We start from the raw sequence: 72,089 nt of genomic DNA on the forward strand, positions 1-72,089 counted from the left end.
GATTTTCAATAGCCCATGACAGCACCACATGAGAGATAGGTTCCGCCCACATCAGGACAGGAAACCCACTGATAAAAAGGCGGTACCTCTCCTCCACATCAGTAGGTTTTCAGAGCCAGAGAGGACCAACAAAACACAAGAAACAGATTAATCATACCACCACCCAAGGAAAAACACCCAGAACTAACACTCCCCGAAGGGTGCCCACAACCAGTGAATAGGGGGGGAACTAAGGGTGCTGTCATGGGCTATTGAAAATCCCATTACCGGTGAGTAATTAAGATTTTTCCCTGCCGCCCATGACAGCACCACATGAGAGATTTAAATAGACCATCCACCTTAGGGAGGGACCACCGCCTGCAAGACCCGTCTCCCAAAGGAAAGGTCAGTTGTGGAGGACAAGTCCAGCCTATAGTGCCGAAAGAAAGTCCCAGGAGACGACCAAGTAGCCGCCCGACAGATCTGGTCAAGAGAGGCATCCGCCCTCTCCGCCCAAGACGTAGACACCGCTCTAGTGGAGTGCGCCCTTATGCCCGGAGGAGTGGTGTCTTTAGCCGAGTACGCCAAACCGATGGCATCCCTGACCCATCTGGCCAGGGTAGCCTTAGAAGCCCCATGCCCCCTGGACTGCCCCTGAAAAGTGACAAACAGGACCTGAGACTTCCTCCATTCCCTAGTCCTATCTAGGTACGTGACTAAGGCCCTCCGGACATCCAACGTGTGTAACCTAGCCTCCTCCTCGTTCTCTTGGGACCTATGAAAAGGTGTAGAAACCTTGGGCAAGTAGAAGGGATCAGTCCGCAACACTACCCTATCATCCAGAATCTGGGTATAAGGGTGAACCACAGACAAGGCTTGGAGATCCCCCACCCGCCTGGCCGAGGTGAGTGCGACGAGGAGAAAAACCTTAAGGGACAGCAGTTTGAGAGGGACTTCCCCTAAGGGCTCAAACGGAGGTCCTGTGAGGGCATCCAACACTAAATTAAGGTCCCATGGGGGAACCCTGGGAGCCTGAACAGGTACAGACCTGGACTTAGATTTAATGAACCGGCAAATCCATTCATTCTGCGCCAGACTACAATGAAACAGTGCCCCTAAGGCCGATACCTGCACCTTGAGCGTACTGGTGGAGAGCCCCAATTCCAACCCCCTCTGGAGGAATTCTAGAATAGCCGAGATAGGAGGGGGGCCCTCCGCCCGAGCCCCCGACTGAAGGAGAAAACGCTTCCAGACCCTACCGTAAATGGCCGTGGTGACCGCTTTCCTACTGCGAAGAAGAGTATCGATTAGGCAAGAGGAAAACCCCCGTCGAGCTAGCAGCCGCCGCTCAAACGCCAAGCCGTCAAATGGAGAGCCGGGTCGGGGGGGGTGACGGACTGGGCCCTGGGACAGGAGATGAGGGGCGTCCGGGAGAACCCAAGGATCCACCAGAGACAGTGTCCGCAGCCAGTAAAACCACGCCCGTTTCGGCCAGAAGGGGGCGATGAGAATAACCTCTGCTCTGTCGGTCCGGATTTTCCGGAGAACCGAAGGCAACAGGATCAGGGGAGGAAACGCGTACAGGAGGCCGTGAGACCAAGACATCTGGAAGGCATCGAGGGCAACAGGATCGTCTCGGGGGTTGAGAGAGCAGAACCTGTCCACTTTCCGATTCGCCTTGGTAGCGAACAGGTCTAGAACAGGGACACCCCATAGAAGCGTGATCTTGCGAAAGACCTCCGGGTCCAAGGACCACTCCCCCTGACGGAGACAGTGCCGGCTGAGGAAGTCTGCCTCCTCGTTGTCCGTCCCCTTGATATGAAGAGCAGTCAAGGAGGAGAGATGTTGTTCGGCCAGCTGGAAGATGTGCATAGTCAGAGTCAGAAGAGAAGGGGATCTGGTGCCGCCCTGATGGTTGACGTACGCCACCGTCACCCTGTTGTCCGAAAGGATCCGAACATGGCGACCTCTCAAGAAGGGGAGGAACCCCTCTAGTGCCTTGAGAACCGCCATGAGCTCCCTGTAGTTGGAGGACTGTCTGACCAACCGAGCGTCCCAGGGACCCTGGAGCACCCGTTGGCGTAGATGGGCACCCCACCCCCAATGGCTGGCATCTGTGACTATTGTGTCCGTGACCGGGGAAAGCCAAGGAACCCCCATCCTGAGGTGAGAGGGGTCCTGCCACCAACCCAGGGAGTGCAAGGCGTCCGCAGACAGGGTCAATTGTTTCTCCAAACAGCCTCCAAACAGTCTCTGAAACTGAAGGACCTCCATCTGGAGGATTCTGGAACGCAGTTGGGCCCACCACACTCCTGGGATGCAAGAGGTAAGAGTCCCGACCAGCGACATAGCCTGCCGTAAGGACATGCTTGGGCAACTCCTTACGGAAGAGAGAAAGGACAAGATCCTGGCGACCTTGTCCTCTGGCAGGTGGCACAACTGTCTGATAGAGTCCAAGACGAGACCCAAAAAGACTTGACACTGGAGAGGCTGGAGTCTGGACTTCTGCTGATTCACCACCCACCCCAGGCTTTCCAGGATGGTGATGACCCTGGTCACGTGAGCCGCACATAGAGACTCCGACTGACTCACTATCAGGAGGTCGTCCAGATACGGAATGATCAATATGTCCTGTTCCCTGACATGTGCCATGACCTCCGCGAGGACTTTGGTGAAGATCCGTGGGGCCATGGAAAGCCCGAATGGCAGCGCTGCGAATTGGAAGTGTCTCAGCCTCCCGGAGACGTGTAGTGCGAACCTGAGAAACCGCCGGTGAGACGGAAAAATAGGGATGTGATAATAGGCGTCCTTTAAGTCGAGGACCGCCATAAAACACTCTGGATACAACAGCCTGACAGTTGACTTCATGGTCTCCATTTTGAAGGCTCGCTGCACCAGATGCAAATTCAAGTTCCTCAGGTTGAAGATGGTGCGGAAGGTGGAGTCCGGCTTCCGAACCAGAAAGAGAGTGGAGTAAAAGCCGTCCCCTTCTTGTTCTATGGGGACCTCCTGAACGACTTTCCTCGAGAGGAGAGTTAGCACTTCCACTTCCAAGGCCATCTGCCGCTCTGGGGACCGCAAGGAGGTTATCATGAGAGACCCCCGAGGGGGTGAACGGAAGTCCAATTTTAACCCTTCCTCCACAATCTGAAGGAGCCACCTGTTGGAGGAGATTGCCTGCCATGCATGGAGGAAGAGGGACAGCCGACCCCCTACCTGATGACAGGCGTCATTGAGAGGGCTTGGGCTTATTATCGGAGTGCTTGCCAAAGAGAAAGCCCGAGGTAGTCTTTCTACGGTCCTTCCACTGATCTTGCGGTTTTTGAGACTTCTTTGTGAAAAATTGACGCCTCCGAAAGGGCCGGCTGCGAGAGGACGCCACCGGAAAAACTGGAAACCCCTGTTTCTTATCGGACGCCTTAGTGAGGAGGTCGTCCAGGCCAGAGCCAAAAAGATAGGCACCTTCACAAGGCATGCTGCATAGTCGCCCCTTGGATTGGACATCACCCTTCCAAGTTTTCAGCCAGAGGGCCCGACGCGCGGAATTGGAAAGCGCCGCCGACCTGGCAAATAGTCTTAAAGAATCAACCGAGGCATCAGCCATAAAGGCAGCAGCACCCTGTATTAAGGGCAAGGACGAGATAATATCTTTCCTAGGAGTGTCATTGCGCAACTGGTCTTCTAACTGCTGAAGCCACACCATTAAAGACCGGGCAACACAGGCGCTGGTCACGGCCGGGCGCAAGCCACCTGCCGTAGACTCCCATGTCCCTCTCAGAAAACCATCAGCCTTCCTATCCAGCTGATCCTTAAGGGACCCCAAGTCCTCAAACGGCAAGGTAGTGGAACGAGATGCCTTGGCAATAGCGACATCAATTTTTGGGGTTCTATCCCAAGAGGTAGATGCTTCCTCATCCACGGGGTACTTCCTTTTAAGGGAAGAGCTAAGATTCAACCTTTTGTCCACTTTTTTCCACTGGTCAGTAATGAGACTTTGAACCTTCTGGGGAATGGGAAACCCCTTACGCTTCCTGGAATCCAAGCCCCCAAACATGACATCCTGGGTAGATTCGGGCCCCCTGGGGTCCACTATACCCATGGTCGAACGTACTGCCTTCACCAAAGGTCCGACGTCTGCTGTAGGGAAACAAGGGCGACCACCTTCATCGGAAGAGGAAGAGGAGCCAGAATCGGAGGGGGAGGATCCCGAGGATCCCGACGACCGAGAGCCCTGAGCCGAACCCGCCGAGGTATCGGGAGTAGACAGCTTATGATGACGGGACTTCTTGCGCCTCTTGCCCCCCTTAAGGGATTTAAGGGACTCCTGTACTTCCGCTCTGATAATGGAACGTAATTCAGATGAGAACCCCGGCCCCTCTTTGAGTAGGGTCTGTTGGATACAGCCTGCACACAGGGCCTTGGTGTAATCCGAAGACAGGGAGGATTGGCATATGGCACATTCCTTGTGACGCTGCTTGGAGGCACATTTTTTCGGTACCTAACAAGAGAGGGGACACGGAAACGGGGACTTAGAAACATGGAAGACCACGAAGTCCACTCACCCCCACGACTCCAGGCAATACCGGATCAGGAGGCGGATTCTTATCTCCCTTGGACCTCTTGGGACCCACCGACCGAACGCTGCCCGGACTGGATACAGCCTTCCGGGAACGATCCGCAGAGCCGCGTTCCGAGCCCCGCTGTGGCGACTCCTTGCGCTGCTCCTTGCTGCGGGGTGAATCTCCTGCCATAACGGTAACAATGGAGGAGAAAAAACTCACCAGTCCCAAGCGCCGGTCACATTTGTCTCGTTACATGGGCGCCGCCATCTTGGATCCTAGTGCGCATGCGCACACCAGTCACTTCCTGGTCGCATTGCGCACGTCACCCTGGAATCGCGTCACTTCCGGTCGGAGCTCCAGCTTCACTCCAGCGTGCAGCACAGCAGGGACAAGCCTTCCAGCGGCCGCCGTGAGTGCGCACATCCCTGGAGCGACGCCGGGCCGAGCTCCCGCTCCAGGCCCGCGCCTCACCGCCGCAGAGGTCTGAGACCGAGGGGGGGGTGCATCCAGGCCCGAGCACCAGCTTCAGGTAAGTACCAGGCTTCCACACCGGGTCGGACCTGGGACAGCAATGGGTTGTCCATACCAGGACAGGAAACCAAACTGATGTGGAGGAGAGGTACCGCCTTTTTATCAGTGGGTTTCCTGTCCTGATGTGGGCGGAACCTCTCTCTCATGTGGTGCTGTCATGGGCGGCAGGGAAAATATAGATATATAGATATATCTATATATCTATACAGTTCGGCACCCAGGGGGGCCAGCACCTAGTAACAGGTGCGGCTTACCGACCGCCCTCAGCGGTTGTGTGACCACCAGATTCCCTGCCTGGGCCTCCCAGAGCTGTGGAGCTCGGTCTGACGTTCTACCCCTGCATAAGTGCTGATAGCAATGGCTGCCGGCGTTCTGAGAGGAGGAGGGAGCCGTGGGTGTGCCTCAGAAAGTGCGGGAATCTGGTGCCCCGCAGTGCTCAGTGAGGGGGGAGGAGGATACCCAAGTATGCTCCAGCCCTCACCGCTGACGTCTAGTCAAGCGTCCCGCCCTTACCCCTGACTGGCAGGCCCGGGGGCGGGAGTATGCCGTACTAGGCCGCAAAAGCCGGGGACTAAAGTTAGTAATGTGGCCGGGAAACCAGCACGGTCGGCGCGGTAGTCCCGGTCACAAAAACACCCAGCAGCTGCTGCAGCGTCCTTTACACAGGCGCTCTATGCGCCGTCCCCAAGGGGACACAGAGTACCTCATAGTAGCAGGGCCCTGTCCCTGATGATATCCGGCTCCTGTCCGTCAGATTCCCCCAGGGGCTGCGGAGGGAGCCCGGTCCCAGTGTATGGTGACCGGTTAGGATCCCACTTCACCCAGAGCACACGCAGATAGCACACGTAGAACACACGTGGACCGCACGTACCCGAGACATGTACTTACCACACGCAACACGCAGGGTAAATACGTGTCTCGCGGCACATGCGAGTTTAACGGAAGTGTGTTTCAGGCCTCTGGCAGAGTTCACCCCCCATTTTTGTGCACCCACAAACGAGCGTATTCAACAAAAAAAAAAAAAAATAAAAGCTTTAAAAACTTTCGTGAAATTTCATAGCTGCACACTTACTATGAAACCAATCACACATTGTCTTTACACAGTTGTTTTATTGTAAATTTTAAATACGCTTTGCCGACACGATCCATTACAGACAGGCAAAAAGCATTACTGAGGATGAAGGTGTTGTGGATGAGTGCTTTCAAGGAAACATTTTATCAAGTCTTTAAGAGTGCTCTTCTGCAAGTTTCTCAGCCTTTGCTACTGCTTCTTCAATAGGTCCTACCATGTAGAAAGCCTGTTCAGGCAAGTTATCATATTCTCCTGCAAGGAGGAGGGGAAAAAAATGTTAGGGGAAAGTAACTACCCAAACCAATACATTAAAATCCCAGAGAAAAGAAATTTCTACAAAATTAAAGCTGTTAATCACTGCAGGCTGACACCATTTATAGCAGTTATTGGCTTAATCAGTGAAATGGTAATGGTTACAGCAAAATTTGCATTCAAAATTAAAATGTAATGGAGAGATTTGTTTCCACGTCTAGATTACCTTGGAGGATCTGCTTGAAACCCTTGATGGTCTCTTTTAATGGAACCAGTTTGCCCATATGTCCGGTAAAGACTTCAGCAACCTGGAATGGCTGAGACAGGAAACGTTGGATCTTTCGGGCTCTGGCTACAGTAAGTTTGTCTTCTTCTGACAACTCATCCATACCCAAGATGGCAATGATATCCTGCAGGGACTTGTAGTCCTATATATCAACAAAAAAAAAAAAAAAAAAAAAAAAAAAAAAAAAAAAAAAAAAAAAAAACACATTTCAGATTCTTACCTATGGTCAAAAAACAAAAAAAAAAACCCCACAAAGCAAGGCATGCAATTTTAGACCAAACAAACCTGCAAGATCTTCTGAACACCACGAGCTACATCATAGTGCTCATGACCCACAATATTGGGGTCCATGATACGTGAGGTTGAATCCAAGGGATCCACAGCCGGGTAGATTCCAAGCTCGGCAATGGCACGCGACAATACTGTAGTAGCGTCCAAGTGAGCAAATGTGGTAGCAGGTGCAGGATCTGTCAAGTCATCAGCAGGTACATAGATAGCCTAGAACACAAGGAGGAAAGAAGGGAATTTTGTTACTTACCGTAAATTCCTTTTCTTCTAGCTCTTATTGGGAGACCCAGACGATTGGGGTATAGCTACTGCCCTCCGGAGGCCACACAAAGCACTACACCAAAAGTGCAAGGCCCCTCCCCTTCTGGCTATACCCCCCCGTGGTATCACGGGTACTCCAGTTTTAGTGCCAAAGCAAGAAGGAGGAAGCCAACAACTGGTTTAAACAAATTAACTCCGAGTAACATCGGAGAACTGAAAAACCGTTCAACATGAACAACATGTGTACCCGCAAACAGCAAAAACAATCCCGAAGGACAACAGGGCGGGTGCTGGGTCTCCCAATAAGAGCTAGAAGAAAAGGAATTTACGGTAAGTAACAAAATTCCCTTCTTCTTCAGCGCTCTATTGGGAGACCCAGACGATTGGGACGTCCAAAAGCTGTCCCTGGGTGGGTAAAGAAATACCTCATGTTAGAGCTGCAAAACAGCCCCCCCCTACGGGGATGTCACTGCCGCCTGCAGGACTCTTCTACCTAAGCTGGCATCCGCCGAAGCAAAGGTATGCACCTGATAATGCTTGGTGAAAGTGTGCAGACTCGACCAGGTAGCTGCCTGACACACCTGTTGAGCCGAAGCCTGGTGCCGTAATACCCAGGACGCACCCACGGCTCTGGTTGAGTGGGCTTTTAGCCCTGAAGGAACCGGAAGCCCAGCAGAACGGTAGGCCTCTATAATTGGTTCTTTGATCCATCGAGCCAAGGTGGCTTTAGAAGCCTGCAACCCCTTGCGCGGACCGGCGACAAGGACAAAAAGTGCATCGGAACGGCGCATGGGCGCCGTGCGGGAAATGTAGATCCTGAGTGCTCTCACCAGATCTAGCAAACGCAAGTCCTTTTCATACCGGTGAACCGGATGAGGATAAAAGGAAGGCAAGGATATATCCTGATTAAGATGAAACGAGGATACGACCTTAGGGAGAAACTCCGGAATGGGGCGCAGCACTACCTTGTCCTGGTGGAACACCAAGAAGGGAGCCTTGGATGACAGAGCTGCCAGCTCAGACACTCGCCGAAGCGATGTGATCGCAACAAGAAACGCCACTCTGTGACAGGCGAGAAAAAGAAACTTCTTTGAGAGGCTCGAAAGGCGGCTTCTGGAGAGCCACTAGTACTCTGTTCAGATCCCATGGATCCAACGGCCGCTTGTACGGGGGCACAATATGACAGACCCCCTGCAGGAACGTGCGCAACTTAGGAAGACGTGCTAGACGCTTCTGAAAAAACACGGATAGTGCCGAGACTTGCCCTTTAAGGGAGCTGAGCGACAAGCCCTTTTCCAACCCTGATTGCAGGAAAGACAGAAAAGTGGGCAATGCAAATGGCCAGGGAGACACTCCCTGAGCAGAGCACCAGGTTAAGAAAATCTTCCACGTTCTGTGGTAGATCTTAGCAGAAGTTGACTTCCTAGCTTGTCTCATTGTGGCTACCACTCCCTGGGATAAGCCTGTTGACGATAGGATCCAGGACTCAATGGCCACACAGTCAGGTTCAGGGCCGCAGAATTCTGATGGAAAAACGGCCCTTGAGACAGCAGGTCTGGACGGTCTGGAAGTGACCACGGTCGGCCGACCGTGAGATGCCACAGATCCGGATACCACGATCTCCTCGGCCAGTCTGGGGCGACGAGTATGATGCGGCTGCAATCGGATCTGATCTTGCGTAATACTCTGGGCAAGAGTGCCAGAGGCGGGAATACATATGGGAGGCGGAACTGCGACCAATCTTGCACCAAGGCGTCTGCCGCCAGAGCTCTTTGATCGCGCGACCGCGCCATGAATGCCGGGACCTTGTTGTTGTGCCGAGACGCCATTAGGTCGACGTCCGGCACCCCCCAGCGGCGACAGATTTCTTGAAACACGTCCGGGTGAAGGGACCATTCCCCTGCGTCCATACCCTGGCGACTGAGGAAGTCTGCTTCCCAGTTTTCTACGCCTGGGATGTGAACCGCGGAGATGGTGGATGCTGTGTCCTCCACCCAATTCAGAATGCGCCGGACTTCCTGAAAGGCTTGCCGGCTGCGCGTCCCTCCTTGGTGGTTGATGTATGCCACCGCTGTGGAGTTGTCCGACTGGATTCGGATCTGCTTTCCTTCCAGCCACTGTTGAAAGGCTAGTAGGGCAAGATACACTGCCCTGATTTCCAGAACATTGATCTGAAGGGTGGACTCTTGCGGAGTCCACGTCCCCTGAGCCCTGTGGTGTAGAAACACTGCTCCCCACCCCGACAGACTCGCATCTGTCGTGACCACTGCCCAGGATGGGGGCAGGAAGGATCTTCCCTGAGACAATGAGGTGGGAAGGAGCCACCATTGTAGAGAGTCCTTGGCCGTCTGGGAAAGAGAGACTTTCCTGTCTAGGGAAGTCGTCTTCCCGTCCCATTGGCGGAGAATGTCCCATTGAAGTGGACGCAGATGAAACTGCGCAAAGGGAACTGCTTCCATGGCTGCCACCATCTTCCCTAGGAAGTGCATGAGGCGCCGTAAGGGGTGCGACTGGCCCTGAAGGAGAGATTGCACCCCTGTCTGTAGGGACCGCTGCTTGTTTAGCGGAAGCTTCACTCTCGCTGCTCGAGTATGGAACTCCATGCCAAGATACGTTAGTGACTGTGTCGGTGACAGATTTGACTTTGGAAAGTTGATGATCCATCCAAAAGTCTGGAGAGTCTCCAGCGTAGCCTGTAGACTGAGTTGGCATGCCTCTTGAGAGGGTGCCTTGACAAGTAGATCGTCTAGGTAAGGGATCACCGAGTGTCCCTGAGAGTGCAAGACTGCTACCACCGCCGCCATGACCTTGGTGAAGACCCGGGGGGCTGTCGCCAGACCGAATGGCAGAGCTGCGAACTGAAGATGGTCGTCTCCTATCACAAAACGTAGAAAACGTTGATGTTCTGTAGCAATTGGCACGTGGAGATAAGCATCTTTGATGTCTATTGAGGCAAGGAAGTCTCCTTGAGACATTGAGGCAATGACAGAACGGAGGGTTTCCATCCGGAACCGTCTGGCGTGCACATGTTTGTTGAGCAGTCTTAGGTCCAGAACAGGACGGAACGAGCCGTCCTTTTTTGGCACCACAAAGAGATTGGAGTAAAACCCTCTCCCTTGTTCCTGAGACGGTACAGGAACCAGTACTCCTTCCGCTCTTAGGGAGTCCACCGCCTGCCGCAGGACATCTACACGGTCTGGATGTGGGGAGGTTCTGAAGAACCGAGCTGGAGGACGAGAACTGAACTCGATTCTGTACCCGCGCGACAAAATGTCTGTCACCCACCGGTCTTTGACCTGTGACATCCAAGTGTCGTAAAAGCGGGAGAGCCTGCCCCCGACCGGAGATGCGGAGGGGGGAAGCTGGAAGTCATGAGGTAGCCGCTTTGGAAGCGGTTCCTCCATTTGCTTTCTTGGGGCGTGAGTGAGCCCGCCAGGAATCTGAGTTTCTTTGCGTCCTCTGAGTCCCTTTGGACGAGGAGAATTGTGTTTTGCCCGAACCTCGAAAGGACTGAAACTTCTGCTGCCACTTTCTCTGCTGAGGTTTGCTTGATCTGGGCTGGGGTAAGGAAGAGTCTTTACCCTTGGACTGTTTAATGATGTCAGCCAATGGCTCGCCAAACAGTCTATCTCTAGATAAAGGCAAGCTGGTTAAACATTTTTTGGAACCAGCATCTGCTTTCCAGTCCTTTAACCACAATGCCCTGCGCAAAACTACCGAATTGGCAGACGCCATTGAGGTGCGGCTGGTAGATTCTAGGACCGCATTGATAGCGTAAGAGGCAAACGCAGACATCTGCGAGGTAAGGGACGCCACTTGCGGCACCGCTGGATGTATGATAGCATCCACTTTTGCTAAACCAGCTGAAATAGCTTGGAGTGCCCATACGGCTGCGAATGCTGGAGCAAACGACGCGCCGATAGCTTCATAGACAGATTTTAACCAAAGGTCCATCTGTCTGTCATTGGCATCCTTAAGTGAAGCGCCATCCTCCACTGCAACTATGGATCTAGCTGCAAGCTTGGAAATCGGGGGGTCCACCTTTGGACACTGGGTCCAGCGCTTGACCACATCAGGGGGGAAAGGATAACGTGTATCCTTAGAACGTTTAGAGAAACGCTTTTCTGGATGAGCGTCGTGTTTCTGGATTGATTCTCTGAAGTCAGAGTGATCCAACAGAGCACTTAATTTACGCTTGGGATAGAGGAAACGAAATTTCTCCTGCTCTGCCGCTGCCTCTTCTGCTGAAGGGGCTGGGGGAGAAATATCTAACAGCCTATTGATGGCTGAGATAAGATCGTTTACCATGGCGTCCCCATCCGGGGTATCCAGATTGAGAGGGGTTCCAGGATTAGACTCCTGATCACTCTCTTCAGACACATCACAGGGAGACTGATTGCGCTGAGACCCTGAGCAGTGTGATGACGTTGAGGGTCTTTCCCAGCAAGCCCGCTTGGGGTGGCTGGGGCAATCATCTGAGTCATTATACTCATCCTGAGAAGCCGGGGACCCCCTTGCAGTCTGGATTAAATCCAACTGCAGAGGATTAGAGGACATAGACCTCGCCGTGTCCATAGACTGAGCCCCAAGCATGGATTGCAAAGTTTCCAGGATTTTTGCCATAGTCACAGACATATTAACCGCAAAAACTGCAAAGTCTGTCCCTGACACCGGGGCAGGACTTACAGGCGTCTCAGCCTGGGTCACTATCTCTCCTGACTCCGGCTGGCGAAGCAGCACCGGATCTGAGCATTGCACACAATGGGGGTCCTTGGAGCCTGCTGGTAGAGCAGCCCCACATGCAGCACACGCAGTGCACACAGCCCTAGCCTTGGCAGCTTTGCGTCTTGTGGATGACATGTTGCTGCCTCCTCAGAGCGATCTGGGGTATTCAGCCAGGAAGCGACCTCACAGTGCAAGAAATCAATAAATATCTATGTCCAGTGACACAGTACACTAATACACAGTAAGGCACTAGAGGGGCCAGCTGAAAAGCCGCTTACCGCCCGCTTAAGAGCGGGTGTGTGGTCTCCCAAAGCCCCTCAGTCTAGGTCTCCCAGAGCCTTGCGTCCTTCCTCCAGCCAGACATGCATGTAATGGCTGCCGGCGTCCTGAGAGAGGAAGGGGGGCGGGCCCTGGGCGTTCCTGACCAAGAGCGGGAAGCCTGCTTCCCTCTGTGCCTAGTGAGAGGGCTGGAGCATGTAAATCAGGCTCCAGCCCTCCTCGCTGCCGTGAAACAGCGTCTCTCCCCTACCCTGATTGACAGGGTGGGGGCGGGAACGATCGGAGCTGCCGGCGTCCTAGGCCCAAAAGCCGGGGACTAGAGTTATAAACGCCGCCGCCGTAAAAGCGCGGTCGGCGTATCCCCGGCGCACCACAAGTCACAGCAGCGCCGCCCGGTCCAGTGAGGGTCGGCGCTGCGTTCCCAGAACACAAAGTCCCCCAGATAACTGTAGGAACACCAGCTCAGTGTACGGTCCCCGGCGCACTACAACACCCAGCCAGCCCGGGGTGTGTCTGTGCCTGCCGGGGACACAGAGTACCTGTATGATGCAGGGCCCGGTCCCTGATGGTACTCCTGCTCCGAATCCATCAGGTTCTATGGGTCTGTGGATGGAGCCCGGCGTCAGAGCTTTGAGGCCGGCAGGATCCCACTTCCACAGAGCCCCCAAGGGGATGTGGAAGGAAAACAGCATGTGAGGCTCCAGCCCTGTACCAGCAATAGGTACCTCAACCTTACAACACCATCCAGGGGTGAGAAGGGAGCATGCTGGGGGCCCTATATGGGCCCTCTTTTCTTCCATCCGAACTAGTCAGCAGCTACTGCTGACTAAAATCTGTGGAGCTATGCATGGAATGTCTGACCTCCTTCGCACACAAAGCTAAAACTGGAGTACCCGTGATACCACGGGGGGGTATAGCCAGAAGGGGAGGGGCCTTGCACTTTTGGTGTAGTGCTTTGTGTGGCCTCCGGAGGGCAGTAGCTATACCCCAATCGTCTGGGTCTCCCAATAGAGCGCTGAAGAAATGTCAAAGTTAAAAAAAAAAAAAAAAAAAAACCCCAGACAAATAGATTAGATATGAATGCCTGCTCAGATACAAATAAATATTGCTTCAGCAAACTCAGAAGAACGAAAGTCTGAAGTTACTCATCATATCAGGCACCATATAGGATTGCATATGTATAGCCAAACCAACCCAGTGAACGGCTCTGTGGGACATACACAGGTTTACCTAGATAAGCAGTAGACATTTGAAATTCACTTTTCTCCCTCATTATTTTAATAAGACTGCATTAAATGTCACACTGCAATCTTCATTACTTTTCAAATCCCCTGATAAAACAGTTTGTAGACCTATTTGAATGTCAAACTCCTCTCTTGTGGAGGTGCCATCTATTACTGGCTGGATGTGAGGTCTGTATCCTAGGAGCTGAGATACCCTTCAGTGACATTTATCACAGTTTTTATCCTCCGTTTGCTCTTTGTGCACTTTCCACCTGTTTTACAAATCAATTACCTTTTATATCTCTGCTGTGGATATTGCTGCACAACCCCAGATAGAAGAGCGACAGCAGAGCTTTGTAACTTTTGCAGAGTACTTGGCTATATAACTGATTTACACTGCAGTAGACACATGGTAGAAAGTTTAATGTAGACCATATTGAAAGGGGCTTCATTTTGCATAACTGTGGCATAAGCATTTTATAGTGCCTTTTACAATTTTAGTGTATTAGATTTTCAAGCCTTATATCTTCCAATACAGGAGCCCGCTACAAACCTGTACAGAGGTAATAGATCCCTTCTTTGTGGTTGTAATTCTCTCCTGCATGGTACCCATGTCGGTGGCCAGGGTCGGTTGGTAACCCACAGCAGAGGGAATACGACCGAGTAAGGCAGATACCTGGAGAAAATGAAGGCGTTTAGCATTCATGATTTGGATCTAGTCTAAGAACACGAAAAGCAGTCTGGCATTTACCTCTGAACCAGCCTGAGTAAACCTGAAGATATTGTCAATGAAAAGCAGCACATCTTGTCCTTCTTGATCTCTAAAGTATTCAGCAACAGTCAGACCGGTCAAAGCAACACGAGCTCTGGCACCTGGTGGTTCATTCATCTGTCCGTATACCAGGGCTACCTATGAAAGGGACAAAAATTTTTTTTTTTTTTACATATAAAATATTTGTAGAGAAAACCTGTCAAGTAAGAAGCTAAACGCACAGCTAAATTGGGTAAATGACCTTGTGTCAAAGCATAAAGTACTACTGCAGCCACTGACATACTATGACAGCACAGACGACAATACAGACATAGCCCCTTCAGAAAGGAAAAGGACTTGAAACCTAGTGCTATGTCACGTGAAGGCGGCTAGTTAGAGGGTCCATGACTACATGATGCCTCTAATGGTGGTACTAGAGTGAAAGTTCTCCTCCTTTATGAAGAGGCCATTTGCTTCTTTATATTCCCCAGAGAAGCATTGCATGGCCTACAAGTCTCCCTACACAGTCTTGACACTCTAGGACAGTGTTTCTCAACTCCAGTCCTCAAGACCCACCAACAGATCATGTTTTCAGGTTTTCCTCAATGTTAGACAGGGAATAATTCCATCACCTGTGCAACATTAAGGAAAACCTGAAAACATGATCTGTTGGTGGGTCTTGAGGACTGGAGTTGAGAAACCCTGCTCTAGGAGAAACGCACCTCCTTAGCCCGTAGATGAAGATGTGATGTCCTTCTAGGCTAGATATAAAGCTTGATAGAACCATAAACTGAATTACAGTAATCAGTCAATATCATTATAGCTAGTCCACATTTAATGGTAGGTACATGACAACTTTCCTAGGCAGCATCTGATGCGGCTGCGGAAACAACTCAACGCTGGGGGTTCTGCATGTAACAGTTGACTATATTGACAGGTCACCTTTAAAATACATTTATAGCAAACCTTTGATGTTGTGTCCTTCAGGTTAATGACACCAGACTCAATCATTTCATGGTACAAGTCATTTCCTTCACGGGTGCGTTCTCCCACTCCTGCAAACACTGAGTAACCACCATGGGCTTTAGCCACATTGTTGATCAGCTCCATGATGAGCACAGTTTTTCCCACACCAGCACCACCAAACAAACCTTAGGGGGGAAAAAAAATAAATAAATAATTATGGACAAAAGAGCAAAGTGAGACATCATGCAGTTATTCCTTAACAGTTTCTTCAGATTGATTAGATGTCTTCAGCCGTCTCAGAAGAACGAAAGTCAAAGTAAATCATCATAAGAAACTTTAGGAACACAGACACTAACGTTTTATGTTTAGTGCTTGTAGACATGAGAACTTTGCAAAGGCAACAAATCAACGATATCAGCCAAAAAGATAAGAAAACATCACTGCTGCCTTTCATAAAGGTCCAGTCACACTACGCAACTTACCAGCGATCCCAACAACGATAGGGATCGCTGGTAAGTTGCTAGGAGGTTGCTGGTGAGCTGTCACACTGCGACGCTCCAGCGATCCCACCAGCAACCTGACCTGGCAGGGATCGCTGGAGCGTGGCTACACGAGTTGCTGGTGAGCTCACCAGCAACCAGCCCCCAGTCTCCTAGTTACAGCACACATCAGGTTAATTAACCCGATGTGTGCTGCAGCTAAATGTGCACAGAGCAGGGAGCAGCGCACACTGAGCGCTGGCTCCTTGCTCTCCTAGTTACAGCACACATCGGGTTAATTGCCTGATGTGTGCTGCAGCTATCTGTGCACAGAGCAGGAGCCGGCAGCACAGGCAGTGAGAGCGGAGGAGGCTGGTATCAAAGGTAAATATCGGGTAACCAAGGACAGGGCTTCTTGGTTACCCGATGTTTACATTAGTTACCAGCCTCAGCAGAAGCTGGCTCCCTGCTCACTGCACATTAGTTGTTGCTGTCTCGCTGTCACACACAGCGATCTGTGCTTCACAGCAGGACAGCAACAACTAAAAAATGGCCCAGGACATTCAGCAACAACCAACGACCTCACAGCAGGGGCCAGGTTGTTGCTGGATGTCACACACAGCAACATCGCTAGCAACGTCACAAAAGTTGTTCGTTACCAGCGATGTTGCTTAGTGTGACGGGGCCTTTAGACTTGGTCTTTAAACAGATTAGCTCTACAACAGGAAGAGTAGAAGGGGCAGGTTTATAAAATACAAATGGCTACAGCCTTAGACATAAGATTGTGGCTGGAATTTATTATATACATACCCCAAAGATGGGCTTAAATATCAAGTTTCGATGCACTTGTCAGGTCAGAAGAGTCCTGAAGATTAACAAATCTGAAGACCAAGTTTGTTTTCTTTAAAAAGGTACTATAGATTAAAATGCATTTTGAAGGTGGACACTAACCTCAGATGAGTTAAGATGCACAGATCTTATGAAGACTGTTTTAAAATAGCATGTTACCACAGATCGAGAGACGTTTGCCCATGTGCTCTACCCTTGGCATATTGTCTGTAGGTGTTCTTTTTGGGTGGTTATACTTTCCATCTTTTATATTGTTCGCATACCTTGTTTAATATTGGCTCCCCCTTCCTACACCATCCCAGTGGGAAGGGCGGTCTTACAACCATGTTTGAGCAAATTGATGCCACATGTTAGGCCATGTGATAATACACGTTTTAAGATTCCATGACTGCTCCCCCCCCCCCAACATACAAGATTATTAGAAGCGACAAATCAATACAATTTTTCAACATACCGATTTTTCCTCCTTTAGCATAGGGGGCAAGGAGATCTACCACCTTGATTCCAGTAACCAGAATTTCCTGCTCCACACTCATTTCAACAAATTCTGGGGCTTCAGCATGGATGGCAGCGAACCTGATCGTACATGAAAATTAACAGATTAGACAATGAACTGTAGGTTGATAGTGTTCCACAATTGAAGTAAGGAGCATCAGGGCTCTTGCTTGACCTATTTATCTATATAGCCAACGATTATCACCAGTGGTGGTAGAGAGTTCACATGCACATTCTAGTGACTAGGAGTCCTCAGAAATCGGACATTATTCATTTCAAATTCCTTGTGACAACCCCTTTCAAAACTCTATACAAATGCTATATCCTTTCCTTCTGGGTAAATCTGGTAAAGGAAAGATCCCAGCAGCTTTTAAACCATCTCCATGACTTCTTAGGCTATGTGCCCACGCTGCGGAAAATGCGCGGATTTTGCCACGGATCTCTTGTGGAAAAGCCGCGGATTTCCTGAAAATCTGCAGCTCAGGCACTTCCCATGGCATTTTGGAAATGCTGTGCCCACGCTGCGGATTTTTCCACAGCGGATTTCGTGCGGATTTTGATCCGGAAAAATCTGCAACATGTCAATTATTGTTGCTGATTTTCATCCGGATTTTGGCTTTAAAATTGGGGGGGGGGGGGGGGGGGGGAATCCGCACCTTTGAAAAGGTGCGGATTTTGCGGGAAAGCTGCGGATTTTGATGCAGAAAAATCCGCAGCTACATTCTCCCGTGGACACATAGCCCTTATACTCACACCATACTACCAAGTCTATGAGCATAACTAAAGAGAACCAGTCATACTTATATGCCAATAAAATAAAAGCCAACCTTATAATTCCCATAGAATCTGGAAACTTCAAATCTCAGAGGTTTGGTTACAGGAAATCAATTGACTCACTGTTTGGTTGTAATAGGGCCTCTCTCATCAATGGGTTCACCGATGACATTCATGATCCTCCCAAGGGTCTCAGGACCAACAGGAATTCTGATTGGTGTGCCAGCATCAAGAACCTTTTGCCCTCTGACCAAACCTTCGGTACCATCCATAGCGATGGTACGGACAGTGTTCTCCCCTGTTCCAAAAAGGAAAAAAATCGCCATGTAAAAAAAGTCTTCAGGAAAGAGACCTTCCCAAAAAGAATCTCTTGGTACCTGTATGTATTATAGGACTGCATAAACACCAAAGGCCAAAATTAATTGGTCATTTTAAGCTGCCGCTCACAACATTCTCAGATCAATAAGTTGCTTCAGAAGACTCAGAAGAACGAAAGTCAGGATTGATCATCAAAGAAGGAGGTGTTAGCGCTATATGCACCGTTATCCACTGTGGAATAAAGTCTAAAATGACTCCTTGTAGGCCCAACTCATCAGTATTTGCTATGTTGAGCTTTACTGTTCTTACACCAGCCCCATCTTTAAAAACTGGGCAGACCTTACCTGGGAAAGGGGCATGGATGAACACTGCCAACAAAATCATAATTTACCGTACAGAAGTAACAAATGATAGTCTATGACTGAAGCATGTTACTCTGACACAAGGTAGAGTAAAGATGTGACAAATTCTTAATGAATTTAGTGCATTTTGCTCCATCAAACCTTTCATCAAGACTGGTATGCAGAACTGTCTTATAACACTAAGCCACTGATGCACTGGCTTTTCCATAATGTCAACTCTTAGATCAGTAATGGCAACGAAGCAGAGACAAACCTCCATGACACGAGGTTCTATAGGAATTATAGGTAACAGACCTCAAAATTATTAAGTTTTGATAGTTTACCCAAGTGCTGTGCCACTTCCAGAACCAGCCTGGTGTCCCTGCCCTGGACCTCCAGAGCATTCAAGATTGGCGGCAAGCCTTCATCAAACTGGACGTCCACCACGGCTCCGATAACAGCGACAATGCGGCCGGTTGCTGTGCCAGGCTTGGCAGCTGTAGCCTGGGCTGCATAGTCTCTCCCTGGGAAGAGAAATATACACTGCATAAGAACGGAAACATGACGTGATCCCGCACCTTCACATCTGTAGTCTGTGCCCCAAGACAAGCAGTAGAGAGCCCCGATATGACCCCGACAGTAAAGTAAGAGGGATGCAGAGCCTACCTCCAGGAAACAGTGCCATGAGTCCTACAAAGAGGTGCCCAATCCAGGCAGAGTGTGGCCCCAGTCACCTCTGTGGGCTTAGAGAAGGATCGCACTATAAGGCCGTGACCCCCACATGCAGGAAGAGCATGCAGCCCAAGTAACCTCTATGGGATTAGCCAGGCAGGCCACTATATGACCTCCACACACACACACACAGGCAGAGCATGCAGCTCTAGTCACCTATATGGGATTAGCCAAAAAGGCCGCTATAAGACAGTTACCCGCAGGAGGTGCCATATCCAGGCAGAGCGTGCGACCCCAGTCACCTTTATGGGGGTCAGCCAGGCCGCTATATGGCCGTGAACCCAACATCCAGGCAGAGCGCGTGTCCCCAGTCAGCTCTACAGGATTAGCTAAGGAGGCCACACTATGGCCTTGATAACCACATCCAAGCAGGACATGCAGCCCCATCACCTCTATGGGGTTTGCAGGCCGCTATATGGCCGTGACCCCCACAGATATGAATGGAGTCACCCCGATGTCTGGCGGCCGGTGCAGCACATTACAGCGCTATAGACATTCCCTCAGTCCCTGGAATCGTTATCCCTCACAATGGCGGCCGCACAGAGCAGAGACCGCCGCGCTGTACAGAAGGGCGGGGTGTCCTCCGGCCACACGGAAGGTCACTGCGCAGTGATTTACCCCGGGGGCTGTGACCGGGCCGCCCTGCGTGACACCGTCCAGCACCGAGCGCAAGGTCATAGCCGGGAGGAGGCAGATCCGCCCGGCACCGCGTACAGGAGACGTGCACGTACCCGGCTGCCAGCACGCCGCCTCCCGTACTCACTACTGCGGCAGCACCTCGGTGCGGCGTGCTCCGGCCTCCTCGGCACAGCACGGGCCTCCCCGCCGCTCAATGACACCGCTAGGTCACAGCCAGGGAGGCCGCCGCCGGCTACTTACGGGCGTGCAGCGCTGCAGGGCAACTTCTCAGCAGGGTTTGCCCGAGCTGGAGAGAGCTGGCGGCGGGCTTAAAGGCCTTCAGGGCCCCAGCGGTGCAGCGTCCGACAGCTCCTAACATGGCGGCGGCTGAAGGAGAGAGCACAGAGCAGAAGGAGCACTGAGCAGCTCTACCTCTGGGGGCGGGTACAAAAGAGGAACGTCTGAACGTCACGGGGAGGGCCTCGGAACCTTATTGGACTATACCAACGTCACTCTTCTAGCTCGGCAATCCCATTGGCTTTTCAGAGGAGCGACCGGACGTCTAAATGCGAACAGGGCGGGATGTGGCGCTGGAAAAATGTCAGTCAGAGAGGGCGGGGCTTATGTAGCGGCGTGACCTGCGCGGTCATGTCCTTCACTGCCTTTCACATGTGGTGATTGCAGGAAGTAGTGACTGTGAGGCGGGTGAGCACCGAGCCGCTCTCCGCCCGTGACCCCCGGCCTGTCAGTGCGGAGCGGAGCCGTTTTCCGTCCGTGACCCCCGGCCTGTCAGTGCGGAGCCGCTCTCCGTCCGTGACCTCCGGTCTGTCCGTGCGGAGCGGAGCCGCTCTCCGTCCGTGACCCCCGGCCTGTCAGTGCGGAGCGGAGCCGTTTTCCGACCGTGACCCCCGGCCTGTCAGTGCGGAGCGGAGCCGCTCTCCGCCCGTGACCCCCGGCCTGTCAGTGCGGAGCGGAGCCGTTTTCCGACCGTGACCCCCGGCCTGTCAGTGCGGAGCCGAACCCCCAGCGTCTAAGCGCGGAGCCGCTCTCCGTCCGTGACCCCCGGCCTGTCAGTGCGGAGCGGAGCCGTTTTCCAACCGTGACCCCCAGTGTCTAAGCGCGGAGCCGCTCTCCGCCCGTGACCCCCGGCGTCTGCACAGTGCTCCAGAAAGGAAATACAAAGTGAGGCCGGAGACATTACGCACTGCAGGCCTGTAGTAAACTAGTGGCGCTGTCTGACACCGGCAGGAAAGGGCCCCATGTGCAGGAACACTTTATGGGCCATTTGCAGCCCCATAATTCACACACACACACCCCACCTGTTTTGGAGGTGGTAGTGGCCAACTCTACCTCTTGGGCCACTATGTGGCTGCACCAATGATATGTCCGCCCCTGGACGATGCTGAAGTTTGTTTCTTACTCAGCTATGATTTATTTTCTGTTTTTTGACAGGTTTTTCAACAAAAATAAAACATCCCCAGTATACAGTACCATGCAGTCATCAACCTGTTGTGAATACACTTAAAAACACCTATAAAAAATTATAAGACTGGCACAAAAATGGGCACTGAGGTGTGTTATTGAAGGGGTTAAATCGCTTTGGGCCACTGATCTCACACTACAATTACATACAGTGCCTACAAGTAGTATTCAACCCCCTGCAGATTTAGCAGGTTTGATAAGATGCAAATAAGTTAGAGCCTGCAAACTTCAAACAAGAGCAGGATTTATTAACAGATGCATAAATCTTACAAACCAACAAGTTATGTTGCTCAGTTAAATTTTCAACATAAAAGTGTGGGTCAATTATTATTCAACCCCTAGGTTTAATATTTTGTGGAATAACCCTTGTTTGCAATTACAGCTAATAATCGTCTTTTATAAGACCTGATCAGGCCGGCACAGGTCTCTGGAGTTATCTTGGCCCACTTCTCCATGCAGATCTTCTCCAAGTTATCTAGGTTCTTTGGGTGTCTCATGTAGACTTTAATCTTGAGCTCCTTCCACAAGTTTTCAATTGGGTTAAGGTCAGGAGACTGACTAGGCCACTGCAACACCTTGATTTTTTCCCTCTTGAACCAGGCCTTAGTTTTCTTGGCTGTGTGCTTTGGGTCGTTGTCTTGTTGGAAGATGAAATGACGACCCATCTTAAGATCCTTGATGGAGGAGCGGAGGTTCTTGGCCAAAATCTCCAGGTAGGCCGTGCTATCCATCTTCCCATGGATGCGGACCAGATGGCCAGGCCCCTTGGCTGAGAAACAGCCCCACAGCATGATGCTGCCACCACCATGCTTGACTGTAGGGATGGTATTCTTGGGGTCATATGCAGTGCCATCCAGTCTCCAAACGTCACGTGTGTGGTTGGCACCAAAGATCTCGATCTTGGTCTCATCAGACCAGAGAACCTTGAACCAGTCTGTCTCAGAGTCCTCCAAGTGATCATGAGCAAACTGTAGACGAGCCTTGACATGACGCTTTGAAAGTAAAGGTACCTTACGGACTCGTCTGGTACGGAGACCATTGCGGTGGAGTACGTTACTTATGGTATTGACTGAAACCAATGTCCACACTGCCATGAGATCTTCCCGGAGCTCCTTCCTTGTTGTCCTTGGGTTAGCCTTGACTCTTCGGACAAGCCTGGCCTCGGCACGGGTGGAAACTTTCAAAGGCTGTCCAGGCCGTGGAAGGCTAACAGTAGTTCCATAAGCCTTCCACTTCCGGATGATGCTCCCAACAGTGGAGACAGGTAGGCCCAACTCCTTGGAAAGGGTTTTGTACCCCTTGCCAGCCTTGTGACCCTCCACGATCTTGTCTCTGATGGCCTTGGAATGCTCCTTTGTCTTACCCATGTTGACCAAGTATGAGTGCGCTTCACAAGTTTGGGGAGGGTCTTAATTAGAAAAGGCTGGAAAAAGAGATAATTAATCCAAACATGTGAAGCTCATTGTTCTTTGTGCCTGAAATACTTCTTAATACTTTAGGGGAACCAAACAGAATACTTGTGGTTTGAGGGGTTGAATAATAAATGACCCTCTGAATAAACTTTTCACAATTTAAAAAAAAATAAATAAAAAAAGAAATAACATTCTTTTTTGCTGCAGTGCATTTCACACTTCCAGGCTGATCTACAGTCCAAATGTCACAATGCCAAGTTAATTCCGAATGTGTAAACCTGCTGAATCTAAAGGGGGTTGAATACTACTTGTAGGTGCTGTACCTACTGATGCCCCACATCCAATTCATGTCACTCCAGCCGGGCCCAAATGGGTTCTGGGCATCAGAACTGGCATCAAAGTGCGCAAATCGCCAATTTAAACAGATTTGAATAAGTTAACAGGTATTTTTGAGGGGTTAAATGGCTTTGGGTCACCGATATCTCATCATAAATATATACCTGGTGATTTCCTGCATCAAGTTCATGTCATTCCAGCCTGGCCCAAATGGGTTCTTGGCATCAAAACTGGCATCAAAGTGGGCAGAAACCCAATTTAAACAGATTTGAATAAGTAACAGGTGTTTTTAAGGGGTTAAATGGTTTTGCGCCACTGATATCTCACCATAAATACATGCCTAGTGATGCCCAACATCAAATTCATGTCACTCCAGCCTGGCCCAAGTGGGTTCTAGCTATCAAAACTGGCATCAAAGTGGGCAAATCGATAATTTTCACAGCTTTGAATAAGTAACAAGTGTTTTTGAGGGGTTAAATGGCTTTGGGCCCCTGATAAGCTCAACATAAATACATAGCTGCATCAAATTCATATCAGTTAAGCCTGGCCCAAATGGGTGCTGGACATAAGAATTGGCATCAAAGTGGGAAAATCGCCAATTTTCATAGATTTGAATAAGTAGATCAATAAGATTAGATATATAGCTAGATAAATACATAGATGTGCAGGGGGCGTATGTAATATGTAATTGTCATTACACACAACCAAATGGAAACCCCCAGTGATTACCAAAACAATAATTAAAAAAATAATGAATCCATTGAATTTTTGTATTAAAAATAATTGTTTCTATAATCAATGATTATTAATAAAAAATAAAAATTGGGGCACTTTCCCGTTAATGAATAGTGTCTTATATGTCAGAAAACTTCAGTTTTTTTGGGACATAAAAGTCACGTAGTAGAAAAAACAATTGCTTAGGTGGCAGCAAAGGCAATTCAGGGTAATATGTAGCCTAAGGGTACCTTCACACTTAGCGATGCAGCAGCGATCCGACCAGCGATCTGACCTGGTCAGGATCGCTGCTGCATCGCTACATGGTCGCTGGTGAGCTGTCAAACAGGCAGATCTCACCAGCGACCAGTGAACAGCCCCCAGCCAGCAGCGACGTGCAAGCGACGCTGCGCTTGCACGGAGCCGCCGTCTGGAAGCTGCGGAGACTGGTAACTAAGGTAAACATCGGGTATGGTTACCCGATGTTTACATTAGTTACCAGCGCACACCGCTTAGCTGTGTGTGCAGGGAGCCGCGCACACTGAGCGCTGGCTCCTTGCTCTCCTAGCTACAGTACACATCGGGTTAATTAACCCGATGTGTAATGCAGCTATATGTGCAGGGAGCCGCGCACACTGCTTAGCGCTGGCTCCTTGCTCTCCTAGCTGCTGTACACATCGGGTTAATTAACCCGATGTGTACAGCAGCTACATGTGCAGAGAGCCGGAGCCGGCAGCACAGGCAGCGTGAGAGCTGCAGAGGCTGGTAACTAAGGTAAATATCGGGTAACCACCTTGGTTACCCGATGTTTATCTTGGTTACAAGCTTACCTCAGCTGTCAGACGCCGGCTCCTGCTCCCTGCTCGCTTCATTTGTCGCTCTCTCGCTGTCACACACAGCGATCTGTGTGTCACAGTGGGAGAGCGCCTTTGAAGAAAACGAACCAGGGCTGTGTGTAACGAGCAGCGATCTCGTAGCAGGGGCCAGATCGCTGCTCAGTGTCACACACAGCGAGATCACTAAAGAGGTCACTGCTGCGTCACAAAAAGCGTGACTCAGCAGCGATCTCGGCAGCGAGCTCGCTGTGTGTGAAGCACCCCTAAGGTCGGCCCTGATGCTAATCCACAAGATAAAGGGCAAACAAGTTTCAGGCAATTCGTTCTTCGATTAAAGGGAATGTATCACCACTTTGACATTTCCAAACTTTTAATATGGGCACTCAGGTTATAGACTGCTGAAAATAATCATATCTGTATGTCTTATATCAGATGCCTTGTTGTGGTTAAATTATCTTTTATCACGTCAAGACTGGTTTCATCCAGCCTGTGTGGAATATGTGACCATTGAGGATATAGAAGTCATCTCACCATGGTTTTGTCCATCATGTAAAAAAAAACGTCACAACAATTAATAACTAAACATTTTGAAACAGAAAGTAAAGACGTTAACAAGAAACATTATTTCCTACCAATCTAGAAAATACAATTCCAATATTACAAAATAGCCCAACACAAGAGCAAATGACTGAAGACATCGAAGCAAATATTACATCAGGTTACCTGGGTAACAATAATGGTCAAATGGTGGAAACAAGACCACAAACCATTAAGCTTTCAACTGTCAAACAAATGCTCAATGTTGAGACCATAACATCAAGCACGGCTCTGACAGTAAAAATTGAATATTTTCTGCTCAATGTCCAGCAGAGTTTTGTTTGAGAATTTCTAAAGATGACTGGAACCTAATAAAAGGCATGGGTATAGGATATTAAAACCTGGTTGGACAGATCTCTTGTGCAGTAAATTTAACAAAGTAAACAATTTTTATGTTATAAAATTCATTTATAGCCGAGTCAAAGCAAGTAATTCAAGGGAAAAAAAATCAGTGTATTGGCAAGCCAAAGGCATATGTAAGTTTACTGGATGTACCACATATTTTTTCAATTGATAAAAAACCCAAAACAGAATCTCATGAAGTTGTGATAAAGGTAAATGTTTCTGGTTCCATTAGACATGTCAAAAGCCAATTGTTCCATATGCATACACGTCAAAAGGAGAGGAATACTTTAACATTGGAACTAGGACAGTTGAAACCTAGTCTACTTTATACTCAAAAAATAGCAAGTTCTAATACAGAGGAACTATTATTTGGCAATTTAAACTATGTCAAAACAAGGAATGTAATTCAGAAAATCTGAAGTGAAAAAAATCTGGAGAACAGATTGAGCAAAGATGTTTTCTTGGTTTGTCTCCGTGTGCAAAAGATGCAAACAGAAAGTGTACAAAACCCAATAGAACTCAACCAGGCCTACATGCAGTACCTTGGTGTGTTTCCATTTGTTGTACACATGTACTTAGATGCTCAGTTGTATGTGTTAAAAGATTTGCAGGGTGCAAAAAAATGTTGCTTGTATTTAGATGCAACTGGATCAATGATTAAAAAAACTGAAAACATATCACATACAATTCTGTATTATGCTTTGTGCAGATCAGTGCCTGTTGAACCTAATATTATATTACCTATTGCTGAATTGATATCATCAGACCAGAGTACTCCAACCATTCAGCATTGGCTATCATGTCTATGTCGTGATTTTTTTCATGTTTGCAAACAAACTCCCACCCCGGAAAGTGGAACTGGACTTTAGTTGGGCACTTATCCATGCAACAATAAATACGTTTTTCAATTTTGGTATAAGTGAGTGTTTACAAAAATGCTTTACAGTTGCAGAAGGAAAGTCAAAATCCAATTTCACTGTTGTACACATATGTGCTGCTCACATGATAAAACTGGTTAGCATGAAAGCAAACAAACACAATGTAAGCAAGCAAAAAAAGAAGTTTTTACTTCATTTATTTGGTTTGCTTCAAAATGCAATTAATATTAATGACCTTAAAAATGTACTTGCACAGATGGTTTATTTGCTTCAGGCCAATATACAAACAAAGAATTGTAAAAAGTACATGAAAGCTTTAAAATAAATAATTGAAAAACAAGAATTTAGTGAAATAGAGGCAATTCCTGGCATGAGCAATGACACTAAAATTTATTTGGATAAAACTAATGGAACTATAAAAAAAAGTCACCATTTTATCAAGTTTTTTAAAAAATGATGGAAGATGCAAAAAGATTGGCACAAGAGGAGAGTAACCAACATATTTGTGGTGATGACAATGAATTGTTCTGCCCCACTCTCATTTCTGTATTGGCATCATATTGTGCAACAATTCCACTGTGGAGGAGAACCATGTTAAACGGCATAAACAATGGTCAGAGCAGGGACACCAATTCTATAGTGGAAAACTGGTTTTGTCTTGTTAACCCCATTCACGACCTTGGACGGATAGATCCGTCATGGTTCCCTGGTACTTAAAGACCCATGACGGATCTATCCGTCATTGCGAAATCGCGGCACCGGAGCCCCGGTGACTGCAATCGGTTCACACAAACCGCAGATTCGGGAAGGAGGGGACCTGTGCCTGACCTCAGCAGGGGTGGTGCCTCATCCCCGGACCTACGGAGGCTGTGATTGGCTGACGAACGCCGCTCAGCCAATCAGAGCCACTGAAATGTTTCAGCCATTGAAAGTGGCTGAAACATTGAAATCCAGCCATGGTCAGTACAGCTATAGCACTGACCATTGGCTGGAGTTGGGTGACCTCAGCTGGATCACCCTCCCCCTGCTCCAGCAGCTCTGATTGGAGAGACCGGCTGTTACGGTTGCTGTGGCACTGGAGTCTATGTCCAGATTTCTTGCTACTGCACATGTGCGAGCACTGGAGACTATGTCCAGATTTCTTGCTACTGCACATGTGCAAGCACTGGAGACTATGTCCAGATTTCTTGCTACTGCACATGTGCGAGCACTGGAGACTATGTCCAGATTTCTTGCTACTGCACATGTGCGAGCACTGGAGACAATGTCCAGATTTCTTGCTACTGCACATGTGCAAGCACTGGAGACTATGTCCAGATTTCTTGCTACTGCACATGTGCGAGCACTGGAGACTATGTCCAGATTTCTTGCTACTGCACATGTGCAAGCGCTGGAGACTAAGTCCTATCTTGGAGCCATTGCACATGTGCGGGTGACATCATCGCTGACACGAGGTCACATGTCTCTGACACCTTCTATGCCGATTGGCTGCTGGTCATGTGCTTGTGACACGTGGTCACATGTCTCTGACACCTTCTATGCCGATTGGTCGCTGGTCATGTGCTTGTGACGCTTTGCTTGGTGATAGGCCAGCGTGACATCATTCCTGTCGTTCTGGCAGCGGATTGGCTCTGGTGTCCTCCATCTTGGATGAGGCACAGAGTCTATATAAGACCCTGACGCACGCCGCACGCTGCTCAGTCCTCTTGGTTCATGCATGAGAGTAGACGCTCTGTGCACGTTCCTCTAGGCATCTCTCTGTCTATGCTAGGTGAGCGCTACCGGCAGGGTAGCGTTCTTATACCTTACAGCTTCGGCTGCAGTCCGTATCCTTACCTCTTAGGGGAGCGGACATAGGCAGGTGCCTGAGGCACATGGTCTGGCTGGGCCTTGTGATTCTACTCGTAGGTGGACGTTGCCGCTAGGGTAACGTTCCTTATACTGCGTCTGGCAGTTGTTCGTATCCTCGCACACTAGGGGAGCAAACGGAGGTAGGAGCTTTGTGCGGCTTATGCTGCTGTCCGTCTCTTTTGCACCACTAGAATAGCGGACCTAGGCAGGTGCCATATCTAGTGGTTTGTGTCCTCGCACACTAGTGGAGCGAACGCAGGTAGGAGCTTTGTGCGGCTTACGCTGCTGTTCGTCTCTTTTGCACCACTAGAAGAGCGGACCTAGGCAGGTGCCATATCTAGTGGTTCGTGTCCTCCCACACTAGTGGAGCGAACGAAGGTAGTAGCTTTGTGCGGCTTACGCTGCTGTCCGTCTCCTGGCACCACTAGAGGAACGGACCTAGGTAGGTGCCATTTCACACTCACTGCCTTTGTCTCTGTGATTATTAACAGAGACCATTCCACACACCCTCCAAGTAAGGGAAGAATTGCCTTATTTACTAATTATATGCCTCTGTGAGTTAACAGAGGTATTGCACTCTGCCATAGTCTGCAGCAGAGTCTTTGCACAGTGGACCCTGACTGTCTGTTACTCCTTTAGGTTTTATTATCAGACAGCCCCCCGTAACACCGGCCTTGTGACTGATCTCTCCAATCACCATGGACCTGTTGCCGATGACCGCCCCCCTCAGCTTCACTTCTCGGTCCTGGAGCACGCCAGTACAGTGAGTGTATACAGTGCAATGGCAGGGCGACAAGCTCCGGTCCCATGCTGTTATGGGACCTGGAAGTTGCCACGCTGCCAGTGTACTGTATCAAACCAGCGAAAAGCCTCCCGATTCGCTGCTGCCGCCGCCCTCCATCTGCCACTGCTCTCCCCGATCTGCTGCCCGCACCCCCACCTCTCACCCCCGTGATTGGCTGCCCGCCCCTCCCCCTCGTGATCAGCTGCCCGCCCCCTAACCTCCGTGATGTGCTGCCCGCTCCCCCCCACCTCTCACCCCCTTGATGTACTGCCAGGCCCCTCACCCCTGTGATCGGCTGCCCGCTCGCTCACCCCCGTGATGTGCTGCCCGCTCCCCCCACCTGTCACCCCCGTGATGTGTGCTCCTTCACCTGTCACCCCTGTGATGTGTGCTTCCTCACCTGTCACCCCGGTGATGTGTGCTCCCTCACCTGTCACCCCCGTCATGTGTGCTCCCTCACCTGTCACCCCCATGATCTGTGCTCCCTCACCGGTCACCCCAGTGATGTGTGCTCCGTCACCTGTCACCCCCGTGATGTGTGCTCCCTCACCTGTCACCCCAGTGATCTGTGCTCCCTCACCTGTCCCCCCATCCTCCGCCGCTCCTGCATCCACTGCACCCTCTCCAATCCGCCGCCATCCTATCCACCAAAGCACTCACCCCCGGGATCTGCTGCCCGCTCTCCGCTCACCTGTCACCCCCGTGATCTGCACTCCCTCTCCCACCTCTCACCCTCCCCGATCTGCTGTTTCCATCTCCTGTGATCCTGCTGCCTAGATCTATCCTGTAAGGTAACTATCCCCAATCTCACCTCCCAATCCCCTTCCCACCCGTCCCCCCCATTTCCCCCTTCCCCCCATCCTCCACTTCCCCCATCCTCCCTTACCTGTCACCCCCGTGATGTGTGCTCTCTCACCTGTCACCCCCGTGATGTGTGCTCCCTCACCTGTCACCCCCGTGATGTGTGCTCCCTCACCTGTCACCCCCGTGATGTGTGCTCCCTCACCTGTCACCCCCGTGATGTGTGCTCCCTCACCTGTCACCCCCGTGATGTGTGCTCCCTCACCTGTCACCCCCGTGATGTGTGCTCCCTCACCTGTCACCCCCGTGATGTGTGCTCCCTCACCTGTCACCCCAGTGATGTGTGCTCCCTCACCTGTCACCCCCGTGATGTGTGCTCCCTCACCTGTCACCCCCGTGATGTGTGCTCCCTCACCTGTCACCCCAGTGATGTGTGTTCCCTCACCTGTCACCCCAGTGATCTGTGCTCCCTCACCTGTCACCCCCGTGATGTGTGCTCCCTTACCTGTCACCCCCGTGATGCGCTGCCCGCTCCCCCCCACCTGTCACCCCCGTGATGTGTGCTCCCTCACCTGTCACCCCCGTAATGTGTGCTCCCTCACCTGTCACCCCCGTGATGTGTGCTCCCTCACTTGTCACCCCTGTGATGTGTGCTCCCTCACCTGTCACCCCAGTGATGTGTGCTCCCTCACCTGTCACCCCCGTGATCTGTGCTCCCTCACCTGTCACCCCTGTGATCTGCTGTCTGCTCTCCCCTAACCTCTCACCCCCATGATCTTTGCTCTGCTCACCTGTCACCCCCGTGATCTGCTGCCCACTCTCCGCTCACCTGTCATCCCCGTGATCTGCACTCCCTCTCCCACCTCTCACCCTCCCCGATCTGCTGCCTCCTTCATCTCCTGTGATCCTGCTGCCTAGATCCATCCTGTAAGGTAACTATCCCCAATCTCACCTCCCAATCCCCTTCCCCCCGTCCCCCCATTTCACCCTTCCCCCCATCCTCAACTTCCCCCCATCCTCCGCCACTCCTGCATCCACTGCGCCCTCTCCCATCTGCCGCCACCCTATCCCAGCCGCCGCCGTCTCACATACACAGATGCTCCCTCTATATACCAAAGCCCCCCCATCTGCCGCTATTCTGATCCATCCTGTAAGTATTGTTCGTGGCTCTTTTCTAACTATCCCCAATCGCATCTCCCACTCCCTCTCCCCCCTCCTCCCCCAACTGCTTGCCGCCAAGTGCTGATCAGCTACGTGATTGGGTGATCAGGTACGTAATTGTTGTTCGAGTTTTTGCTTTTTTTGTGCACCCCAAATAAAAAAAAAAAACAAAACTTGAACAATTAGGTACCTGATCAGCAATCGTCCTGCAGTCGTACTCTACTTTGGACAGGACTTCTTTTTTCCATCCCACCTAGTCCTCCCCCTTTTTGCAGAACATCCGTGCGTGCGCCCTGATTTTTTTTTATGCCATGGGGGTCTAGTTTCCAAAATGGTCACATGTGGGGGAACTCCACTGTTTCGGCACCTCAGGGGGTCTCCAAACACAACATGGAGTACGCTAATTATTCCAGACAATTTTGCGTTTGAAAAGTCAAATGACGCTCCTTGCATTCCGAACCCGCTGTGCGCCCAAACATTTTCCACCACATATGAGATATCTGTGTACTCAGGAGAAATTGCACCATACATTTTATGGTGCAATTTTTCCTGATACCCTTGTGAAAAAAAAGCTACCTGGTTGAAGTAACAATTTTGTGGTAAAAAAAAATATATATTTTCACGGCTCAACTTTATTAACTTTTGTGAAGCCCCCAGAGTTTCAAAGTGCTCAATAAACATCTAGATAAATTTCATGAGGGGTCTAGTTTCCAAAATGGGGTCACATGTGGGGGAGCTCCACTGTTTCGGCACCTCAGGAGCTCTCCAAACGCAACATGGTGTGGCTAACGATTCCAGCTAATTTTCTGTTCAAAAAGTCAAATGACGCTCCTTCCCTTCTGAGTCCTGTTGTGCACCCAAACAGTGGTTTTTCGCCACATATGAGGTATCTGCGTGCTCAGAAGACATTGCCCAACACATTTTTGGGGTTCATATAATCCTGCTATTCTTGTGAAATGCAATATTTGAGGCTAAATTAACATTTTTGTTGCAAAAAGTAAAATATTCGTTTTTTCATTCCACATTGCTTTAGTTACTGTGAAGCACCTGAAGGGTTAACAACCTTCTTGAATGTGGTTTTGAGTAGCCTGAGGGGTGCAGTTTTTGGAATGGTGTCACTTTTGGGTGTTTTGTGTCATGTAGACCTTTCAAAATTGCTTCAAATGTGATGTGGTCCCTAAAAAATGTGGCTTTGTAAATTTTGTTGTAAAAATGAGAAATTGCTCATAAACTTTGAACCCCTATAACTTCCTTAATTCTTTTTTTCCCAAAATTGTTCTGATGTAAAGTAGACATGTGGGAAATGTTATTTATTAATTATTTTGTGTCATATGTCTCGTTGGTTTTAGAGCATAAAAATTAAAAGTTTAAAAATTACAAAATTTTCAAAATTTTCGCGAAATTTCCGTTTTTTTCACAAAGAAACGCAAAAAATATCGGCCTAAATTTACTACTAACATGAAGCCCAATATGTCACGAAAAAACAATCTCAGAATCACCGGGATCCGTTGACGCGTTCCAGAGTTATAACCTCATAAAGTGACACTGGTCAGAATTGCAAAAAATGTCTGGGTCTTTAGGGTCAAAATAGGCTGGGGGCTCAAGGGGTTAAAAAAAGTTCTTTTAAATGACAATTTACATAATATAATTATATAATGATAATGATGCCCAGAACCCATTTCCCATTTGGGCCAGGCTGGAGTGACATGAATTTGATGTGGGGCATTACTTGCTATGTATTTATGGTGAGATATCAGTGGCCCAAAGCCTTTTAACCTCTCAAAAACACCTGTTACTTATTCAAATCTGTGAAAATGGGGTTTCTGTCCACTCTAATGCCAGTTTTAACGCTCAGAACCCATTTGGGCCAGGGTGAAGTGACATGAACTTGATGCAGGGCATCACTAGGTATGTATATATGTTGAGATATCAGTGGCCCAAAGTCATTTAACCCCTCAAAAACACCTGATACTTATTCAAATCTATGAAAATTGGCACTTTGTCCACTTTGATGCCAGTTCTGATGCCCAAAACCTGTTTGCGCCAGGTTGGAGTCACATGAATTTGATGAGGGGCATCACCAGGTATGTATTTATGGTGAGATATCAGTGGCCCAAAGCCATTTAACTTCTCAAAAACACCTGTTACTTATTCAAATCTGTGAAAATTGAGTTTCTGCCCACTTTGATGCCAGTTCTGTTGCCCAGAACCCATTTGGGCCAGGCTGGAGTAGCATGAATTTCATGTGGGGTATTACTAGGTATGCAACTGTAGTGTGAGATCAGTGGCCCAAAGCCATTTAACCCCTCAAAAACACCTGTTACTTATTCAAATCTGTGAAAATTGGCGATTTTCCCACTTTGATGCCAGTTCTGATGCCCAGAACCCATTTGGACCAGGCTGGAGTGACATGAATTTGATGTGGGGCATCAGTAGGTATGTAAATGTAGTGTGAGATCAGTGGCCCAAAGTCATTTAACCCCTTAAAAACACCTGTTACTTATTCAAATCTGTGAAAATTGGGTTTCTGCCCACTTTGATGCCAGTTGTGTTGCCCAGAACCAATTTGGGCCAGGCTGGAGTAGCATGAATTTCATGTGGGGTATCACTAGGTATGCAACTGTAGTGTGAGATCAGTGGCCCAAAGCCACTTAACCCCTCAAAAACACCTGTTACTTATTCAAATCTGTGAAAATTGGCGATTTTCCCACTTTGATGCCAGTTCTGATGCCCAGAACCCATTTGGACCAGGCTGGAGTGACATGAATTTGATGTGGGGCATCAGTAGGTATGTAAATGTAGTGTAAGATCAGTGGCCCAAAGCCATTTAATGCCTTAAAAACACACCTGTTACTTATTCAAATCTGTGAAAATTTGCGATTTGCCTATTTTGATGCAAGTTCTGATGCTCAGAACCCATTTGGGCCAGGCTGGAGTGACATGAACTTGATGCAGGGAATCACTAGATATGTATGGTGAGATATTAGTGGCCCAAATCCATTTAACCCCTTAAAAACACCTGTTACTTATTCAAATATGTGAAAATTGGGTTTCTGCCCACTTTGATGCCAGTCCTGATGCCCAGAACCCATTTGGCCAGGCTGGAGTAGCATGAATTTGATGATCACTGGGTAATTTTTTTAGGTGTTTTTAAGTGTAATCACAACAGGGCACATGACTGCATGGTATTGTATATTGGGGATGTTTTATTTTTTTTGAGAAACCTGTAAATATACAGAAAATAAATAATAGCCGAATAAGAAACCAACTTCAGCCCCAAATAAGAAACTGGACTAATAAGTAACCAACTTCAGCATCGTTGCCCCTGGCTGGAGGAGGCCGTGGTCTCAAGGCCGCTTTACACACTAAGACATCGCTAATGTGATGTCGTGAGGGTCACGGAATTTGTGACGCACATCCGGCCGCATTAGCGATGTCGTTGTGTGTGACACCTATGAGCGATTTTGAATAGTCGCAAAAACGTTCAAAATCGCTCATCGGTGACATGGGGGTCCCTTCTCAAATATCACTGCTGCAGCGTGTACGATGTAGTTCGTCGCTCCTGCGGCAGCACACATCGCTCCGTGTGACGCTGCAGGAACAAGGAACCTCACGTTACCTGCCGCCGCCCGCAATGCGGAAGAAGGTGGGTTACGTCCCGCTCATCTCCGCCCCTCTGCTTTGATTGGGCGGCCGCTTAGTAACATCGCTGTGACGCCGCACGGACCGCCTTAGAAAGGAGGCGGTTCGCCGGTCACAGCGACGTCGCAGAGCAGGTAAGTAGTGACGGGTCCGGGCGATGTTGTGTGCCACGGGCAGCAATTTGCCCGTGTCGCACAACCGATGGGGGCGGGTACCCACGCTACCGATATCGGTACCGATATCGCAGCGTGTAAAGTGGCCTTTACAAGTTGTTATGTCTCAGGGCCAGACTGGAGGACTACAGAGAGGGCCTTGTACAAAGTCCACATACACTACTAGGACGAAGTGTAGGACACCATTGTAGTCATTGTTTTCATTCAGTCCCGTTATCATAGGTGTATAAATCGTCCCACACCCTGCAGTCTGCATTTAGTAGTGACAGGATAGCCGGTGGTAAAAAATCTCCCTGATCCCAGCACTGTCCTGTAATAGAATAATACCGATGTGACAAAAACAGTTCTTGACATTACTTCCCTCTTAAATATTCTCCCTTCACCTGTGAGTGTTAATTATTGAGATGCGAAAGGAACCACAGCCAGTAAAGTTATAGAGCAGGATCACTGAGTGCTGAGAAACAGAGGGCAGAAAGCTCAACAATGCTCTGCGGACTTCAAACCTGAAGAGTCCAAATCTCTGGCATTAACATAAGCACAAAACCTGCACAGGGAGCTTCATGGTATGGGGTTATAGCCAAGCAGCAGCATGCAAGCCTTAGGGGGGCTTTACACGTTGCGACATCGCTACCGTTATATCGTCGGGGTCACGTTGTTAGTGACGCACATCCGGCGCCGGTTGCGACATCGCAACGTGTAAATCCTATGTGCGACGATGAACGAGCACAGAAGCGTAAAAACTCGCTGATCTGTGTAACGTCATTCATTTCCATAATGTCGCTACATCAGGAGATACGATGTTGTTTGTCGCTCCTGCGGCGTCACACATCGCTGTGTGTGAAGCCGCAGGAACGACAAACATCTCCTTACCTGCTTCCATCGGTAATGCGGAAGGAAAGAGGTGGGCGGGATGTTATGTCCCGTTCATCGCCGCCCATCCGCTTCTATTGGCCAGCCGCTTAGTGACGTCGCGGTGACGTCGCTGTGACGCCAAACGTACCTCCCCCTTGAAGGAGAGATTGGTCGGCAGTCACAGCGACGTTGCCGAGCAGGTATGTGCGTGTAAAGGTGCTGTAGAGATAATGTTCGCTACTGCAGCAATCACCACATATCGCATGTGCGACGGGGGCGGGTGCTATCATGCTGGACATCGCTAGCCGATGCTAGCGATGTCGCAGCGTGTAAAGCACCCCTTACATCACCAAGCACAATGCCAAACATCAGATAGTGGTGTAGAGCTGACACCAATGGACTCTTAATGGCAAATGGCAAGAGAATTTTACATGCCTGACTGCATTATGCCAGTTGTAAAGTTTGATGGAGAATAGTAATGAGAGCACACTACCCTACTCGGGTACTCGTATCAAGCGCATGCGTGCAACTTGAGTACCTAAATATAATAGAAATCAATGGGGAACTCCTCTGGAAAAACGCTTACGTTTTCCATTGACTTCCCTTACATTCGGGAGCTCAAGTTGTGCCTATCCGAACATCCAACTGCTCGTCATGAGTACCCGAGCATGGTAGTGCTCTCTCATCACTAGTGAAGTAAGGCTATGGGGTTGTTTTAAAGGAAATCTGTCAGCAGGATTTTATGCCGCCCCCACCCCAAAACTATTTACATGCACCATTTTGTACCATAGAACGCTGTAAATGGATCTATAAATTAATATTAATAGCTGCTGAGAAAAATAACGCATTGCATAAGGATGGCATACATATGTCATACGGATGCTAGGAGACAAGAAAATCGTACACTGCGTGACATAGAATATCAAACTTTTTTCACTCGTCCAACTTTTCTGGAGGAAAATCGGACTGATTTTTTTGTGCACAGGTGTGAGTTAACCCTTAAAGTGAATCTGACATAAACCATTAGCCAATCTAATGGCAGCATGTATCAGCCACTGGTTGTATGAGCTCAGACATGTATGTTTGATTCTGAAACGCTGTGGTGTTTAGCGAAAAACATACTTAAACCCCTTCACCCTCCAGTATGTTTTTACCTTCATGACCGGGCCAATTTTTTCAATTCCAACCAGTGTCACTTTATGAGATTATAAATGTGGAACCCTTCAATGGATCCCGGTGATTCCAAGATTGTTATCATGACAAATTGGACTTATTATATTATCATATTAGTGGTAAATTTAGGACAATATTTTTGTTTTTATTTGTGAAAAAAATCTGAAATTTGGCAAAACTTTTGAAATTTTCAAACGTTTAATTTTTATACCCTTAAATCAGACAGTTATATCACACATAATAAGTAACAATTCCCATATGTCTACTTTACATCAGCACAATTTTTTTTTGTTATGAAATCCATCAGCAATTTCTTATTTTTCCAACAAAATTTCCTAAACCATTTTTCTAGGGACCACATCAGATTTGTAGTGACTTTGAGAGGCCTAGGTGGCAGAAAATACCCCAAAATGTCACCATTTTCAAAAAACTGCACCCCTCAAAGTACTCAAAAACACACCAAGAGGTTTATTAACCCTTTAGGTGCTTCACAGGAACTAAAGCAATGTGGAACGAAAAAATTTAAATTTTATTTTTCCCCCAAAAATGTTATTTTAGCCTTGAATTTTGCAATTTCACAAGATTAACAAAAAGAAAATGCACTGGTGAATTTGTTGCACAATTTCCCCGATACCCTATATAATGCACACGAAAAAAAGAGGGAAAATAGGGAACTCTCAAGGCCGCTTTACACGCTGCGATATCGCTAGTGATGTCGCTAGCGATCGCACCCACCCCTGTCGTGCGTGCGTCACGGGCAAATCGCTGCCCGTCGTGAACAATATCTCAGGTACGCGTCACACAAACTTACATTCCTAACAGTGTTGCTGTGGCCGGCGACCAACCTCTTTTTTAATAGAATAGAAGCGGAGGGGCGGGGAGCAGTCGCATGAAAGTCACACCCACCTCGTTGCCGTAGTACGCAGGAACGCTGTTGTTCGTCATTCCCGGGGTGTCACACGTAGCGATGTGTGCTGCCTCAGGAACGACGAACAACCTGCGTCCAGAACGAGCAACGATATTTGGAAAAATGAACGACATGTCAACAATCAACGATTTTGTGAGTATTTGGGATCGTTAGCGGTCGCTCGTACGTGTCACATGCAATGACGTCGCTAACAAGGCCGGATGTGCGTCACGAATTCCGTGACCCCAGCGATATCTCATTAGTGATGTCGTTGCATGTAAAGCGGCCTATAGGAAATATATAAATCAAAACTCCATACATATAGCTGCCGCCCCAGGCAATAAGATACAGAAAATCGATATATCCAAAAAAAATAAATGTGAGGAACCGTAGTAAAATCCTTGCAGCTTTATTCAAACAAACTTAAAAACAGATTGTCGTCTGGAAAGCCCTTCTGACGCGTTTTCGGTGCTACCATCTATGAGTAAGGGCGAAGGTTGTACTGGAAACGTGTCAGAGGGCTTTCCAGCCGATGATCTGTTTTTACGTTTGTTTGAATAAAGCTACAAGGATTTTACTACGGTTCCTCACATTTTGTACTTTTGGAATATATATCGATTTTCGATACCCCATATATAGTGGAAATCTACTGTTTGGTTGCACGGCAGAACTCGGAAGGGAAGGAGCGAGATTTGAATTTTAGAGCACAAAACTGTCTGGAATAGATAACAGATACCTTGTCTCGTATGGAGAGCCTCTGATATGCCTAAATAGTGGAGGTCCCCCACATATGACCCCATTTTAGAAACTAGACCCTAAAGGAATTTATCTAGATGTTTGGTGAGCACCTTGAACCCTTAGGTGCTTCACAAAATTTTATAATGTTGAGACATGAAAATAAAAAATACTTTTTTTACCACAAAAATCTTGCTGTATCCACAAATATTTTATTTTCACAAGGGCAACAGGATAAATTGCACCATACAACTTGTTGTGTAATTTCTCTTGAGTACACTGATACCTCATATGTGGTAGAGATCAACTATTTGGGTGCAGGACACTGCTTGGAAGGGAAGAAGCACTATTTGATTTTTTTTAACACAAAATTGGCTAGAATCATTAGCGGGCACCATGTTGCGTTTGTCGAGCCCTTAATATGCCTAAACAGTGGCGCTCCCCCACAAGTTGACCCCATTTTAGAAACTAGACCCCTCAAGGAATTTATCTAACTGTGTGGTGAGCACCTTGAACCCCCAGGTGTTTCACAGAATTTTATAACATTGAGCCGTGAAAATGAAAAAATATTTTTTTTTACCACAAATGATACTTTACCCCAAATCTTTCATTTTCGCAAGGGTAACAGGATATGCATCGTACATCTCATATGTGATAGAACACTACTTTTAAGGCACAGTACAAAGTGAAGAAGAGAACGGGCACCATCTTTGAGTTCACATTTAGTCAAAATGTTTTGCAGGAGCTATGTCACATTGGCAGAGCCCCTGAGGTGCTGTGGCAGCAGAAACCCCTCACAAGTGACCCCATTTTGCAAACTACACCCTCAATGAGTTCATCCAGAGGTGCAGTGAGAATATTGATACTGCAGGTGTATCACAAAGGTTTATACTATTAGCCAATGTAGAGAAAATTATTTTATTTTTAACTTTAAAATGTTATTTTGACCCTAGATTTCCAATTTTGACAAGGGGAATAGGTAAAAATAGGCTCTATAATGTGTTACACAAATTCTCCTGAACATTGAATACCCCACATGTGACTGTACAGTACTGTTTGGCCAAACCACGGGGCTTGGGAGGGAAGGAGAGCCATTTGATTTTTGGATCACAGATTTTCCTAGAATAGTTTGCAGAGCCCTTAAGTATCAGAACAACACCAATCCCCTTAAGTGACCAAATTTGGGAAATTACACCCGTATGGGAATTCATCTATGGGTGTAATGACAATTTAGTCTCTTGAAAACACCCATGGTGTCAATCGCAGCGAATGTTGCAGAATTAAAAATTTCAAATAAGCCCTTGTCGTGCCCAATTCATTGTAGCTTTCGTACATTGTGCCGAGCGTCTGCTTCTAAAGACCCGTACCCCATAAATAAGCAGGCTTACTCACTACAACAATGCCAAACATGTGGATGCTAACTGTGGCTTAGGCACAGAAGGGAGGGGTAAATTTGGATTTCGGAGCGCAGATTTTGCTAGATTTCTTTTTTGAGGTGGAGAGCCATAGTGTTTTTCCAGAGCCTTTGTGTTACCATTAACGTGGAAACACCTTACATTTCCGTTAACAGATGATGGACCTGAAAGGGGCTTTTGTTTTAGTGTTGAGTTGAATGCTATTTGGTGGCGATTTGGGTAGAGAACATTTTGGAGCAGTTCGCATTGATCCTGTGTGCTATGCTGAGCACTTGCATCACGGTTTCCATCTATATTTCTGAAATACGTGATTTAGGTAAAACCCCCTATGAATCCATTGACTAATGAGGTGGCAGAGTACTCTGGCCTCTTTTCAGTGGTGTACGTCTTTTCAAAGTTGAACAAAACTGTTGATGACCACACTTTTGTGCTCGTCTAAAAACGCATATAAAAAGATGCACACCACAGGCCTGATGCGAGGTCAAAGTGACTCCCTCTGTTTCATTACAGTGAATTTTCCGTTGGAAATTTTGTCTGAATTACATTTTTCAGAGATTTACATGTAATGACGGTGTAAGCACTCAGCGTAGAGCGCAGGATAAATATGAGCCTTACCATACTGCAATCTTTGGGAGGCAGAATAAAGAAATCAACAGCAGTTGAAGAATTGACTTTGTTATTACATTTTTTTTTACACCATTCACCGTGCAGTATAAGTAATTAGACAGCTTTATTCCTCTGGTCAGTATGATTACAGCAATACCAGATTTATATAGTTATTTTTAGGCTTGGCTACTATCATTAAAAATACTTTTTTACAAAAAAAAGGTTTTCTGCATCACTGAATTTTGAAGGCTATAGCTTTTTTTTTTTCTGCCGACAGAGTCATGCGAGGGCTTGTTTTTTTTGTAGGATGAGTTTGAGTTTTTATTGGTATCATTTTGGGCCACATAATTTTTTTTTATTGCTTTCTATTCCGATTTTTGTGAGGCGGAATCAAGAAGAAAAATTAGGTCAGGAAATATATATTTTTTTATGTTTTGCTGCTTATACAACATAAAATCTATTTTAGGAGAAAAAAAACTGTTTTTGCATTGCTGTATTTTGAAAGCTATAGCTTTTTTTATTTTTTCACTGATGGAGCTGTTTAGTAGATTGTTTTATTCAGGAGAAGATGACTCTTTCAGTGGTACCATTTTTATTTACATATGACTTTTTGATCACATTTTATGCTACATTTTTTGTCTCCTGTATGATGAAAACACATAGTTTTTGCTACTTTTTTTTCTTTATTTTTTATGCTGTTCATTGAAGGGGTAACTAATGTGACAGTTTTAAAGATTAGGTTGTTACTGAAGTAGCGATACCAAATACCAAGTATGTGTACTTTTTTGTTTATTTTTTTTACACAAATATACAGTTGAAACCAGAAGTTTACATACAATATCTAAAAAGACAGATATGCATGTCTTCTCTCTATCTGACATGGAATCAGAATAAATATTTTCCATTTTAGGTCAATTAGGATTAGCAAAATTATTTATATTTGCCAAATGCCAGAGTAATGAGAGAGAGATAATGCTTTTCTGCATTTTTATTACTTTCGCTAAAGTCAAAAGTTTACATACACTAAGAGTACTGTGCCCTGAAACAATAAGGGACAGTCATATGATGATGTCATGTATTTGGAAGCTTCTGATAAGTTTATTGTCAACATCTGAGTTAATTAGAGACACACCTGTGGATGTATTGTAATGCACACCTGAAGCACACTACTTATTTGTGTAGGATCATGGGACAGTCAAAAGAAATCAGCCAAGATCTCAGGAAGAGAATTGTGGACTTGTACAAGTCTGGTTCATCCTTGGGTGCAATTTCCAAGTACCTGAAGGTGCCTTATTCATGTGTACAAACAATTATATGTAAGTACAAACAAGATGGGAATGTCCAGCCATCATACCGCTTAAGAAGGAGACAGGTTCTGTCTACCAACGTGAACGTGCTTTGGTCAGACATGTGTATATGATCCTAAGAACAAAAGCAAAAAAACTTTTGAAGATGCTGGCGGAATCTGGTAAGATTGTATCATTAACCCCTTAAGGACGAAGCCAGTTTTGTACTTAATGACCAGGCCATTTTTTGCAATTCTGACCAGTGTCACTTTATGAGGTCATAACTCTGGAACGCTTCAACGGATCCCGGTGATTCTGACATTGTTTTTTCGTGACATATTGTACTTCATGATAGTTATAAATTTAGAACGATATTTTTTGCTTTTATTTGTGAAAAAATCGGAAATTTGATGAAAATTTTGAAAATTTTGCAATTTTCAAACTTTTAATTTTTATGCCCTTAACCCAGAGAGTTATGTCACACAAAACAGTTAATAAATAACATTTCCCACATGTCTACTTTACATTAGCGCAATTTCTGAAACAAAATGTTTTGGGGTTAGGAAGTTAGAAGGGGTCAAAGTTCATCAGCAATTTCCCATTTTTTCAACAAAATTCACAAAACCATTTTTTTAGGGACCACATCACATTTGAAGTGACTTTGAGAGGCCTAAGTGACAGAAAATACCTAAAAGTGACACCATTCTCAAAACAGCACGCCTCAAAGTACTCAAAACCACATCCAAGAAGTTTATTAACCCTTCAGGTGCTTCACAGGAACTAAAGCAAAGTGGAATGAAAAAAAGCAAAAAATAAAATTTTACCTAAAATGTTGCTCTACCCCAAATTTATTCACTTTTAGAAGAAATAACACAACAAAATGAACCCCAAAACTTGTTACCCACTTTCTTATGAACGCGCCGATACCCCACATGTGGTCAGAAACCTTTGTTTGGACAAATGGGAGGGCTCGGAACAGAAGGAGCAATATTTGAATTTTGGAAAGCAAATTTGGCTGAAATAGATTGCGGGCACCATGTTGCATTTACATGTCCGCCAAGGTACCTAAACAGCAGAAACCCCTTACAAGTGACACCATTTTGGAAACTAGACCCCTTAAGGCTTCTATCTAGGGGTATAGTGAGCATTTTGGATCCACAGGTACTTCACAGATTTTGATAACGTTACGTTGTCACATTGAAAATTTTCATTTTTTTCTCAAAAATGTTGCTTTAGCATCAATTTTTTCACTTTTTCAAGAGGTAATTCCAAAAATGTGACCCCAATGTTTGTTACCCACTTTTTTATGAGCGCGGTGATACCTCACTTGTGGTCTGAAACCTTTGTTTGGAGAAATGGGAGGGCTTGGAACGGAAGGAGCAATATTTGAATTTTGGAAAGGAAATTTGGCTGAAAAAGATTGCGGGCACCATGTCGCATTTGGAGGACCCCTAAGGTACGTAAACAGCAAAAAAACACCACAAGTGACCCCATATTGGAAACTAGGCCCCTCAAGGAATTTATCTTGATGTTTGGTGAGTACCCTGAACCCCCAGGTGCTTTACAGAAGTTTATAACGTTGAGCCATGAAAATAAAAAAATAAAATTTTACCACAAAATTGTTACTTCAACCAGGTAGCTTTTTTTTTCACAAGGGTAACAGGAAAAAAATCACCATGAAATTTATTGCGCAATTTCTCCTGAGTTTGTTGATATCTTGTATGTGGTGGAAATCAACTGTTTGGGCACACTACAGGGCTCAGAAGAGAAGGAGTGCAATTTGACTGCAAAATTGGCTGGAATCAATAGCGGACGCCATGTTGCATTAGGAGAACCCCTGAGGTGCCTAAGCAGTGGAGGTCCCCCACAAGTGACCCCATTCTGGAAATAAGACCCCTCAAGGCTTTAATCTAGGTGTATATTGAGCATTTTGAATCCACGAATACTTCACAGAATTTGATAAGCTTAGGTTGCCATATTGAAATTTTCATTTTTTTCACAAAAATGTTGATTTAGCGACACATTTTTCACTTTTTCAAGAGGCAACAACAAAACGTGTACCCCACAGGTTGTTATCTAATTTCTTGTGAGCGCAGGGATACCACACATGTGGCCAAAAACCTTTGTTTGGATAAATGGGAGGGCTTGGAATGGAAGGAGCACCATTTGAATTTTGGAAAAGTTGAAGTAAATTGCGCGCACCATGTCACATTAGCAGGGCCCCTTGGGCACCTATACATCAGAAACCCCCCACAAGTGACCTCATTTTGGAAACTGGACCCCTCAAGGATTTTATTCAGGAGTATAGTAAACATTTTGAATCCACAGGTACTTCACAAAACTGTTGCTGTATCAAAAAATTTCTCACTGTTAAGGGGGCTTTACACGCTGCGACATCGCTAATGCGGAGTCGTTAGGGTCACGGAATTGGTGACGCACATCCGGCCGCATTAGCGATGTTGCTGCGTGTGACACCGATGAGCGATTTTGCATCGTTGCAAAAACGTGCAAAATCGCTCATCGGTGACATGGGGGTCCATTCTCGATTATCGTTACTGCAGCAGTAACGATGTAGTTCGTCGCTCCTGCGGCAGCACACATCGCTATGTGTGACGCCGCAGGAACGAGGAAGCTCCCCTTACCTGCCTTTCATGTGACACTAAAGGATGCCTAGCCTTGTATTTAGCCCAAAAAAAAAAAAAAGAATTAAAATAAATGACGTGGGGTCCCCCCTATTTTTGATAGCCAGCTAGGGTAAAGCAGACAGCTGTAGCCTGCAAACCACAGCTGACAGCTTCATCTTGTCTGGTGATCAATTTGGAGGGCTCCCCAAGCTGTTTTTTTTTTTTAATTATTTATAAATAAATAATTAAAAAAAAAAAACAAACGTGGGGTCCCCCCAAATTAGATCACCAGCCAAGGTGAAGCTGACAGCTGGGGTCTGGTATTCTCAGGATGGGAAGAGCCACGGTTATTGGACTCTTCCCAGCCTAAAAATAGCAGGCCGCAGCCGCCCCAGAAGTGGCGCATCCATTAGATGCGCCAATTCTGGCGCTTCGCCCCAGCTCATCCCGCGCCCTGGTGCGTTGGCTAACGGGGTAATGAATGGGGTTGATACCAGGTGTGTAATGTCACCTGGCATCAAGCCCAGCAATTAGTTATGTCACGGCGTCTATCAGATACCCGACATAACTAATTGACAGTAATAAAAAAAAAATTGACAACAAAAAAAAATTTATTTGAAAAAACACTCCCCCAAACATTCCCTGATTGACCAATTTATTGAAAAGAAAAAAAAAAATCCACAATAATCCATTTGGATGTCCCACGTCGCCTCTGGACCTTCTAGAATATGGGGGACACGTTCAGGGAACGTATCCCCCATTTTCTAGGAGGGCAGACCCTCCATTTGAGGAGAGTGGGTGCAAAGAATCTGCACCCACTCTCCCCGGGTCACAGCTGCAGACTCTGTGCAGCAGCAGCCAGCGTCCTGAACACAGGAAGCTGACAGCTGCGCTCTGCTCATGTGACCGGAGTCTGCAGAGAAGGAGCCGGAGGAGGAGGGGGCCGCGGGGGATCAGCGCTCCGGTATGTATGACACCGGGGGACACCGGGGGACACCAGGGGGGGGTAGGGGGGGACCCGGCAGGGCCTAGGGAGCAGGTTTCTGTCGTATGTGTTATGGCACATACGACAGAAACCATAGGAACAGTGGAAATGCGGCCGGCGCGCTGCTGTGATCGCCGGTGCGCGCGGCCATCTTGGATTTTCGGGAGGGGGTTGGGGGTCGGGGGGGGCACTTTGGGGACACCGGGGGACCGGAGGGAACCGGGAAAAAGATTTATCTCCCATCTGGCATGTTTGATCATGCCAGATGGGAGATAAATCATTTTTTACCGGCGCGGTCATTTACTATAACTTGATGATCGGTATACGGTGTATACCGGTCATCAGGTGAGCGGGGACTGGAAAAACCGGCCCGAATCATGATCTCCAGGGTCTCAGCTACCCCCGGCAGCTGAGACCCCGGAAATTTTCTGACTCTGGGGGGCGCTAGACCCTTTTTTCCGACCGCCGTTAAAAAGCGGCGGATCGGAAAAAGTACCCTTATTTACCGCCGTTAAAAGGCGTATCGGCGGTCGTAAAGGGGTTATCCACAGAGAAACAAGTAACTTATCAACATGGGCTTAAAGGCCACTCTGCCAGCAAAAAGCCATTACTCCAAAACAAACATAAAAAAGCCAGATTAATGTTTGCAAATGCATACAGGAACACAGACTTTAATTTTTGGAGACATATCCTGTGTTCTGATGAAACAAAGTTGAACTACTTGTGTGCCACCCCCATACCAGCAGCCGAGCTGCTCGGGTCCGGATCCGCAGTGGCTCGAGGGGTCTCCGGACCCGGGGGTCGTGCGGACACTCAAATAAAAAGGGGCATAATATGTACAGGGGATTGTTGTAGATACTTCATGACGCCACCCACAGTGTGTGGTAAGGTGAATTACCACCGCTGCTGTTGGGGAGCACCCGGGGGTGATGGAATGGCAGCTGGATGTTAACCCCTCAGTGGGTAGGGGTGGATGCCCCGGGGCTCAGTGTCCAGAACATGGGGAATAATGTAGGCCGGAGGTGGTGCGCCGGGACGAACCGGGGGATGTTGGTGTTCTCACTGTTGAATAATTGCACACAAGTCTGTTGGTAAAGCAAGGCGTCAGTGGCCGACTGGAACCTTGCTCCTGGCCTGGTTAATTAGAGAAGGGGCTTGCAACCGTCTTCTAACTAGGGTCCAGGTACACCGCCTGTGCACGGTTTCCAGACCGGATCTCCGCGGTCAGAACCAGCGGGCTCCAACCCTGTCCCAGTCCACTCTGGATTTCCCGCGACCGGACACCCGTCGCCTTTGGACATGGTCCACTGCTTGCCACCTGGTCAGTAGACCAGGGCCACTACCCTGCGTACCCTTCACTAGGTTCAGCCTTGACCTCCAACTTTGAACTCCACTCTTTACTACTCAAAGTCTGAACTTCCACTTGAACTGCACTTAGAAACTGACTGGTTCCCTGCCCCGGATCCTCAAGACCCCTAGGTGGACGCTCCCAATCCGCCTGGTCCCACCCACTGGTGTGTCCTTCCTGAGGGGGGTGGCTAGGATTTTGTGGCAGATGGTACCTGATGTGGGATGGTGTTATGTCAGGTGAATTGTTCTTCTGTGACCACCTGGCGGCGCCAGGGTGTCACATTCCCCCTTGGTTGAATACAGCCCGTCCGCGGGCTGTCCGACCACTGATGTTTATTTTTCTAAAATAAATGGGAAAATAGTAAAAACAATTTAAACATTTCTTCCCTTTATGGGAGGCACATTTCTTTAACGTTGCAAAAAACATGAAACACATCACTTTCCCCTTTTTTCTTCACCCGCCACCCAAACAACCTGGTTCCATGGTGCCACCGCTAAGAATGGTGGGCACCCCTTTTCCCCAGTCCACAGGAGTTCTGGGTAACGCCTAGACGGTGCGGGTAAAAAATTCCTTAGCCGGCAGTCCATCCCAAGGGCCCCATGTCCGGGGACCCTTGCCCTGGAGGTTAGCCACCGGTTTCAGTAGTGGCTGGGCCTCGGCCTACTCCACCGTAGACCCTTCCTCCAATCTACCTCTCCAGAGGCCGTGCAGTTGAAGAATAACAAGAAGGTGGAAGGAGGGTATTTACAGGACCCAAGAAAGTTTTTGGGGTGACCTCACCAGTCCTGAGGTCTTAGTCCATTTGTGAACGGAAAACGGGGTTAACTTCAACATAATCAGGTTAAATACATGGTTGATTAGCATTTGCCTATATACATAACATACGGACACCACTCACTACACTCTGGTTTCCCTGTACCTGAGTGGTGGCTGACCCAAGTTAGGGCATGTGGACCTTCTTAGCCCTACGGGTTCACCTAAGTTCTGCGGGATAGGGTGATGTACGGGTCCCTCACTCCTGAGGTAGGGCACAGCTGGTAGGGACCTACAGGGGCGTGGTGAAGGTGTTGGTACATCCCTGGGTGCAGGTGTTGGTGCAGTACTGATAGACCCTTCTGGCTCTGTATCTTCCATGGGTTGTGGGAACATTATAACGGGAACAATCACCGCTCCATTCTGCATGGGCCAACCACCTGGGAAGTCAACCATGATGGTGTGGATCACCTCTTTTCCCTTCTCTTGCCTGGAGTGGGACCTTCCTGGACTATCTTCAGGGGTTCCGGACAACTCTTCAGGTGGTCCCTGGAGACGGTGGCCGTGGTCTTCCCCTGGTCACGGCTGACAAGGTAAGTCTTCCGATTTTCCCAGTCAGTGGATTGAACGACATAGAGGGTCCTTTCCCACTGGTCGTCCAGTTTGTGCAATCTTCTCTTTCTCTTCAGCACCACATCCACGGGCGCAAAGGGGGCAGCTTGTGCCTGTCTATTAAAGCGCTGCTCTTGCCTTCCCGTGCTCTGGCTCAGATTCTTCTCCACATACTCTTGGATCTGCCGGTACTGCATCTGGGGTTTGGCATCCCAGTCTGTGGTTGGGGGAATGGTCTCAGGGACCTCTATATCCATGTCCACATCCACCGGCAACCTTTCAGGCCTCACCCTCATCAGGTACGCTGGGGTAAATTTTTTGTGGAACTGCTAGGGATGTTGTTATACATGTCCACAAAATCGGGCAGTCTTTCAGGCCACAGGCTCCGCTCTACTAAGTGTAAGGTCTTAAGCAGATTGAGGACCAAATGGTTCATCTTCTCACACATCCCGTTAGTTTGGGCATGATATGGCGTGGTACGGATCTTCTTGCTTCCATACAAACTGCAGAACTCCTGGAAGATCTCGGCTTCAAAGGCAAGGCCTTGATCAGTAAGCACCTTCTCCGGGTAGCCGTGTGGCTGGCAGAAATATGCCTGGAAGACCCTTGCTGCCGTGCGAGCTGTTAGATCCTTGACGGGTAGCACCACCATGAACCTTGAGTAGTGATCCACTATCGTGAGGGCATAGATATATCCGCTCCTGCTCGGTGTGAGCTTCACATGATCCAGAGCGACGAGTTCCAGCGGCTGGTGGGTGACAATTGGCTGTAACAGGGCTTTCTGGCTGGTGCCATCCTTTCTTCGTAGCATGCAGGGACCACAATCCCTACACCATGCTTCAATGGATTCTCTCATTCCTGCCCAATAAAAGCGTTCTCTCAGCAGCATTTCCAACTTCTTCCAGCCAAAGTGTCCAGCCCTGTCATGATAAGCCTCCAGGACCACGGGTACATATGTCTGTGGTACCACAATCTGGCAGATCCTCTCATGCGTCTTGGGGTTAATGAGCCGTCTATACAATTTGCCTTGTTGCAGATACAGCCGGCTCCTTTCCTTCCAAAGCCTCTGGGCTTCTGCTGGGGCAGTGGGCCCCAACCTGCCATCAGCTTGAGAAATCATCTTCTTGACCAGCCGGACTGCCGGATCGTTATCCTGGGCTTCTTGCCACCCATGGTGGGGTAATGGGTTGAAGGCTGCCTTCTGCTGACCACTGTATGGTCTAGTGTCTTCCAAACTGTCAGGTTGATGGAATGCAGGCAGTTCAATCTCTTCCAACTCATCTTTATCCACCCCGTCGTCAGGTAAGTGCGGCATCCTGGATAACGCATCTGCATTGGTATTCTTTCGGCCAGCCCTGTACTTGATGGTGAAATCATAATTCGCCAGTCGAGCTACCCAGCGTTGTTCTAGGGCCCCAAGCTTTGCCGTGTCAAGGTGGGTCAGGGGATTGTTGTCCGTGTATGCGGTGAATTTTGCAGAAGCGAGGTAATGCTTGAACCACTCTGTCACTGCCCAGACGAGTGCCAGGAATTCCAGCTTAAATTAACTATAATTCTCAGGATTCATTTCCATGGGACAGAGCTTCCTGCTTGCAAAGGCTATTACTTTCTCCTTGCCATTCTGCATCTGGGACAGGACAGCACCCAAGCCCACGTTGCTGGCATCCGTGTAGAAGTTGAACGGGAGACCGTAGTCGGGATAAGCCAGGATCTATTCTCCGGTCAAGGCTGACTTCATCTGCTGAAAGGATTCTTCCTGTTCCTTATTCCAGACGAATGGGGAACCCGAAGTCTTGCCATGCTTGAGTTGCCCCACCAGGAGATCTTGCATGGGAGCTGCCATCTTGGTGTAGCCTTTGATGAAGCGGTGGTAATAGCCCATAAGGCCCAGGAACTGCCTCACTTCTTTAACGGTGGTAGGTCTTGGCCAGCCCTGGATGGCTGGGATCTTCTCTGGGTCCGGTACTACACCTTCTGCACTAACCACATACCCGAGATATTGAACTTTGGGCTTCAGCAAATGGCATTTGGATGGTTTCAGCTTCATCCCGTACCTGGAGAGGGCCTCGAAGACTTCGGCAAGATGTTCCAGGTGTGCTTCATATGTCTTGGAGTAGACGATGACGTCGTCCAAGTATAGCAGGACCGTTTCGAAATTGCGATGGCCTAAGCAGCACTCCATTAGCCTCTGGAAGGTTCCTGCTGCATTACACAACCCAAAGGGCATGCTGTTGAACTCGCAGAGACCCATCGGAGTAGTGAAAGTGGTCTTCTCCCGGTCCTCCTCTGCAACAGACACCTGCCAGTAACCACTAGTAAGGTCAAGAGTAGAAAAGTAATTTGCAGTCCTCAATGCAGCCAATGATTCTTCAATACGGGGTAGAGGGTATGCATCTTTATGAGTTATCTGGTTCATCTTCCGGTAATCCATACACATCCTCATTGTGCGGTCCTTCTTTTTCACTAGGACCAATGGAGCGGCCCAGGGGCTACAGCTATCTCGGATGACTCCTGCCTTCTTCATGTTCCTCAACATGTCCTTGGCGCATTGGTAATGTGCGGGTGGAATGGGCCTATATCTCTCTTTGACGGGTGGATGCGCACCTGTGGGAATGTGGTGTTGGACCGCTTTGATCCTCCCAAAGTCTAACGGGTGTTTACTGAAGACTTGCTCATACTCCTGCACTACCCTGTAAACCCCTTCCTTGTGGTGGGCAGGTGTGGAGTCAGTGCCTACATGTAGTTCTTGACACCACTCCTCTAGCTATTCTGGTGAACTATCACTGGTCGACTGGGATGCAGTGATGGTGGATGCTGTTGTCTGGATGGCATGGGTGTCTACTGTGAACAATATAGCAATGGTGGCATATCGGGGTAGCTTAACCTCTTCCTCTTCGCAATTCATCACTCTCACGGGCATTCTCCCCTTCCAGACATCAATTATTCCTCTGGCTGCCAATACTGTGGTCCAGTGCTTTGATGGCAGAGGCTCGACTACTGCTGGGTAATCCTGTCCACGGGTACCTACTGCTGCCCTACACAAAATCATCATCTCACTTCGCGGAGGCACTACTAGGGGTGCTACATCCATCACTCGCACTCCACCAATCTCCCCACCAGACAAGTTCACTTGTTGCCGCTGCAAGAGGGCCCGGATTTCACGTTGCAGAGCCCTCTGCTGGCCCGCTCCTGCAGTTGCAGACAACTGTTGTAGCAAATGCAACACTTCTCCCATACAATTTTCAATAACATTAGTCCCTAGGACCATTTTTGGGTTACGGTCGCTAGGGTCGTCGTTCTGCACCATACTGAGTCCTTGATGCTCTAGCTCCACTCGCACCATCTTCAGAGTCACCTCTTTGGGGAGTCCATTGGCCGCAGTGATTGTAAGGCCAGATTTTGGTGGGGTGAGGTCATCATCAGACCAGTAGCGCTTATACAGTTAGGTCCAGAAATACAGTTAGGTCCAGAAATATTTGGACAGTGACACAAGTTTTGTTATTTTAGCTGTTTACAAAAACATGTTCAGAAATACAATTATATATATAATATGGGCTGAAAGTGCACACTCCCAGCTGCAATATGAGAGTTTTCACATCCAAATCGGAGAAAGGGTTTAGGAATCATAGCTCTGTAATGCATAGCCTCCTCTTTTTCAAGGGACCAAAAGTAATTGGACAAGGGACTCTAAGGGCTGCAATTAACTCTGAAGGTGTCTCCCTCGTTAACCTGTAATCAATGAAGTAGTTAAAAGGTCTAGGGTTGATTACAGGTGTGTGGTTTTGCATTTGGAAGCTGTTGCTGTGACCAGACAACATGCGGTCTAAGGAACTCTCAATTGAGGTGAAGCAGAACATCCTGAGGCTGAAAAAAAAGAAAAAAATCCATCAGAGAGATAGCAGACATGCTTGGAGTAGCAAAATCAACAGTCGGGTACATTCTGAGAAAAAAGGAATTGACTGGTGAGCTTGGGAACTCAAAAAGGCCTGGGCGTCCACGGATGACAACAGTGGTGGATGATCGCCACATACTTTCTTTGGTGAAGAAGAACCCGTTCACAACATCAACTGAAGTCCAGAACACTCTCAGTGAAGTAGGTGTATCTGTCTCTAAGTCAACAGTAAAGAGAAGACTCCATGAAAGTAAATACAAAGGGTTCACATCTAGATGCAAACCATTCATCAATTCCAAAAATAGACAGGCCAGAGTTAAATTTGCTGAAAAACACCTCATGAAGCCATCTCAGTTCTGGAAAAGTATTCTATGGACAGATGAGACAAAGATCAACCTGTACCAGAATGATGGGAAGAAAAAAGTTTGGAGAAGAAAGGGAACGGCACATGATCCAAGGCACACCACATCCTCTGTAAAACATGGTGGAGGCAATGTGATGGCATGGGCATGCATGGCTTTCAATGGCACTGGGTCACTTGTGTTTATTGATGACATAACAGCAGACAAGAGTAGCCGGATGAATTCTGAAGTGTACCGGGATATACTTTCAGCCCAGATTCAGCCAAATGCCGCAAAGTTGATCGGACGGCGCTTCATAGTACAGATGGACAATGACCCCAAGCATACAGCCAAAGCTACCCAGGAGTTCATGAGTGCAAAAAAGTGGAACATTCTGCAATGGCCAAGTCAATCACCAGATCTTAACCCAATTGAGCATGCATTTCACTTGCTCAAATCCAGACTTAAGACGGAAAGACCCACAAACAAGCAAGACCTGAAGGCTGCGGCTGTAAAGGCCTGGCAAAGCATTAAGAAGGAGGAAACCCAGCGTTTGGTGATGTCCATGGGTTACAGACTTAAGGCAGTGATTGCCTTCAAAGGATTCGCAACAAAATATTGAAAATAAAAATATTTTGTTTGGGTTTAGTTTATTTGTCCAGTTACTTTTGACCTCCTAAAATGTGGAATGTTTGTAAAGAAATGAGTACAATTCCTACAATTTCTATCAGATATTTTTGTTCAAACCTTCAAATTAAACGTTACAATCTGCACTTGAATTCTGTTGTAGAGGTTTCATTTCAAATCCAATGTGGTGGCATGCAGAGCCCAACTCGCGAAAATTGTGTCACTGTCCAAATATTTCTGGACCTAACTGTATTTGGACAGTGACAAAATTTTCGCGAGTTGGGCTCTGCATGCCACCACATTGGATTTGAAATGAAACCTCTACAACAGAATTCAAGTGCAGATTGTAACGTTTAATTTGAAGGTTTGAACAAAAATATCTGATAGAAATTGTAGGAATTGTACACATTTCTTTACAAACACTCCACATTTTAGGAGGTCAAAAGTAATTGGACAAATAAACCAAACACAAACAAAATATTTTTATTTTCAATATTTTGTTGCGAATCCTTTGGAGGCAATCACTGCCTTAAGTCTGGAACCCATGGACATCACCAAACGCTGGGTTTCCTCCTTCTTAATGCTTTGCCAGGCCTTTACAGCCACAGCCTTCAGGTCTTGCTTGTTTGTGGGTCTTTCCGTCTTAAGTCTGGATTTGAGCAAGTGAAATGCATGCTCAATTGGGTTAAGATCTGGTGATTGACTTGGCCATTGCAGAATGTTCCACTTTTTTGCACTCATGAACTCCTGGGTAGCTTTGGCTGTATGCTTGGGGTCATTTTCCATCTGTACTATGAAGCGCCGTCCGATCAACTTTGCGGCATTTGGCTGAATCTGGGCTGAAAGTATATTCCTGTACACTTCAGAATTCATCCGGCTACTCTTGTCTGCTGTTATGTCATCAATAAACACAAGTGACCCAGTGCCATTGAAAGCCATGCATGCCCATGCCATCACGTTGCCCCCACCATGTTTTACAGAGGATGTGGTGTGCTTTGGATCATGTGCCGTTCCCTTTCTTCTCCAAACTTTTTTCTTCCCATCATTCTGGTACAGGTTGATCTTTGTCTCATCTGTCCATAGAATACTTTTCCAGAACTGAGCTGGCTTCATGAGGTGTTTTTCAGCAAATTTAACTCTGGCCTGTCTATTTTTGGAATTAATGAACGGTTTGCATCTAGATGTGAACCCTTTGTATTTACTTTCATGGAGTCTTCTCTTTACTGTTGACTTAGAGACAGATACACCTACTTCACTGAGAGTGTTCTGGACTTCAGTTGATGTTGTGAACGGGTTCTTCTTCACCAAAGAAAGTATGCGGCGATCATCCACCACTGTTGTCATCCGTGGACGCCCAGGCCTTTTTGAGTTCCCAAGCTCACCAGTCAATTCCTTTTTTCTCAGAATGTACCCGACTGTTGATTTTGCTACTCCAAGCATGTCTGCTATCTCTCTGATGGATTTTTTCTTTTTTTTCAGCCTCAGGATGTTCTGCTTCACCTCAATTGAGAGTTCCTTAGACCGCATGTTGTCTGGTCACAGCAACAGCTTCCAAATGCAAAACCACACACCTGTAATCAACCCCAGACCTTTTAACTACTTCATTGATTACAGGTTAACGAGGGAGATGCCTTCAGAGTTAATTGCAGCCCTTAGAGTCCCTTGTCCAATTACTTTTGGTCCCTTGAAAAAGAGGAGGCTATGCATTACAGAGCTATGATTCCTAAACCCTTTCTCCGATTTGGATGTGAAAACGCTCATATTGCAGCTGGGAGTGTGCACTTTCAGCCCATATTATATACATAATTGTATTTCTGAACATGTTTTTGTAAACAGCTAAAATAACAAAACTTGTGTCACTGTCCAAATATTTCTGGACCTAACTGTACAGTACATAGGGTATGGTTGTTACCTGAGAGCCAGTGTCTAGAAGTGTGAACGTCGGGATACCGTACACAGTGAGGGAGATGATGGGGCGACCTCCGACATACCGCTCACGCCAATCAGCTGGACCTTGTGGGTCTATTCCTGAGGACTGGCCTTTGGCCTCAGGGGTTGCTCGTTTAAAGGACACCGGCGAGAATAGTGGCCAGTCTTATTGCATTTATAACAAACAGGTTGTCCATACCGGTTGTTGTTCCTTATCTGCATCCAAGGGACATCTTCTGGGCTGTTGGTGAGCTGAATCTTTTCTGGAGGCTTGGTCTTTGGCTGGAGCTGTAGGGTCGTGAGGATCCTACTGACGTCCTTAATCAGGCGTTGAACTTGGGACGACAGGTTATCAGGAGCTCCAGGAGGCGCTGCGGGTGCCGGCAGGGCCAACAGAGGAGGCTTCACAGACATGTGAGAAGTATCAGCCTCCCAGGGTGATGGTATATAGTCACTAGCTTCTGACGTTTGTAAAGCTTTAATGGCCTGGTCTTTTAGGACCTCAAGGTTCAAGTCCTGATGCTCTAGGGCCCACAGCCGGAGCTGTTTTCGGTCTTCGGCTGACCCCAGCCCCTGCAGAAAATGCTCTACCAGCATCTTATTGCTCTCTGGTTCAGTAATGGAGTCTATCTGCCTCAGGGTGTGCAGGGCAGTTTGTAGCCTCAAGGCATAGTCCCGGATGCTGTCATTGGGACGCTGCCGGCAATTGTAAAACTGCATTCGTAATTCCGCTTCCATGCGGGTTTCAAAAACTACTTGTAGTTTGTCGAAGATGGCGGCTACTGAGGTCCGGTCCTCGTCGGCCCAGGTTTCTACTTCCTGCTCTGCGGCGCCGGTCAGCTGCCCCAACACTACTGATGCGCGCTGCTTGCCAGTCATGGCATACATATCAATAACAGTGCATATTTTCTTTTTGAATACCTGCAGGGCATCGGGTCATCCATCATACTGAGGTAACCAAGCAGCGCCGGGCACATAAGGTAAGGTTATCAGCATAACTTGGGTGACTGCCGGGACCGTCAGAGCTACTGCTCTTGCGTCCGGAACGGGAGCTGCCGCTTCTCCGTCATTCAGCACCGCCGCGGGTGCTGCCACTTCAGCGGGGGCTGCTGCTCCACCATCACTCTCGGGCGCCGACATCCTCCGGTTCTTCCCCCTTGGTTTTTTGGCAGCAGTCTTGCGAGTCCCACTGTCCTTTACTTCCGGTCTTGGGAGTCACCAACCTCCGCCCGCGTTCCCAGGGGGCGGGGCTTCAACTTCGCGCCCTTTTCCGAGGAAGAAGACGTCGGGCTTGTTGTTTTTGCGCCCAAAAATGGCGGCAAAATGGCGACTGACGAAAAATTTTAAAACGTAGCACCATTTACAGTCCAAAACAAGGCACACTTCCACCAGGTAGGTGGATGGGTTACAATCCTGTTTGTGACGCTAGGTTTTGAGGTGTGCTGCCCCCGTACCAGCAGCCGAGCTGCTCAGGTCCGGATCCGCTATGGCTCGAGGGGTCTCCGGACACGGGGGTCGTGCGGACACTGAAATAAAAAGGGGCGTAATATGTACAGGGGATTGTTGTAGATACTTCGTGACGCCATCCACAGTGTGTGGTAAGGTGAAATACCACCGCTGTTGTTGGGGAGCACCCGGGGGCGATGGAATGACAGCTGAATGTTAACTCCTCCGTGGGTAGGGGTGGATGCCCCGGGGCTCAGTATCCAGAACACGGGGAATGATGTAGGCCGGAGGTGGCGCGCCAGGACGGACCGGGAGATGTTGGTGTACTAACTGTTGAATAATTGCACACAAGTCTGTTGGTAAACCAAGGCATCAGTGGCCGACTGCCACGTCCGGATGTATTCGGGTCCCACACCCGTCTGGTGTACCGATGTCCCTTCCTCCGGCACTTTGTAACTTTCTCAGTTCTGGACAACCTCATATGGAATGGGGAAGTCAACTCCCGGTGATGTTGTGGTTGGGAGAAAAATGACCCTTGGGATCTCAGTGGATGTTTGCGGATACCCTATCCCCCGCGGTGGGCTGCCGTTTCGCTCTATCTGGGCTCACACTTTGGAACAACGTCTGGAACTTTGCTCCTCTCCTGGTTAATTAGAGAAGGGGCTTGCAACCGTCTTCTAAAAAGGGTCCAGGTACCCCGCCTGTGCACGGTTTCCAGACCGGATCGCCGCAGTCGGTAACAGCGGGCTCCAACCCTGTCCCGGTCCACTCTGGATTTCCCGCGACCGGACTCCCGTCGCCTTTGGACACGGTCCACTGCTTGCCACCTAGCCAGTAGACCAGGGCCACTACCCTGGCTACACTTCACTAGGTTCAGCCTTGACCTCCAACTTTGAACTCCACTCTTTACTACTCAAAGTCTGAACTTCCACTTGAACTGCACTTAGAAACTGACTGGTTCCCTCCCCCGGATCCTCAAGACCCCTAGGTGGGCGCTCCCAATCCGCCTGGTCCCGCCCACTGGTGTGTCCTTCCTACCCTGCGGGGGGTGGCTAGGATTTTGTGGCAGATGGTACCTGATGTGGGATGGTGTTATGTCGGGTGAATTGTTCCTCTGTGACCACCTGGCGGCGCCAGGGCGTCACATTTGGCCATAATGACCATCGTTACATGTGGAGGAAAAAGAAGCTTTGAAGCCTAAGAACACCATCCTAACTGTGAAACTCAGGGGTGGCAGCATCATGTTGTGGGGTTGTTTTGCTGCACAAGGGACTGGTGCACTTCACAAAATAGATGGCATCGTGAGGAAAGAAGATTAGGTGGCAATACTGAAGCAACACCTCAAGACATCAGCCAGCAACTCAGAGCTTGAGCAGAAATGGGTCTTCCAAATGGACAATGACCGATGCATACTGCCAAACTGGTTACAAAGTGGCCTAAGGATAACAAAGTCAATGTTTTGGAGTGACCATCACAAAGCCCTGACCTCAATCCTATTGAAAATTTGTGGCAAAGCTGAAAAGGCAGACGCAAGCAAAGCGACCTACAAACATGGCTCAGTTACACCAGTTCCATCAGGAGAAATGGGCCCAAACGCCTACCAGCTATTGTGAGAAGCTTGTGGAAGGCTATCCAAAACATTTGACCCAAGGAATACAGTTTAAGGGCAATGGTACCAAATACTAATGAAATATATGTAAACTTTTGATTTTGCAGAAAGTAATAAAAATGCCTTATAACATTTTCTCTCATTCTGGCATTTGGCAAATATAAATAATGTTGGCAATCCTAATTGATCTAAAACGGGAAAGGTTTATTCTGATTTCATGTCAAATATCACATTCATGTCTGATACACAGAAACCTTTTTTTTCCTGAGCGGTATGATGGCTGGACATTCCCATCTTGTTTGTACTTGCGTATAATTGTTTGTACAGATGAACTAAGCACTTTCCGGTATCTGGAAATTGCACCCAAGGATGAACCAGACTTGTGTAAGTCTACGATTCTCTTCCTGAGATCTTGGCTGAATTCTTTTGATTTTCCCATGATGCTACACAAAGAAGCAGTGTGTTTCTGGTGTGCATTAAAATACATCCACAGGTGTGTCTTTAATTAATTTCCAAAGACATTACATCACCATATGGGCTATCCCATATGGCTTAAAGGCATAGTACTCTTAGGGGTTCTTTGCACACTGCAACATCTCTACTGCGATATCGTCGGGGTCAAATTGAAAGTGATGCACATCCGGCGCCAGTAACGACGTCGCAACGTGTAAAGCCTAGATGCGCCGATAAACGATCGCAAAGGCGTTGTAAATCGGTGATCTGTGTAGCGTCGGACATTTTCATAATGTCGCAACAATAGGAGATACGATGTTGTTCCTTGTTCCTGCGGCAGCACACATCGCTGTGTGTGAAGCCGCAGGAGCGAGGAACATCTCCTTACCTGCCTCCACCGGCTATGCGGAAGGAAGGAGGTGGGCGGGATGTTTACGTCCCGCTCATCTCCGCCCCTCTGCTTCTTTTGGCCGCCTGCCGTGTGACGCAGGTAAGTGCGTGTGAAGCTGCCGTAGCGATAATGTTCGTTACGGCAGCTATCACAAGATATCGCATGAGCGACGGGGGTGGGTATTATCGCGCTCGGCATCGCAAGCATCAGCTAGCGATGCCGCAGCATGCAAAGTACCCCTTAGTGTATGTAAACTTTTGACTTTGCAGAAAGAAATAAAAATGGCTGAAAACATGTTCTCTCTTTCTCTGCCATTATTCTCGCATTAGACAAATATAAATAATTTTCGGAATCCTAATTGACCTAAAACGAGAAAGGTTTATTCTGATTTCATGTCAGATAGTGAGAAAAACACAAAATGTGTCTTTTTAGATACTGTATGTAAACCTCTGGTTTCAACTGTAGCAGTACGTCATACTGTAGGTCCTGAAGGGTTTAAAAATCTCTGTGGATTGAGCTGTGCTAGAGACTAGTTGGACTGGCAAGCCGTCTGTGGCTTCTCCCCTCCCACTGTCCTGGATTGACAAGTCTCTGCCTATAAACATTGCAACGTTTCAGAGATAACAAAGTGTTTGATACGTGCTACCCGTAGACTGGGCAGCATGTATCAGCATATCAGTTTCACTTTGAGTCTTCAGCATATCAAGGCTCACAACCAGTTAAAATGCATTGTAACACAGAGAGGACGCCACGTGACATGGGAGCCGGGGAGGGTAAGTAAAATTTTTTTTTCTCTTTTTGTGGCAGACCAATATACCAGGATGAGTTCAGGAGGGGACATATAAACCAGGAGCCGGACTTATGTGCCAGGAGGGGTCTAAGAGGCGGACATACAGTACAGACCAAAAGTTTGAAGAACCTAGAATATAAGCCATATTTTCAGTTGTTTCACACTTTTTTGTTAAGTATTTCATTCCACGTGAGTTAATTCATAGTTTTGATGCCTTCAATGTGAATCCACAATTTTCAGAGTCATGAAAATAAAGACAACTCTTTGAATGAGAAGGTGTGTCCAAACGTTTGGTCTGTACTGTATATCAGGAAGAAGACCAATAAACCAGGATGGGGACATATATACCAGGAGGGGGTCATAAACAGTTGAAATCAGAAGTTTACATACACTATCATATGAATGTTTTTCTCACTATCTGACATGAACTCAGAATAAACATTTCCCATCTTAGATCAATTAGAGTTACCAAAATTATTTATATTTTCCAAATGCCAGAATAAGTGCGCATGCAGTCTGTTACCTTTTCTCACGTCTACATAATACAGTACTTTGCCGTCAGGCAGATCAAAGTGCGCATGCACAAGAGCACAATGGAGGCCTCTGTGTGAATGATGCAGGATGCATCATCCACACAGGGTTGGGCAAGAGGACAGCGATCCCACAAGATGGAGCAGGCGCCGGATTGAGAGCAGCGACACTAATTGGAGCAGACCGTTCCCTAGCTGACTATTATAAAGGTGGTTTTTATGTTCTACAGAGCAGCCTGGGCTTTTATATACAGTATTCTGGAATACTATGGACTCCCTGGTGGTGGCCGCAGCTCATAAGGGAAAAACCTGGTGTCCGGTTCCCTTTAATACCACATAAAGTCAGACATCAAATGTGAAAAGTAAGGCTCCTCATTAAGGCTAAAAGTAGCTCAGTCATTAGGGGTTAAAAGTCTAACAGTAGTGTGGTAAACAAAATAAAAATATACTCTGTTTAGGTGTCTGAAAATAAAAGAAGCTTTCCAAATAATCCAAAATGGTGGAAACTGCATGCAATTTTAGGCCCTGAATTACAGAAGAAGAGAAGATCTGGACCACACAGGGGAAATGCTGCAGATTTGCGCCTGGACGATAAGCAGTGGATAACAGAACCAGCCATATTGATACTTTATGAACAAATCACGCTCTCAAGCTGACTATTTGCTCTCTATGTAAATTGATCTGCAATGCTGATTTTAAATTCTGCTTCATGTCAATGTCAGTTGCAGATTTTCACCATGGATTTCACCATGTTCAACGTAGAGGGGTCAATTATGTTACCAATCAGCAGAAAAACTTGCAAATGAAATTTGCACATTTGCTGTGTTTTTGATGTAATATACAAAAGCAGATTTGTGATTTATTTTTACTTTCTATGTGAACATATCCTTAGGCTACGTCCACAAGTTGTTATTGCTGTGTTTTTTGTTCTGCAGCAAAACCCAGTCTTGACAATAAAAAAAGCTATATTTTTTGGCTGCGTTTTTGCTGTTTTGTTTTTTTTTTACTGTGTTTTTAATGTGTTATTTTACTACAGTACATGTTTAAATAAATTTTGTTTCATTCGCCACAAAACCAACAAAAACGCAGTAAAAAAGGCAGCAAAAAAAAAAATGTAGCAAAAAACGCAGCTAGGTTTTTTCCACTCTCATTGTTTTCAATGGTGAAAAAAGCAGCAAAAACTCTAAAAGAACTGACATGCTGCTTCTTTCAAATATGTAGCAATTTCCATTTCAGTCAGGAAAAAAAAAATGTGTTAGTGTGTGAAATCTCTTTAGTGTAATTATTTCTCCGTTAGTCCTTTATTCCAGTTACAGTATCACAAGGTGCTCTATGAGAACAGTTATCAAGGTTTCCTGTGAAAAGTTCACTGATTGTTTATTCTGTATTTTTCATTTATTGTTCTTCTTTTTTGTTATGCTTGAAAATATTTGCCAAGGTCTTTCTAATCTTTTTCTCACACATTTTAATTTTTTCCCTGCCTAAAATCTAAAAACATTCAAGAGAGCTACTGGGTTAAATGCAGCTTGTATCTACAGTAGTAATTAAAGCAGACCTATGACCAGACTTCACACACTAATAAATTGCCGTCTTAGGCCCCCTTTACGCATCTGTGAAAAAGATGCACGTGTTGCATGATCCGTTTTAGACATCCGTATGGCCATTATGTGTAAAGCCAGAAAAATGATAGATAAATACAGTAGTGACCAAAGGTTTTAATTTTTTATTTTTTTTTAAAAGTGTGACTACTTCTGTCTGGTTGTTGTGATGCGATTTTCCTGGTGATTTTAGTAAACTGAAAGCAAATGGTTGTCGGCTCTAAGGATGAAAATTGTTTGACATTGTTTTATCCATGTTTGACATTGTTTTATCGCTATATGTGTTAGTTTTCCACATTCGCTGGGCCAAATGTTTTGCATAATTTGTTATGGGTAGTCTAATTTTACCTAAATTTTAATATTTTTTTGTTTGGGTGTTTATTTGGATAAAATATGGCAAAAACAAAGCCAAACTTATCACCAGATGTCAGGAAGCTGCTTATTCTGAGAGTGAAGCCAGGCAAGAGCCAAAAATAGGTAGCTTTGGAATTAAACTGTTCTCAAGTGTCACGTATAATAAAGAAAGAAAAAGAAGGTTATGAAACAGCCGACAAACCTACAGTAGAATCGGATGACCAATAAAAACTTCCTACAAAGTTGATCACATTATTACAAAAAAAGTCTGCATCTGATGTCCATAAAAGTGTTGTACAGACAGTGTTGTACAAGTTGTTGTACAAGTGTTGTACAAAGAGGCAGCTTGGTCTAAAGTGTTGTGCTCGGATGAATCCAAGTTCAATTACTAATCTGTAAGTGAAAGTATATTAACACAAACACCGAAAAAATCCTTTATGTTAACTAAAAGACAAAAAAGCACCCTCTTTCACCACTTTATCATCCCAACAGTCCTCCACCTGTGACTGCAGGTAACTTAACCTCAGGGGACCTTGATGAACTCAGTGACCCTACTTCAGATGAAGTCACTGAGTTTAATGAAGTCACCTCAAGTCAAGTTACTTATGGTCACAGGTGGAGCACCCTGGGAACCTCCAGCTAAGCCCTCAATTTACCTGAGTGACATTACCACTGATTGTTGTGCCTGAAGCTCACAGTGGGCGGTCAAGTTCCATGATTGCTCACTGTGACTTCAGATGTAGCAGAGCTAGAATCATTGTGGGACCTTGTGTGGATTATGTTGGACCTGCAGGGGTGTTTTGGGGGTTAATAAAGTGGTGAAAGAGGAAACTCCGCTCCCAGCCCAGTTACTCACAGAAACTGGAGCCGGCCTCGGTGATGTCGGGTCAACTGGAACTTGACGTGACATCACCGGATCTCAGAGGTCACGGAGGTCGGGGCTCACGCGATGGGAATGAGCAGACCGCAATAGTGCCGCTATTTCCACCACAAGGTATTTGAGAGAAGCCTTGTTTCTGAACGTTATATTGATGTGGCTAGTAAAGCTAAGTAGTGAACCACCTCTTTAATGTAGATGGAAGGATTCCTGGTAAGGCCTTTACAGAGAAAGAAATTAATTTGTAAGCACGGTATCAGTAATGTTTCCTTAGTGGGATGATAAGTTCAAGGACTCGTGACTCAAAAGACCTGATTTTCTCATCTCTGGTTAGATTAAAAAAAAAAGTAAGAAATTGTCCCCTAGGTTAAAATAAATCTGACAGCAAATACATGCTGCCCAAACTTTAGGTAGCATGAATCAGCCATATATGTTGGATTCCAGCCATATATGTTTAACTATGAAGCACTGCGGCAGAGAAATACATACAGTGTTCAGCATAAATGAGAATACTTTGAAAAGTAAGATTTTAATTATCTCACTGAGCATAAGAACAATATTCAAAATTTTGCCAAAACTGAGGTTTATAGAACATTTTTTTAACTCATGACATGAAAGTAAGGTTATTATTAATAATAATAATAATAATAATAATAATAATATCTTTCATTACAAAATTTACAGTTACTCAAATTAGTTGATGCAGAAATGAATACCCCCCACATCAAACACTATTACATCTAGTATTTTTATGACCTTCATAAGTTTGAAGGACAGCACTAGGTTTTGTAGGCATGGAATAAAAACGTTGGTGATGTACTGCAGCATCTATCTTTCTTCATTCTTCTTCTGCTCAACTTGTCTCTTCAAAATTCTGCATAGGAGCCCAGGTGGGCTCAGATCAGGAGACATTTTTGGCCACTGAATCACTTTCACCCTGTTCTTCAAAAATGCAACAGAGGTGTGTGTTTTGGCTCATTATTATGTTGGAAAAGTGTGCGACGAGATGGCAACATCTTCTCTTTCAATATAGAGCAGGACATGTGTGAATTATTGATACCATCAATGAAATGTAGCTCCCTGACACCAACAGCACTCATACAACCCCACATAAGGACACTGCCACCACCAAGTTTCACTGTAGACACCCTACATTTTTCTTTGTTTTCCTCAACTTTGTGACACCATACAGTTTTAAAGTCATCAGTTCCAAAAACATTTATCATGGTTTCATCACTCCAGAGCATAGAGTGCTAGTAGTCTTCACATTTTTCAGCAGGACCCTTGGCAAATTGAAGGTTGGCAGTTTTGTGCATGGACTTTAGGAGAGGCTTCCATTGTGTGTAACACCATTGCATGTTATACCACTGCACTGTACGCCATATTGTGTCATGGAAAACACCCCATATTGGCTTTCAACTTCTTTAGCTAACTGCAGTGAACTTGCATGTCAATTTTCTGCAACCCTTCTGATCAGAAGCTCCTATTTAGGTGACAACTTTCTTGGTCGGACTGGACATGTCTGTGAGATGGTTGCAGTTTCATCTTTGTTACATTTTTTCATCACTTTTGCTACAGTATTCTGACTCGTAAGTACAGCTTTGTTGATTTTCTTGAAGTCTTCTCCCTTCTTTTTTTATAGAAATTATTTTCTTTCTTAGGTCTTGTGACATTTCTCTTCCATGAGGTGCCATTGCTGACAGCATAAAATGGCAAGGGGTATTCTTCAAGTAATGTTCCTTTAACTGTCTGCTGGATAACTGTTAAATTAATAATTAGGCTTACCTGTGGTTGAATTCTTGTTAATTAGAATTTTGTAGTCAAAACTTTGGCTTTGCTCCTAAAACTTTAATTGGGATATACTTATTTTTGCAATATGGTCTTTTATTAATTTTTTAGGAAAATTACTTTAGTTTGTGTACAAAAATAACAAATATTGTTTGCAATCAATGGCTCACATTTTTGTATTTTGTAGTATGGTATTCCATAGAAAATGTTGATTCTGAAAGGAAACCAAAGGTTTTTTGACAAAGCTGTTGGGTGCACTCATTAATGCTGAGCACTGTATTTTAAAGGGGGCTTTACACGCAGCGACATTGCTAGCAATGTCGCTCTTGAAAGAACCCGCCCCTGTCGTTTGTGCGTCACGGGCAAATCGCTGTCCGTGGCGCACAATATCGCTAGGAGCCGTCACACATACTTACCTTCCTAGCGACGTCGCTGTGGCCGGCGAACAGTCTCTTTTCTAAGGGGGCGGTTCGTGCGGCGTCACAGCGACGTCACACGGCAGGTGTCCAATAAGCGGAGGGGCGGAGAGCAGTCGCATGGAAGTCTCGCCCACCTCGTTGCTGGAAGATGCAGGTACGGTGTTGTTCGTCGTTCCTGGGGTTGGGTGCTGCCTCAGGAACGACGAACAACCTGCGTCCAGAACAAGGAACGACATTTGGAAAATGGACAACGTGTCAACAATCAACGATTTGGTGAGTATTTTGCATCGTTAGCGGTCGCTCCTACGTGTCAAAAGCAACGACGTCACTAACGAGGCCAGATATGCGTCACGAATTCCGTGACCCCAATGACATCTCGTTAGCGATGTTGTTGCGTGTAACGGGGAAGCCACCAGGAACCGAGCCGCATGGGTGACTAGTCAGACAGGAGAGCCATCTGTTGCCTCTCCCCAGTCGCACCCCTTGAGTGACAGGTCTCTCTCTATAAACGCATATAGGTGGAAACCAGTCACAGGGGACCAGGCAGGGAGAAGAAGCCAAAATATTTGTGAAGAGGAAAAGGGAACAGGAAAGCTCACCATTAATCTGCAGACCAACAGGTGTACGGACGTGGCTGGCAACCAAAGAGCAGAGGAAAAAATGGAAGAAAGTCCAGCACTAGAGCATTTTTTAAAATAACTTTGCTTTTTCTTTATTCAAGTATCACAGCATAGTGATCAATGCGTACGGCTGAACGGGGTTCACACCATGGGTGTTGATATGTTTTTATTCACTATGCTGTGATTTTTGAATAAAGAAGAAACAAAGATATTTTAAGGTAGAGGTGAAGAATCTCCGGCCTGCGGGCTGTAAGCGGCCTGCAGTTACTTTTTCTGCGGCCCCTGGGTAGATTCCCAGGGACCACAGTGCTCAGGTGGTAGCCGTGTCTTGCTGGCTGCTGGCCTTTTAACCCCTTAGCGACCCATGATGTACTGGGGGCAGGCCGCAGTGGGCAGGCCGCGGCGATCCGCACACAAATCAGCTGATTTCAACAGCTGACGTGTGCCTGCTAGTTGCCAGTGGAATCGTGTTCCACCCACGACTATTAAACCATTACATCTCGCTGCCAAAATCTGGCAGTGAGATGTATATGCGCGCAGCCATAACGATGACTTACCCGCTCCCCCATCGGAAGTCATGTGATGTAACCAGGTGACTGCTGGCAGTTGCCATGGTAGCATAGGGTCATGTGATGAGGCCTGTAGCTAACACCAGTCACTTTCTCTCAATGCCGGAATAGTGCCGGCATTGAAGGTAAAGCAGCATATCTGCAGATCTCAGCTGTGTAGCTGTGATCTGGAGATATGGAAGAGTGATCAGACTGCTGATCCATATAGCCCCCTAAGGGACCTAGTAAAATAGAAAAAAAATTAAAAAAAAAGTTTTAAAAATTAAAAAAAATAAAAAACCTAAAAGTTCAAATCACCCCACTTTCGCCCCATTGAAAATTAAAGGGTTAAAAAAAGAAAAAATATACACATATTTGGTATCGCCGCATTCAAAAATGCCCGCTCTATCAAAATATAAAATCAATAAGGCCTGTTCCACACGTCAGTGATTCTGGTACGTTTGTGCTTTTTTTAAAACGTACCAGAATCACTGACATACGCAGACCCATTATAATCAATGGGTCTGCTCACACATCAGTGATTTTTCACTGAACGTGTCTCCGTGCAGCGTGCACGCGTGGCCGTGATTCTGCACGGAGACAAGTCAGTTTTTTTCTGGCATCACTGATGACCCACGGACCACATTATGGTGTGATCCATGTGTGATCAGTGAAACACGTACCAGAAAATCACGGACATATTAAATATTAAATATTTTCAACATACCTTGCCTGCGATTCACTGTGCAGCCTCTGCTTTCTGCAGCTCCTGCCTGGCTCATGAATATTCATGAGAGCAAGAAAACCCGACCAGGAAGTAGGTGCTGAGAGCGGTGGGCGGACGCTGCTGAGCTGGAGACTTCAACACCATGGACAGCAGCAGTGAAGGCAGGTGAGTAATGTCCATATGCAATCACGGATCGCGGATTGCACATGGACAACCCACGTGTGCTGTCATTTACGGAACACGGAGGGACATGTGCGTGTTTTACACGTTAGTGAAGAACATCTGTGTTTTTCACTGACGTGTGAAACGGGCCTTAATCTGATCATTAATCGGCGTAGCGGCAAAGAAACCCCAAACTACGTTTTTTGGTCTCCACAAATTTTGCGCAAAATGCAATAACAAGCGATCAAAACGTAGCATGTGCGCAAAAACGTACCATTAAAAACGACAGCTCAAGACGCAAAAAATAAGCCATCACTGAGCCATAGATACCAAAAAATGAGAACGCTACGGGTTTTGTAAAATGGCGCAAAATGTGCTCCACTCTTTTGGACAAGCTTGTAAATATTTTTAACCCCTTAGATACAAGTAAACCTATTAATGTTTGGTGCTTCCAAACTCGCACCGACCTCAGGCATCACAGAGAAACATTAGTTTTACCATTTAGTGAACATAATGAATAAAATATCCCAAAAACTATTGTGCGATCACACTTTTTTTGTAGTTTTTCCACACTTTAAATCTTTTTGCTGTTTTCCAGTACACTATATGGTAAAACTTATGGTTTCATTTAAAACTACAACTTATTGCCGCAAAAAACAAGCCCTTATATGGCAAGATTGACAGAAAAATAAAAAAGTTACAGCTCTTGGAAGATTGAGAGGAAAAAAAACGGAAAATGCCCGTGGCTGAAAGGGTTAAACCCCGCACGCAGCATTATGCTGCGACTCCTGCATCAGAGGATTACATCCCTGTACTCACTAGTGCCAGTGTGAGGATGTACTTTGTGCTGCACTCCCATCCCACAGAAGAAGAGTGGCTGCCCCAGCGTCCCCCAGGTTTGTCTGAGGCCCCAGTGCTCCCAGTCTGCCCCCGGTCTCTCTGTGCCACAAATCTCCCCTAGTGCTCTCTATGCCGTCAGCCTCCCCCAGCGCTCTCAGTGCCCCCAGCCTCCTCCAGGTCTGTCTGTGCCAAGAGCCTCCCCCAGGTCTGTCTGTGCCCCCAGGATTGTCTGTGCCCTCAGAATCCCCCAGGGCTGTTTGTGCCCCCAGGATCCCCCAGAGCTGTCTATGCCCCCAGTATCCCCCAGGGCTGTCTGTGCCCCCAGGATCCCCCAGGGCTGTCTGTGCCCCCAGGATCCTCTAGAGCTGTCTATGCCCCCAGTATCCCCCAGAGCTGTCTATGCCTCCCAGCCTCCCCAGTTATGTCTATGCCTCTATCCCTCCCCAGTGATGTACAGTGCCTTGTGAAAGTATTCGGCCCCCTTGAATTTTTCATCCTTTTTCACATTTCAGGCTTCATAAACAACATAAAGATAAAAATGTTAATGTTATGGTGAAGAATCAACAACAAATGGGACAAAATTGTGAAGGTGAACGATATTTATTGCTTATTTTAAATTTTTGTAAAAACTAAAAAACTGAAAATTGGGGCGTACAATATTATTCGTCCCCTTTTCTTTCAGTGCAGCAAACTCACTCCAGACGTTCATTGAGGATCTCTGAAATGTTATCCTAAATGACTGATGATGATAAATATAAGCCACCTGTGTGTAATCAAGTCTCCGTATAAATCCGTATAAATGCACCTGCTCTGTGATAGTCTCAGTGTTCTGTTTAAAGCACAGAGAGCATCATGAAGACCAAGGAACACAACAGGCAGGTCCGTGATACTGTTGTGGAGAAGTGAGAGAACGTTGAAAAATTCAAGGTGGCCAAATACTTTCACCAGGCACTGTATATTCCTCCCATCCCTCCCCTGTGATGTATATGCCTCCCATCCCTCCTCTGTTATGTATATGCCCCCAGCCTCTCCTGTGATGTATATTCCTCCCATCACTCGTCGGTCGCCGCTGTGCCCTGGCTGAAAGTAGAATGCACAGTATATACACTGTGCGCTCCACAAAGATGGCGGCGGTCTCCTCCCCGAGCTGTGATGTGGACAGCCCAGGGGCGGTGCGTTCAGATCAAAGCAAGAATCACACAGTGTAAAAGATAGGGTCGGAACACGACTATCAGCCCTTATGCACAGGGAGTTACCGTATTTGAGGTAATGTCGTTACACACAGCAATTCCAAGATGGCAGCCCCCAGTGTTTCAGTAAAAATAGAATTAAATAAAAACTAAATAAACAATTAATTTAATTATGTATTAAAAATAACTGATTCCATAATCACTATTATTAATACAAAAAATAAAAACTGCGACACCTTCCCTTTAAATCTAAGCCACTTGGCCCCTGTCTTATACTTACCCTCTGGCGTATTCATCCTTTTTCGGTGCTGCTCCACCTTGTGCCTGCAACTTCTGACTGGTCAAAAGTTATGTCACAAGTTAATGCAAGTCTGTGAGAGCCAGAACGATGCTCTCAGACTTGTTTGAGGTGTGATCTTCGGGGCACTCCATGAAACACTGGAGCTGCCGTCAGGTCACAAGATACCCGATACTGATGGGAGAGTTTGTGAGAACAGATGAAGACGTTGGAGGGTGAGTATCAGACTGGGGGCAGAGAACTTGGATTGAAAAGCACCACTGCAGCAGTGAACTAAAAAACAAACAAAAAACCCCGCTGGGGTGGTAACCATCTATTTCCTCTACAATATATGGCCAGAATTACGCTTCAGCATCCACTCCAATCCATACAGAGTGAATTTCTTACTTACAACTGTTATGGAGACAACTGAAGAGAAAATATCCATTGGTCTATACACAAAGCATAGTGATAAGAATAATATTTTACACTATTCCAGTTGTCATCCTAAATCTATGAAACAATCCATTCTTATCTCTCTCAATTCAATAGACTAGCTCAGATTGTTACAGATAACTCCTGGCTTGGTGAAACGGGAGAGGTTACACCTTAAAAGCACTTGAACAATGCATGAAACCACATCACAACATTACAGATAGGGAACAAGGTAAAATGATTCCTTTGGTACATTTGTGCCAACTATTTATGTACAGAATACAATGCATATCTGAAGACATTGGTTCCTTTTAGAAAAGAGCTTTAAAAGTCACACAAAACTGATAAGGACAGATTTGGGCTCAACATGTCAGAACGCTTTACAACAGTTTTTCAGTACTCCAAGAAGGGTTTATTCCCCTGCCTCCATTGTCCATAATGTAACAATGGGTTTTACACCGAATTTTGATAAAAAGACACTTTGCATCCAACTTTTCATGTCCATGAGGTTTTATGTATGTTTAAGAGACCACCACACATGTATGACACCGCATCTCTCAATGTAAATGTAACTTTTGCTGTGGTAAAATTTAGCTAGCTCTCCTATATTTCTCTACGATGGGGCATGCTGTCTCAGCTCAGATTCCAAGTGCTTGAGCACATTGCAAATCCTGAAGATGGCAACAGGTTAAAGTGAACCTGTCAGGTCCAATATCCACCCAGAACCATGGGCAGTTCTGGGTGCATATTTCTTATCACTGCCAAAGTGTCCCAGCATCCAGTAGCATGCATAAAGAGATCTTTAGAAAAAGTATTTCTAAACATCCTTTATGATATGTGTGGGGACACGGGGCTCAGTGGGTGCTCTCGTCCGCTAAAACCGGCCGCCTTTAGAGAGACAGCGTGGCTCAGGGCTCATCCCAACTGAACGCCGGCCTCCTTAACCGTGGGCGGAACACTACTCAGACAACACAGGGTGAGGGAATCACAATATTAGACTTTATTGGATCCCCAAAATATTAACGGCACATAACCAGCAAAACACACAAATGTAACAGGCAACAGAGTCTCACCCTTCCACTGGCTCACCAGAGATTTAGACTGTCCATGCCTCAGAGGTTCCAGGGCTAATTACTCTAATCCAGCAGCACCCTGCTTTCGGGGGGCACCCACTGAGACTGGAATAACGCCAGATTTAGGAAGCTGGCTGAGGTCTGCAAAGTCTGTACCAGGTGACCGAATTGTCCCAACCTGGGTTTCCTCCTTAAGTAGTCTCTGGTATGATGATATAATCCTGGCAGCCGGAGTCGAAATTCCTAGACTATGGATATGGTCTCCAATTGGAACTGAAGTCCCTAGATTGAAGCCCCAAGGTATCCTGATCCTGTAGCCAGCTCCTAAGAGCTTAGACTGGATCCATCAGAATCCATCAACAACCACCTGGTGAGTTAAAGAAATCCCTTTTATAGCCACAGCCTTCCACTTGGATACACTGCGTCCTCATCGGATTGGTTGGACAAGATTGCTTCTCCCATTGGATGAATTTCAAGCTGTATGGATAATATTCATTTAAATAATGTGGGTAGGAAGACTGAGGATATCTTCATGGGGCCTGCAAGTTACCGACTAGACAATGGCTACTAAGGTAATTACATTAGCAATACACAACTACATTACAATGATTACTGGAAGGGTATGGAGAAACCATAGCTAAGCAAACATGAGTTAATACACAAAAGAACAATACGTCTGGCTGAATGTTAAGAAACTTTAACCCATGAGAGTCCATGTCGTCACATTCCTCCCCCTTCTTAATATTAGCCAGACATGATAGGCTTCCGATCATCCTTCTCCTCTTGACGGCATTGTCCTTTTTAATGGTGAGGTCAGCAACAGAGGCTTGCATCTATACACCTCCCCCTGATTACCTCCCCCAAGTTGAGCAGCCATATTGCGGACAAGTACTAAGGTGGGGTCCATGAGTTGGGCTTGCATACATTTCTTACTATCAATCTTCCCCCAGTCAATAGCCACAGTGTGGTTAGGCTTACTCACGGTTCTTGGCTCAGAAGTGGATGTTGGAGACTGGGAATGTGAATTATCCTTGGAAAAGATGTTAGAAAGATCCACATCAGGGTTCTGCTTGTCTTGGAA

At 46.9% G+C, this 72,089-nt stretch overlaps 1 protein-coding gene and 3 non-coding genes across 4 annotated transcripts; all 4 read right to left on the bottom strand.

Annotated features, from left to right (window-relative positions):
• Window positions 1-6,162: 6,162 nt before the first annotated feature.
• Window positions 6,163-20,200, bottom strand: ATP5F1B (ATP synthase F1 subunit beta). Its single transcript, XM_075337015.1, has 10 exons — window positions 20,043-20,200; window positions 18,776-18,955; window positions 17,896-18,070; window positions 16,958-17,079; window positions 15,176-15,360; window positions 14,210-14,368; window positions 14,012-14,134; window positions 6,968-7,180; window positions 6,623-6,824; window positions 6,163-6,396 (listed from the first exon to the last, which is right to left on the bottom strand). Exons 1-10 carry the CDS (start codon window positions 20,158-20,160, stop codon window positions 6,299-6,301), a joined length of 1,575 nt encoding a protein of 524 aa, XP_075193130.1. The 5' UTR covers window positions 20,161-20,200; the 3' UTR covers window positions 6,163-6,298.
• LOC142292816 (small nucleolar RNA SNORD59) lies at window positions 13,319-13,393 on the bottom strand. Its single transcript, XR_012750835.1, has one exon. It is a non-coding gene; the product is annotated as a small nucleolar RNA SNORD59 (small nucleolar RNA).
• On the bottom strand, window positions 15,439-15,509 carry LOC142292818 (small nucleolar RNA SNORD59). Its single transcript, XR_012750837.1, has one exon. It is a non-coding gene; the product is annotated as a small nucleolar RNA SNORD59 (small nucleolar RNA).
• LOC142292817 (small nucleolar RNA SNORD59) lies at window positions 18,222-18,291 on the bottom strand. The gene has a single exon (XR_012750836.1). It is a non-coding gene; the product is annotated as a small nucleolar RNA SNORD59 (small nucleolar RNA).
• Window positions 20,201-72,089: the final 51,889 nt, after the last annotated feature.

This window comes from Anomaloglossus baeobatrachus, chromosome 2 (genome assembly GCF_048569485.1).
Source record: "Anomaloglossus baeobatrachus isolate aAnoBae1 chromosome 2, aAnoBae1.hap1, whole genome shotgun sequence".
Taxonomy (NCBI): domain Eukaryota; kingdom Metazoa; phylum Chordata; class Amphibia; order Anura; family Aromobatidae; genus Anomaloglossus; species Anomaloglossus baeobatrachus.

What these genes read in the sequence shown, in the direction of transcription:
- ATP5F1B (XM_075337015.1), bottom strand. Translation starts at nt 20,160, where the DNA reads ATGTTAGGAGCTGTCGGACGCTGCACCGCTGGGGCCCTGAAGGCCTTT. An exon ending in GATCTATTACCTCTGTACAG is followed by an intron (nt 7,181 to 14,011) that starts GTTTGTAGCGGG and finishes CTTGTGTTCTAG; the next exon opens with GCTATCTATGTACCTGCTGA. An exon ending in GTGTTCAGAAGATCTTGCAG is followed by an intron (nt 6,825 to 6,967) that starts GTTTGTTTGGTC and finishes GTTGATATATAG; the next exon opens with GACTACAAGTCCCTGCAGGA.